Source organism: Polypterus senegalus, chromosome 13, assembly GCF_016835505.1.
Source record: "Polypterus senegalus isolate Bchr_013 chromosome 13, ASM1683550v1, whole genome shotgun sequence".
Taxonomy (NCBI): domain Eukaryota; kingdom Metazoa; phylum Chordata; class Cladistia; order Polypteriformes; family Polypteridae; genus Polypterus; species Polypterus senegalus.
Genome location: NC_053166.1, coordinates 66,706,259 through 66,778,347, shown reverse-complemented (window position 1 = coordinate 66,778,347; position 72,089 = coordinate 66,706,259). Strand labels below are relative to the sequence as shown.

General features: G+C 38.2%; 2 protein-coding genes across 2 annotated transcripts in view; both read right to left on the bottom strand.

Moving 5' to 3' along the window:
* The window catches only part of LOC120543050, an 11,952-nt gene extending 9,501 nt beyond the window's left edge, over positions 1-2,451 (bottom strand). Inside the window, exons 1-2 of the mRNA XM_039775883.1 lie at positions 1,315-2,451; positions 801-977 (exon numbers count right to left, since the gene is read on the bottom strand). Of these exons, the coding sequence (XP_039631817.1) occupies positions 801-977; positions 1,315-2,427 (1,290 nt within the window). The 5' untranslated portion in view covers positions 2,428-2,451. The remainder of the gene's footprint in view (positions 1-800; positions 978-1,314) is intronic.
* A 16,070-nt stretch (positions 2,452-18,521) lies between these two features.
* Positions 18,522-51,000, bottom strand: gm2a (GM2 ganglioside activator). The gene is made up of 4 exons (XM_039775491.1): positions 50,648-51,000; positions 50,191-50,343; positions 21,560-21,742; positions 18,522-19,654 (listed from the first exon to the last, which is right to left on the bottom strand). The coding sequence occupies exons 1-4, from the start codon at positions 50,759-50,761 to the stop codon at positions 19,499-19,501; spliced, it is 606 nt and encodes a 201-aa protein (XP_039631425.1). The 5' UTR covers positions 50,762-51,000; the 3' UTR covers positions 18,522-19,498.
* Between the last annotated feature and the right edge of the window lie 21,089 nt (positions 51,001-72,089).

Here is a 72,089-nt window from a genome sequence, read left to right as displayed (position 1 = left end):
GTATGACCAAGTATTACAATATAAGAAAGATACAATATTAGATGATATTCTTTATTTTTTCCTTACAGTAGAAATGAGATTTCATATTTAATCATCACTGTAGAAGGTACTGGTAAATCCCATTCTTTACTGTACTAAAATGCATGGGTAGGTCTTGTTATATGCTAACAGCCTGGCTTCTGCATTAGTCTCATTGCACCCTTGTCTCTACGGCTGTACGGTGTCTTCCATGACCCTCAGCATGTAAGTGACATGATGTTCATGTATGGAAAATTAAAAGATGAAAGCAGTTTAACTTATATAGAAATATATGAAAGATTGCTCAGTGACATTTTATTCAATGTGTACTCAGCATTTCTGCTACTCTAAAAATAACTTCATGGCTACATTATCTAAAGATTATGATTCAATATGTCTCTGAGATAATAATGTATAAGCTAAATGCCACAATGAACCTTTATCTAATCAAGTTCGAATGCAGCCAATAATTTTAACTTGAGACTTCAGCACAGATTTTAAAACTCAACTGGGTACTCTTTTAAAAACATTTTTGGATAAGAAACTTAAACTACAATTAGCCACAGACCCTCCACATTCAACAACTAGCAGTAGCATACTGTGTATATCTTTTCATCACTTGAGTTTGAATGTTTGTAAAAAAAACCAAATGTGATTGCAAACGCTTTGGTGAAGTGACTACAACATTTCAAAATGCTCCAACTTTCAAACCAGTTAACCAAGTCTCCCACCACACCTGAATGTTATGTCATGTGTACATTTTCTTACTTATTTCAGCTTACCTTCAGGGGCGCACTCACGTTCTCTATGAGAGTGCCTTTAGCTGAGAACGAAATCGGTCCTGGGATGGTTATTGTTTTGGGAAGAATGAAGCTCCTGAGCAGGAAGGGATCTTTGGTACCACAGTTTGTCCAATCAGCAAGTGATATAGGTAGTAGGTGATTTATAATGTCTAAAGGCTGCATAGGGCAAAGTAAGAAAAAACTGTAACTATTCTGTGGTTATTCCAGATAGCACTTTAAATTTGAACTCAGAAGCATAATGTTTTACTCTGTTGTTCTAATGCATTTACTTAATAATTATAATTTCAAAATAATATAATCATCCTATATAGTACATCAATGAAACATAACATACATATGGTATAATGGAAAAAATTATAACTTAACCACATGTATATTTTAAATACTATACAAATCTTGTCATTTCCAATGTTAGCTTTTAAAAATCTTTAGTAAATGATTTTTATTATATAGCAAAATAAATTTTTGTAATCTGCTTTCATGATCAGCTTACCATATCAAGAATTCCTTTGACATCATTCAGTCCAATGAAATATTTAAATATAGCAGGATCCTTTAAATCAAACAGTGCTGACAATCCAGTAAGGTCCTTCAAACTGACTGAATCAGTCAGTCCTGTTGGGTCTTCCAGGCCAATTACATCTTTCAACTGATTAAGAATATTAGAATTTATTGATTCTTTTAATTCAGTTAGATCTTTTAAACTAAGTAAATCAGTTATTCCTTTCAGATCTTGTGGACTAATGAAATCCTTTAGTCCAGACAGATCATTTGGATTAAATAATTCTTTAAATCCAGTGTGATTTTTCAGATCAAATACCCCTTTCAGTCCTGTAGGAATACTCAGGTCAGTGGACTCTATTAAATTGTTTAGATCCTTCAGATCACCTAGGCTTGTCAGTACGTTGGCATCATTTAGGCCGGTCGCATCTATCAATCCAGTGGGATCCTTTAGACCAACTGCATCTTTAATTGCACTGGGATAACCCAGGCCAAAAATTGTTTTTATTCCAAAGGAGTCTTTTAAACTATCTGAACCCTTTGGCACCTTCGAATCTATTAAATCTTTTAACCCAGCTGGAGCTGTAGGACTAACTACATTTTTCAGTCCACTTTGACCCAGAATGGAATTCACAGTATTTTTTTCTTTAAGACTGCCTTTGACTTCATTTGGATCTTTTAGACCAAATGAATCTGTCAGCCCATGTAGACCCTTCACATCAACTAAATCTTTTGATTCAGAAGGTGCTTTCTGGTCAATCGTTACTAAAAGACCTCCTAGGTTATTTAGATCAACTGTATCGCTCATGCTGGCTAAATCTTTCAGGTAATTGGAATCTTTTGATCCAGTGGGATCTTTTTTCATAGCTGTATCTGTCAGTTCAGTCGGATCTTTAATTCCATCTGAAATATTTAGTCTATTTGGGTCATTCAAGACAGATGGATTTTCTAGAGTAACTGGATCTTTCAATCCATTGGGATTCTTTACGCCAACTGAATCTTTTGACCAAGGATTAATCTTCCATCCAAGTTTTTCAAAAATGTTTCCTGAAACAAAAATAATGTTGAAGGTGGTCAGCAGAATAATGTAATGTGGAAGAGCCATTTCTGGTTTTAGCGAGAAATTGTTCACGGGGTGCATCTGAATTTCTATATATATGTTTGGCTAGTCCTGACAAGTTATATTTACTTTTTGATTTCCTAATTGGTTAAGAAATAACACTATAACAAGATTCCATTAAATACATTGTATTCAAATACATCTGGAATTTCCCAAAAGTGTTAAAACAAATAATGGTCAACATGAATAAATATTCAAAGTAGATTACGACACTTTTAAAGCACTTTATTTGTGGGATTTTACAAAATATCTAACTAGTAACGGAACAGGCACATCTAGTCTGTATTTATATTTTACCAATGTTTATATAAAGTTGCCAGGCACATATTCTGTTTATGGTAACCATTGTACATCCAACCCGCGTATTGTTCTCACAGACTACGAAAATACTGACTATATCTTGGAAGCACTGGGCATATGACAGAAGTTCACCCTAGACAGGATGCTAATCTTTTCAATATATAGAAAGGTTGTTACTGGTTTTCTAAAAAAAACGTTAATTAATTTTAGAAAAGGTTGTAATTTAAATTTGTTTTTTTTAATTCATTACACATAGAATTTCTTTTGTTAAACAGGCATTAATGTCTATGTCACTGATGTGTAGTGGCGGATCTAAAATAATGATATTCTGAGTGCACATTCAGGGACATATTCACCAATTCTCCCTTTTCACCCAGTGAAATAATCACCTACTCTTGAGCTGATGGTAGATAGTTGTTTTGAGTATTTTAGTCTTTATTATTAATGGAGCTGAACTGAATATATTTTTTGATCTTTCCCCTTGGGTTATGAGTATGACCATGAGGACAGAGATTCAATACTTAACAAAGACCTACAGTTTTTTGTCCTTTCTGTCACAGTGATGAAAATAAAAAGGCTTAGTGACTTATTTATTCTCATCAATCCAATAATTGTGAAGATTAGGTGAAATTCTCACAGAAAACTTGGACTGAAAGCAATAGTTCTTTAAAAAAAAGTAATAGCTTGGTCATGGTGCATTATATCAAGTAATGAACCATGGCCAATGGCATAAAAAATGTCATGAAAAAAGAATATGTCTGCTGCAATAATGTATTTTGGTTTGAACTGGTATAACTCTAAATGTACGTATGATTTGAGTTGCAACAATGCATAAAAAATGTGATTTTAAGTAAGATGAAATTTTAATTGTAAGGAAATGAGGAATTAGGCCACACATGTTTCACATTCTTCACACTGCAGCCTGAAAACAAGGGGGAACATCTCTTGAATGGTTTGCCCCATGCAACAGCAAGACAGGTTGTGACAAGCATGGTGACCATTAGGAAAGCACACAGGCAAACTTAGCATCTTGCAAGGTCCAGATGGTATAACAGACTGTTGTAGCAGAAGAGGTCATCCTCATTTCACTCCCAAGATTAGAATGCCAACAGGAGGTGTTAGTCCTATTAATAATCCTGCAAACCCCAGGGTTGTTTTCACAAAGAAAGAAAAGAGGACATGTGCAGAGGAGAGATGCTGGGTATATTGGGAAAAGGATGCTAAGGATAGAGCTGCCAGATAAGTGGAAAAGAGAAAGGCCTAAGAGGAGGTTTATGGATGTGCTGAGAGAGGGCATGCAGATGATGGGTGTGACAGAGCAAGATGCAGAGGACAGAAAGAGATGGAAGAATATAATCCGCTGTGGCAACCCTTAACGGGAGCAGCCGAAAAAAGAAGAAGAAGAGGATGACTAACATTTGGATTGACATTCCCAGCACATTATTTATAGACTAGCAACTTGGCGCCCGCTACGCTGCGCGTTGGATGACCACAGTAGAAGGACTCAATCGTAAGGACCTTTCGTCGGGTGTCTCATTGGCACGCTTTTGCCTCTTTCTTTCGCAATCACGGCGTAATCTGTGTTCTCTCTCTGTAGGGGTTTCAGTCGCCTTTCGTTGTGCGGCAGAGACGCGTCGTTGAGCTAATCTGTGTGAATGCTGAGTGTCTGTTTCTTGCGAGCGACTGTCACGCCTTTGCCTCTTTGCTTCATGATCACGCTGTAATGTGTCCTCTCTCGGAGCAGCAGGTTTAGTTGCGTTTCGTTTCGGCATTGTCCCGTAAGGGATAGTGGGCATAGTGAAACACACAAATTGGTGACCAGGGGAACCATCCGACTGAGACGCGGGGTTCGAAATACTCAAGTGCACATGTTATTTATATTTAAATTATTATTTTTTTTGTTATAAACTTCCCCAAAAGAGTTGATCCCTGGAAATAGCTAATAGTATATGAACAATATAATCTGTTGTAGTACGGGCGTTAATTAGCGTCACACCTCATAACCTGCATACACCACGTGTTTGGTTGTAACACCAGAAGCGCGGTGGACGCTGTAAGGGTAGGTTGTGGTTTCTGTTTCTTTCATGATTTTTTTATTTCATTTTATTGATTATTTAATAGGCAGAGGGGAGAAGACGTTAATGTGACGGTGTGTCTATTTGTTTACTTTTGTTTTGAAAAGATTTTCGGGAACAGGAAAAATAAAAGCAAAGGGGAAAGAACAGAGGGAGGTAAGCAGGAATTCTGAGAGGGGACGGACTGGGGCTTTTCTACAGGGCAGCTATACAGCCAAAAGGAACATGGACCCGGACACGGACACCGCGCTGGGCTTTTATTATATAGATGACTGTTAGATGCTGCATAAGACAGGCTGTCTTAGGATGCCTGCCCCTTTAAGTATTAGAAACAACTCAGGAGTTCAGCAACACATGGGAAGGTGGAATGTGCCCAGTGCTTCAACACAGCATTCAGAAACCCATAGCTTCTGCATAACCATGGAAGTTAATTTGGAGTAGGCATATTGAACTACCTTAATCTCATTACTAAGAGGTTAGGGAAAAGCCAGGGTACCCATGAATTCCATCCACATTGGTCCAAATGCTTAGGCCATCGCCACTAATTTGATTGGGCTATTTCCATCTTCAGGTCCTCTTGTATTAAAATCTGTTGAGAAACTGAGTTTTGAGTTTATATATACCTTTCCTCTCTGTCTTTTTCCTCTCCTTATGTTCTTAACCTAAGGGTTCTGCATACTGATTTTAACATTATGGTTAGGTTTCGGGGGGTTGTTTTCAAGATTAGGGTCCCGGGTTATTATTGCTGCCTGTTTGGGATGGTTAAGCTTAGAGTTTTAGGAGTTAGGAGTGGAGTCAGTAGCAAGAGTTTCACTGGTGGAGGAAGAATAGCCAGTGTATAGAAAGAAGTGTGCTAAGTAGACCACAGGTAGAAGGGAGTAGCACAGTTCAATGTGGAGAAGTGGATCAGTCACATCAGGAGGCAGACAGAGTCAACTTGTGGGTTTTCTGTTTTTTTTTTTCGCTTTTATGTTACTCCTTCATTAGCTTATTTATACCTAGTAATAAAACACCTTTTTGCACTTTATCCACTTTGGAGCTTGTTTGGGTTCATTGAAGCCTCAGAGAGTCTCCCCAGAATCCACACAGAATATGGTGCAAACAGAGTAGTATAGAATGATACTAGATTTTGAAATAGTGAGGTGCTGATGTATCACCCGTTGCATGGCTGCACTCAGGTCCTAATCTGGATCCTGAAATGGTTTGTTGTGTGGTGGGTGCGGCAATGCACTGTATCAGTGCTCCTAACCTCTTTCTCTCTCTGGATGACACATCCATGTACATATCCATCCATACTTAGCCTCCTGATTAGCTGAAAATCATTTGTAAACACTACAAGTTTTGGTCGAGTGTCAGTGTAGGTGCAGGTAGAATTTAAGATTTAATTTAGCAACTGTCATAAAAGACACAGGTTGACTGGCACCCCAGCTGGGGTGGATGGTTCCTTATCCAGGAAGGATATGGATTGACGGGCATCCCAAACAAGTTGGTTGTTGGTACCTTTTCTGGTCTGGAGGCCATTATGAGAGAAGGACAGAACATGACTGCCTCCCAGGGCTTTGTGCTCCCCCAGTACACCAGGTGGCAATATCCTCTGGTAAGGCTCATATTGGGGATCCCGGATGATGCTAGGGGGAGCTGCTGAGAACAGGCTCCCCTGTTATGGAGAGTGTCTACCATATCCAGACTTGCTTCCAGGTGGCAATCTTGTTGCACTGAAAGTACTCCATGGTTGGGGTTGAAAAGCAGCCGCTCTGCCTCATCCGAGAGTCAGAGTTGGATGGAGGTGGACAGGGTTTGCTCAGAGGAGCACGGAGGTTGAAAAGGAAAGGAATTGTGACTAATTTACCAGGTGATAACAACCTATAAAAGGTACTTTGATTACATAAAAATATCTTTCCTTGACTGTGTGGTTTGGTTGTGTTTGGGTGTTTAGGGTGCAGGTACGCCTCCTATAGGTCACACAACCTAACCACTTTCCAAAATTGTCCTGCATTGTTACAATATTCCAGCAGTTGCTGACTCCATAGCATCCCCAATTTTATGCTTCCATTTCAATTGCTATATATTTATTGTAGACATGTAGTCTCTCTCTCAATACTTCTTAGGATGGCATCTCCTCTGTTGGCCAGGTTCGTATTTTAAAATCTTCTTAATACCAGTTTTTTAGAGCTCAACCCTAGCAAAGGCAGTCCCTTAAGATGCTATCTGGGTGCTCACAGATAGAATGTTTTCATAGCTGAGGGGTTATTATTGATGAGAAACTGAAATCCTGATTTTTTTTAAATGCTAGACTCACTTAAGAGTTTTAGTACCTTTCATATAAATAGCTGTAGTAAATTAAAAGTGATAAATGTAACATGGGATCATGTTAAAAGGTGACTGTTTACCTTAAGCGGTTATCTGTATCTTTGACTTTGGCAAAATCATCCCCGGTCCAGAATACTTTGGGAATAACTAAAACTACATTTATTCCAGGAGTACCCATTCAGCAACTAATCCAAGATTCAAAGTAGCTGCATATTTGAGTAAGTTTATGTCCTAACTGGTACATTAGGAAAGAACTCACAATACTGTGGAATTTTCCAAAAATAAGTAGTGTATGAGTAGACATTTCAACCAAACATGCCATTTTTGCTCTTCTTCTGCATTGGTACTGAAATCATTCCCTCTTTTTTAATTAAGGAACAATACAATGAAAGTAATGATCCCTCTTGTATTGTCTTTTTCACTTTCTACTTTTGGAAAAACAAAATAAGCAATAAATTGTCTATTAGATTTGCTAATCTTTCATATTTTAAAGTGTTCATGAATAATTGTTTGCTGGATGCCAAGTCTAACTGGCAATTTGTATTATACCATTTGTCTGCAGAGCCAACGGTAGTCATAAAAACTACTAGTGGTAATTTGAACAAGATGGGGAACAGTACACAATGTATTGATTTACCATCATCTCTGATGGAGGATTGCAGGAATCATTGGGTAGAGGGGTCCTTTCATCAGATTGCCTGGCTTAGAAATGACTCAGCTGTGGAATGGCAAATAGTGGGAGGCTGCTTGATGGCCGAGGTCTCCAGGACTCTGAGCAAATCCAGATTGTATTATGTAATATCATCTACTGTTGAATTCTGCTCTGTACTTGTAATATTTCTATTGCACTATTAAATTGTATTGAGGATTACTTGTGTTCTGTTCTGTGTATTGCATTGTATTTACCCCCATTTTTCGACACCCACTGCATGCCCAACCTACCCGGAAAGGGGTCTCTCTTTGAACTGCCTTTCCCAAGGTTTCTTCCATTTTTTTTTCCCAGGTTTTTTTGGGAGTTTTTCTTTGTCTTCTTAGAGATTCAAGGCCGGAGGGCTGTCAAAAGGCAGGATCTGTTAAAGTTCACTGCAGCACTTCTTGTGTGATTTTGGGGTACACAAAAATAAATTGTATTGTATTGGATTTGTGCTCATGCTGCCTTCCTTCAATAAGAGGTGAGTTTATGTGTTGCAATGTCTCTAAAATGCTTGTAGTATCTTAGGAGTATCAATGTGCTACAGCTTAGTTCTGTGATAACAGAATACATACAAAACATTATAATTTTTAATGGCAATTGGTTGTTTTATGATATTTAATTTTTCTTATATATTGCCATAAGGTTTTGTGATGTTCTGCTTTTAAATCATCAGTGTCTATACATTGAATAAACAGCAATAAGTCTCATCATATGTCAAGTCATGTCATTTACTAACCCACTTAATCCAGAGCAGGGTCACAGGTTGCTGGAGACAATTTCAGCTAGCATAGGGTGCAAGGCAGGAACAATCCATGGACTGGGCACCAGTCCATCACAGGGCAAACACATACACACACACCAACACACATTAGGGACAACTTGGTATTGCCAATCTATTTAACCTGCTGGTCTTTAGACAGTGGGAGGAAAGAGGAGCACCCGGAGGAAACCCACGCAGACATGGGGAGAACAGGGCAGAAACCTTAAAACAGAAAATAATTGAAAGCCTGCTGATGCTATGGGATTGTTTAGAAAACCTTATCAGTTGAGTCCAATAACCGCCAATGCAGAAATGTGAAAAACTTTAAAGTTAAAATATTATAGTTCAGACTACTAACATTATCAAAGGTTGAATGAATGAATTTTAAAATTTTATTCACATAAAAAGTGTAGTATGTACTGGTTGTTTTATATTTTTTTTTAAGCAGACTGTTTTATTAGAATTTTTTATACAAGCAACAAAATGCAGGTGAAGAAGACCATTCAGGCCAGAGCCATCATTTTACTGTAATACAATACAGAGGGTACTATGAGTTTGAGGAATTTCTGAAAATACTTAAAAGCATTTATTACTACATGGAATGACTTATTGTAGGCACAAATGTTCTGCATCATACCTACTGTAACTTAATTTTATAAAAATAATAAAAGGTAAAAAATCACTTAAAAACATATGTCACTTAATAGCATAATTTTTTTTAAGATAAGCACTAATCTAGTTTATGATTTTATCGCTGCTTGTCCCTGTGACTTGTATTCACATGGAGATATGCAGCCTATTGTGCATTTCAGATTATACAGAATTTACTGTAATTGCTAAGGATTTTATGACACCTTTCACAAATTATGTCTAAAGTATGGTGGAATGACTTTGTGTTGTAGTCTACTACTGATAAGATTTCTTTTCACAGTTTACAATAGCAAGATAATAGGCAGTTAAAAGCACATTATGAATCATTCTTTGTCGTCCTTCACAGGGTAAATGGTTAGAACTTTCTTCAGTTTCTATTATGTTAAATAGCCAAATAAAAATGTAATGGATTTTACATGTTTTGTATCACCTTATGAAAAAGTAACTGTTTTCTGCACACAATGGAAATAAATGTGAACTTTAGTCAAAGATTATTATCAATACAGAAATTTGGAATAAGCAGGAATAACTGGACAAAGGGTCTGCATATGACATTCAACTTTAGAAGCAGGAACGCAGAGTTAGCAGTTACAGTATATATGTGAAATACCGTCATGTGCAGCATGTATCACATAAAAGCAGAGATGACTGTCCTGAGATGAGTGAACAGTAGTGGAATTCCAAAACTTTGAAAAAAAAAAAAATCACAAAACAAATGGTGTTTTTGTCACAAGCAAGGAAGGAAATAGTTTTGGCTATTAAGGAACAATATTTCTTTTCCACCCCCTAAAAAAGAAAACACAAATTTTTGTCATTTTTGGGTTTTGCAAATGTGAAATCTGATGTATTTCACAATTGTCAAATAGTCCTAGGGTGTTGTACCGTGTTAGCCATTATGAATGTAGAGAAGAGCCAAGCAAAATGACACCTTTTATTGGCTAACTAAAAAAATTACAATATGCAAGCCTTGATTACATCTTGCCTGAAGAAGGGGCCTGAGTTGCCTCGAAAGCTTGCATATTGTAATCTTTTTAGTTAGCCAATAAAAGGTGTCATTTTTCTTGGCTCTTCTCTACAATTGTCAAATCTAATGCAAAATTAATTTAAGGGGCAATGTCACAAAACTAAAAATAAAACTCTGCTGTTTCATTCATTGCTAAATATGACGATGGATTTTGCTGTATTTTAACAATAAAAAAAAAAATTTACATTAAATTATCAAGGTGAGTTTACTACTTGTTAAATTTTTGAACAGTGCAATCTTCTGGGATGACTTGGGGGTGACACCATGTCCCATTTGCCTTTAATGCAGGGATGGCACTTCATGTTCTCCAACCATTCCCTATCCTTTGATAATGCAAAGGAGACCAAAGTATTATAAAAATAAAGTTTATTTTAGACAAGAAAATATCATGAAAGACTAAATAAAAGGAGAATAGAGCAGCACAAAATAAATACAACAAAATAAACCCTGCAGCCCCTATTCTCTGAGCCTTCATATTCAAAAGTGCACCCCTGTCTATTAAGGTGTGTGGCTTGATCACTTACTCATCACAAAGTTCCACACTTAACCACTCTTTTTCAGTCCTCTCCTCCAAACTCATTTTTCCCAGTCTACAACAAAACATGCCCTATGAGAACAAAAATAAAAAACAAAACACAACTCTTCCTTTGTCACTTTTCACACCCACCAGTTGAAACCTTGTTTTGTTTTCCTCCTGACTCCAAGTTCAATTACTGACTGATTGGAAGCTACTTTTAAGCTCTGATCCATAACCACTTCCATGAACAGGGTGGAAATAATTTCTAAGGTCAGGATTAGTATTTGGAACCACTGGTCCCATTATTGTTGTCCTAGGGGTCCCTTCAATTATAGAACAATCCCAAAAATTCCACCACATTTTAACAGGTAGTAGGGAAATGCTAATAAAATCTAAAGGTTGCCATCTGCCACCTATGCCCCACATTAGTCTTCCATTTCAAGATATTCTAAAAATGTCTAGTTCCAGGGGTCTCAACACTACTCCCTAGTGGTAAACCCATTATATCTGTGGCACAACTGTTTCTGTTATTCACTCCTCATCAACACTTTTCTTTGTCAAGGTCACAAAGGACAGAGTCCCCCATTGGTAGCAATACCAATCCTGACCTGGCACACTTTCATGTAAGGATAAGACTTATTTTTTGCCAAGAACTGTGAGATCATATAAGTTTATTTTACTTTAGATCTGAGAAAAGTGATAAACGAACATGGCTGAATTTGCTTTCCCTTGTGTTTGGTGAAAATGTGAAAATGTTTGGGAACTTCACACAACTCGCAAAATATATTAAAGCAGGGGTGGGCAAAGTCAGTCCTGGAGGGCTGCAGTGGTTGCAGGTTTTTGTTCCAACCCAGTTGCTTAATTATTAATTATTAATTTAATTAAACCAAGTAGTGCATGATAAATACACACTGGTATAAAATAGAAACAAGCTAAATTGAGGACTGCTGGTTTCTTTTGTCATTTGAATCTTATTGCTAATAAGGAGCAATTAAAAATCAAGAATACAGCGATTTAAGCCTAAAATAAGCAATAAAGGTTAAAAATCTTAATGAATGACACAATAAAAATGAAGCTGAAGTGTCACTTGAGCAATAAGGGTTTCTTATTAAGCAATTGGGTTGGAACAAAAACCTGCAGCCACTGTGGCCCTCCAGGAATGACTTTGTCCACCGCTGTATTAAAGTAAAAAGGGAAGGAGACACTCACCTAAGTTTGAGTGGATTATAATGGTGTAGTAACCTTTTAAGTGTCCCTGACGACTGAGGAAACATTTGTCAACTATCCTGGATTGATTATCGTGGCCAAAAATGTTAACGTGAGTTGTGAATGTGGATTCTTCACTCCTTTCTGTTTGAATCAAACACATAGCATTCTGGGTAATACTATTAAAGGGGTAGGCTCTCTATTACACACAGGCCACATCCAAAACAATATTACCTTTAAGAACGAATACATCAACACTTTTCCATTTTGTTTCTGCATACACATTTTGTTTTAAAATGTATTTGCTACTTTTTTGCTAATTTTTAGCCCACTACTAGGATCAGTGTTTTATTCTCCAGGTTCTGTCCCATTCAACAACATTGGCTTTGTGATGTTACGCTTGCCTTACAAACCATCATGGGGCACTGGGGGAAAAAAATTGTTTAAGCTAGCCATGTGGTGAATTTCCAGAAAAAGATTCAGCAAGCACAGCATATTTACTGCAAAAATGCTTTGGTGAGTTTCACTGATCAACATTAGTGAAGAGTTCATTCTTCTTTTCTTATCCTCCGTTACCAACTGAACTTAACTTAATTTATTTTATACTACCATTTACTTATACTACTGAAGTTAGGAGCCTTAAGAACCTAATTAAAATATTTACACATAACTACAGAGAAATGTACACCGATTACTTACAACATTAAAATCACATGCCTAATTTTTTTGTAGGTCCTCCGTATCCCACAAAAACAGCTTTAATTCATTGAGGCATGGACTCTGCAAGACCTCTAAAGGTATCCTGTGGTATCTGGTGCCAAGACATTAGCAGCAGATCCTTTAATCCCTGTAAATTGCAAGGTGGGGCCACCATGGATTGGACTAATTCTTCATGCACTTCCCTCAGATATTCAGTTGCATTGAGATCTGGGAAATTACAAAGATGCTTGAACACTTTGTCATATTCCTCAAACTGTTATTGAACAATTTTTGCAGTGTGTCAGGATATATTATCCTGCTGAAAGAGGCCAGAGGGAATACTACTGCCATGAAGAGGTGTACGTGCTCTGTAACAATCTTTAGGTATGTAGTATGTGTTAAAGTAATGGCCACATGAATTCCAAGACCCACAACTTCTCAGCAGAACACTGCTCAGAGCATCCCACTGCTTCCATTGACTTGCCTTCTTCCCAAAGTGCATCCTGCTGCCATCTCTTCACCATGTCAATAATGCACACGCAGCTGGCTGTCCATGTGACTTAAAAAAAAATGTGATTCATCGCAGACCTGGCCACCTCCTTCTATTGCTCAGTTGTCCAGTTCTGACACTCATGTGACCATTGTGGCTATGCAGCAAGCTGTAATGAACTCTGTGTTCTGACACCTTTCTCTCATGGCTAGCATTACATTTTTCATCAATTTGTGCTATAGTAGCTCTTCGTCTTCACTCTGACCACACACCAGTGAGCCTTTGGCACCTTTGACCCTGTCGCCAGTTCAATGGTTGTCCTTCCTTGGATAACGTTTGGTAGGTATTAACCATTGCATACCAGTAACACCCCACAAGACTTGCAATTTTAGAGATGCTCTGACCCAGTTATCACAATCTGGCCTTTGCTAAAGTCACTCAGATCCTCACACTTGCCCATTTTCCCTCCTTCCAACACATCACAACTGTCAAAAATTGGCAGTCCACTTGCTGTCTAATATACCCCACCCCTTCACAAGTGTAAATGTAGCGAGACAATCAATATTTTTCACTACACCTGCTGTGTCTGATTGGTGTATTATAGTGTGGTTTTGTGTTTACTAAACTATTTTGTGTTAACAAAATAAAAAATTAACTCAACTGTTTTTAGAAATGATAGTTACCCTATAAAGCCTTACCATTATTGTACTGTATATCATATCAGATCCCATCTGTTAAGCTCTTTAAAAATGAGTTGCGTTTTAATGTTGGTTCGGAGTGAATCATGTGATAGCCACCCCTACCAAGAAATGGCAATAATGCAGCCTGGGTAGGACACCAGTTCAACACAGAGCTCACACAGCACACAACAGATATTTGGAGCCCTTGTTGAACCTAAACAATGTATTTCAAGGAAATTTGAGAAGATGGAAAAAGGCCATGCCTTTTTGGGTGAAATCTAAAAGTTTAGATAGTAAAAACTGAAATTTGCTTCACTTTTCTTTCAGTCCCCAAAGAAGATAATATACTTTGATGTGCTCCTCCCCTAATGACAACCTCTGATGATTTATTTAAACTCCTGTCCAAAAGTAATCTAACATGGGAGGCAGATAAGAACAGTGCACTAAACATAAAAAAGACGTCATGGTAGTAAATGATAACATTCTGTAGTGCAATTTGCAAAATCATTTTTATTGTAACACTTGAACAGTATTTGTTAAGAGAAACGAGAAAAAGAAATGTACAGGACATAGATTGCAAAAGACAAGTATAAATTTGAATAGCTTGCAAAAATTATATTATAAAAAAACAATCAATATTTGAAATTGACTATCTGTTTAGAATGCACTTCATTCAGGAATGAACAAAATATCTTTTGATTCTGCTGAATATGTGAGTCTGTGTATTGACATGGGCAGACATTATTTTTGTCAGATTTCTGTTGTTGCTGGAACAACATCAAAGTTGTTGTTCCAGGACACTTATTTAACTTTAGCAATCAAGGTGTCCCATCAAAGGGATGAGGACAAAAATCAAAACAGCACAACTCTTCCTTTGTCACCTATGAAAATGTGTGCAAAACACTTCTGTCTACTAGAAAACAAATCTGTCATCATTTCTTAGGTAAGCAGATTTTTTTAGATCACTATTAAAGGATGTGATATGGTGTGCGTTTTTGCATAAAGTCCCTGTTTTATGATGTCAGAATATTAACTTTGATGTAGTTCCAAGAACAAGAGAAACCCGATTTACCACTGAAATAAGGCTGGCAGGTGTGCTTTGATGTCTCAGGTAGCTAAAGAAGTGACAAGGGATGTGGACAGCCAAACACCTGCATGTTGCTAATCACAGACTAGGCTGTCTCAGGAGGCTCAGAAGTACTCAAAAGTGTGTTGAGTATAAAAGGCCACAACTGGAAAGTGATCCAGATGGTTAATGGGGTGTTCAGTAAGACTAAGAACTCCAACTTCTGCTTGGCAAGTGCATTTGAGGTAGTAGATTAGTTGGAGGGCAGAATTTAGGATTATGGTGTCATACCAATAAAATGGGCTTACTGTGACACCAGCATCTTCCCACCTTGATCTGGGAGCAAGATGCAGATAAGAAGTCAGTGGCTCTGTTGCTGAATGGCTGAATTTTTAGAGCATGACACAGTTTGGAGGGGTGTGCTGGTCCACTCTTGGAATAAGTGATATATGGAGAAAGGGTGCAAACAAAATGCTGTGACAGGGCATATCACAGAGTGGGGGGGTCACAAGACATATTGTTCTCAAAAAAGTTTGCATAACTGCATTATTCACAATTTAAAGGGCATTTAACTATCACGATATGCTCCAACAGCTTTAAAATTAATTTTATAATGCTTAAACTTATGTATTGCACAATCTAGCATAGTTCGATATATACAATTATTTTGCAAATTATTAATATTAATGTATTCATAGGAAATATGTTTCTGAACTTATTTTCATATTATGCCAATATTTATAAAAAGCATATTAGAATTTATAAGACTTAAATCATAACATAAAAATGATCTTTTAAAAAATTTGTAATAGAATAAAGAACTATGAATTTACAAGTCATATGTTTCTTATTTATTTGTATTAAAATGGTCAAAGAATTCTTTACACAGGAATTAAAATCAAAATATTTCAAACTTGTAAGATAAACTTTGTTCGATGATACATTTAATTCTTTAATGGAAGACCCAATGACCCATTACAGGGTTTGTTCTTTAACTCCAAAAACACTAAAGACAATAGCATTTACATTAATCATCCATTCATTTCTAGAACATTCTTTTTTCCAGTATAGGTTTGCAAAGAACTGAAGTCAATCCCAGCAAGATTGGTCACAAGGTAAGAATCAAGCACTTCAATCACACACACCTATGTGTGCTCAGTCACACGGAGACAATCAATCTAACCAGCATGAAGCAATCAACGCCGACACAGAGAGAATATGAAAACGCCACAAATCAAACCCAAATCCTTTGGGCTGGGCAGCAACATGCTAAACACTGAGCTACCATCCTTCCCATAATTTCATTATATTCATTTTAAAAAGTTTGTATTTTTAAAACAGATCTGTAACAGTGCATTTTAGCAAAGAATTAGTATAGTGCTAATAACAGCATGCACCATTTCAAGATGCTTTATAAAATCATTAATACCAGACAATATTAAATTTATTTTTTCCAGTAACTCAAATTACAGAAATATGTTTATTGATGGAAAGATTGTAAGTAAAAGGCAGAAATTCTAAGTGATCTGATTTGACTAAGAAATCTCACTTTAGGATTACAACTAAACTAAGCTGAGCAACACAAAGAATGAAGAAAAACCTTGCCACTTTGTTTAAACTGGCACCAGAGAAACTGCATTTGTGTTGCTTAATATTTTGCTCTAACATCAATGGATGAAATGTATACTGCCTTCCCGTTACTATTTACCTTCTCTTTCCTTAGCTGTTCCATTAAGAAACTCCTAGGAAGTCCATCAGACTCCCCGCCCATCCATTTCTTAAACCTGAGTTCGTATAAGCTGAAGCCTGTCCCAGAATCATCGGGCACAAGGCCAAACCCAAGCCTGGATGAGAAACCATCCCATCACGGGCATTCTAAGGAACCAGCTTACTTAGTAGAAAAATAAACATTGTACTTTATACCTTTTAGAAATGCAAAAGTCATTTTCTCCTTTTAAGAAATTTAAAATTGCAGTTTCATTTAATAGACTTTTTTTGTTTCCTCGTTTACTTGAACAGTTTCAGTAAGCGCATTTGGTACTGGATATTGTTAAGACAAGGGCGCACCACTCTCAAACATGTAGAGCCTTATGGTGGGCTCAGAAGCAGCACCCTCTCCTTTACTGAACACCTGCCTTGATTACAATTCTTTCTTCTTCTCCTGCTTGTTTATGTTGCTTCTATTGTGAACTGAAAACATTAGCTCTCAATCTTTTTGCAGGTACTTCAAGTTAATTTAATTGAAAATGATTTGCTTTATCTGCATATCTATTGCTAGTTCAGCTTGACGTAAGCCATTGCCTGTAATCTTTATGTTGTAGCAAGGTCAACGGATTTTGTTACTTTAACTAGAGACATATAATGTATTTCTCATAATTGTTACAATTATCCATTTGTCTTAAGTTGATTTTATTCAAAATGAATGTTTTATACTCAAAACAAATTAATGTTTTATACTAAAAAAAAGATTTGGTGACTATTCTGCGACTACATTAAGTTCACCTAATTCAAAGTGAACACAACTTTAGTTTTAACAATTGCGATCATGACACATGCACTGTAAACTTCACAATGACACACCCCAGCACTGAAAGGTTGGGGGCTTCCCCGCCCCAGTTTAATTATTTCTTAACACTTTTTTACTGATGTTATAAAAAGATTTGGTGGGTTGGTGTTTATGGGGTTCTTTTTCAAAAACATATTATAGGCTATTTTCTTGGTAAAAAATTCTAAATTTGCATAAAGTTTATGATTTGTAGGTAAGAATACCCTTCATGTTGTCAAAATGTTGCAAAGGTTCTTAGGATCCCCACACCTGAACAGATCTGGAAGAAAATATTTAAAGATTTTGTGTATAAATTTACATTTTAGGAATATCATGAGGTTTGTGCAGTTGCCGAAGCAGCTCTAGGATGTTCAGCCTCTTTGCCGAATCCCTGCAGATAATTTGGCAAATTTGATGGACACCCTATATAACAATAGCACTTTTATAGGAAAAGGAGTTAACACTTGATGAATCTTATTTTAGAAATCATTCACAGAAAAAAATGTATAAATAGGAATTATACATGGTATTTGAAACATTGTGTTAATTTAAATTATGTTAGATGTACATAAACAAACAGAATAATATTTTTTAAAGTTTAACTTGATAATGTCCAGGAATTTTGTGTAAGAAAACAATGTAATTCAGGAATGTTAAATTAAAATATTAATTAAAATCCAGTATATTACATTGCAGTCAAAATGACTACTTTGGCTAATGATAAACTAATCAGTCAATAATGTTCATTCTTTTCAAATTACTCAAGTCACTTACAATGAACCTTTTGTCACATAACTGTATTCATTTCATCATTTGATTTTGTGAGTGTACTGAAAATGAAGTTTTATTATGTGATTCTCTTTCGAAACTACCTGACAAAACTGAGCAGCTACTTCATCTTTAACAGCTTTTAATTATTACTTGGGCTCATAAATAAAACATAAGTATACGAGGAACATTCAAAAAGTTTCCGCACTTTTATATTTTTGTTGGAAATGGTGAAGGCAGGAGGAGTAGTCATTGAGCATTAAAAAAGTTGGTACGACGCTGGGAAAATTGCATCGCAAACAAAGGTCAATATGAAGAAAAAGGGATGCAATTTGTTTTTGATTTCTTAATAAATAGAGTTAAAAAAGAGGGTGGAAACTTTTTGAAAGTCTCTCGTATGTCCTCATTAATCACATGCTGCTACCACACCCATTACAAATGGCCTTAATTTTAAGAGCTATTTGTAGGGAGAGTGACGCTGGATATTTGTAATTCTACCAACATCTGTACATATAATGTACGTAGAATATGAGCAAAGGTACTAGTTTTACAGCCAATGAGAAAAGGTTGTGAACTTTCAAAGTTTAGATTCCAAAAAAATTCTAAACTTGTAAATGCACAAAATTGTTCACCCTTTACATCATGTTAGATTTTGTGTCTTTCTTCCCTTACTTACCTTTCCAATGTAAAGAAATGCATAATGTTTCTCAATCCTTGCTCCCAAGCAGTTGAATGTCCTTTGCATGACCATCTGAGCTACACCAAGGCTAAAGATGTTCAGGCACCACTTACAAATTCACCTCTTTACAACGCATCTTGAGACTGCTTAGGCTTTCTACTTCTTAGCTGTCCTCCTGGATGTGTACAGTTGCACTAACTATATTGACAGTAACTACGTATGAATTTGTTAGGCTAGCTGGCCTTGGGCCTAACTGTAGGACTAAGCATCGTGTGCTGATTTCTTACATTTTTTATATTGCTTGTTCACTTTGCACATAATTGTCAAACAATGAGAAAATTTAGAGTAGAAAAAGCGAAGAGCTCAACCCAGTATGCGTTTTTCTCATTTTGATCAATGACTTAACTACAGTAATTATTATTTGTATATTTTAAAATGAAATATTATTAGCCAAGATAAAGTGCTGCCTTAGCAGCCCATGCTGGTGATAAGATTTTAAAAGTTACCAAATGTATTTAAAAGGTTTTGACATAAAAGACAGAATGTAGAGAGGAAATGCTCTGATCTTTAGTACTGCCTAAATTGTAATCCATTAGGCAGTGTGAATAGACAGGGTGACTTTAAGGCAGCCCAGCTGTTGTCCGTTGTTGCCAAGGACTCCAACGATTTCATAATTTCCATTTGTTAACCAGTAAGGAAGGTCAACCTGAGGAAGATAGAAGTTTGCTTCTGGTAAGGTATAGTCCCCCTGTAAAAGAAGAAATTGACTTTTAGAGAAATTTTTCTTCAAAGTACACAAAAGCATAACAACTTTTTGCCTAAGCATTTATAGTATATAGTGAAATTGGTTCATAATCGAGAACTTTTTCTATTTGGCCTCTTGGTCTTGATAACTTCACAGGGTTGGTGGTCACAAGCTAGACTTCATTTCAAGTGAATATGACTGTCCGTTGCTTATCTATGTTTCTTACAGCACATTCCACTTCAAATATACTATTAACATATTTATCATCTAAAGCACAACAGATGAATATCAGAGTTGTGCTGTTGTCAGTCATAAGAACACATTTATCCATCCTTTTTCTGAATAACCTTTCCAGTAGTGTGCCACAGGATGGTGGAATTTGTTTTGTGAGCTTCACACACAAGTCAACATTGACCCATAACATGGCACACATCCAGACTCACTTGGATTGCGTGATACCTTCTGAAGAAAAGGCAGAAGCAATTTCAAATAGAGATCTGCAGATGAAATGCAAGTCAAAAAATGAGCTAAGATCAAAACTGAGAGTCAGTCCTATATGTCATCAGAGCCAAATCATTAAACTAAGACATAGACAAAATACATTTCTGAAACCAAGATGACTAAACAATTAATGAACACAAGCGCACATTTCTAATTTAATAGTCACAATTTTGGATTGTATTGTATAAACACAAAGATGCCATTTTGTGCTTTGAAGCTCTTTATTCACCTTGCTAGTAATCTTCAAGAGACAAGACAGAATAAAGCCTACAGACAACCAGCACTGTGTACTGTTTGACTTGCAGTACAAAAGTTCTCTAATATTACTTATATTTTATACTTACCTTTTCCTAATCTTGAGTATCTAAATTTAATGATAAAACATATGTTTCTTGGTTGTTTTTAAAAAAAAAGGTTAAAGGCAAAAAGACTACTCTAAGACAGCATTATTTTATCTGTTGCATAATGTATCTACAAGGTAGTATCCTAATATCCATTCCTATAATATCAAACCCGCCTATTTCAGTCAATTCAGGACTGTAGAGACCGGGGTCCATTCTGACAGTATTGGATGCAGCCTGGGGAACCAACCCTGGATATGAAGTCAGCTTTATCCTAACCTAACCTAACATGTACATCTTTGATACATAGTAGAAACAATGGAGCAACCACGGAAAAACCCACATAAACAGGAAGAACATGTGAACTCAAACCCATGACATTGGAATTATGAGACACCAGCACTAGCCACTGCCAAACTGCTACTGCTAAACTCCTAGAACACAAAATAGTCTCTAAAATCTTTTCATATTAAAAGTAAGTACAGTTTAGGACTTTTCAAAGCTCTCTTATTTTATTATAGAGTCACAAAGAATATGGTTTTCTCCCGGTAGCACTGTGTACCAGGCTGAAGCCAACACAATGGCTGGACAGCCAGTCTATCACAGGGTCACAGAGTATATTAACACACATGAGCACACACCCAGTTGATCTAACATGCATATCTTTGAATGTAGGTGGAGGCTCAGGTACATGGAGAAGGTTCACACTTCATCCACATGGTAACTGGGTCGGAATTGAAGCTGTAACACTGGGATATCGTATATCCCTATTCTGTTAAATACTTATGACTTACTGGTATGTTCCTTAATTGTCCTGTTCCTCCAAATTCTTTAGCTGACAAGACAACAGGGGCCTTCCAGGATATCAGCTGTCTTTTTTTAATACCTCCTACAACCATATTCTGTTCCTGTACCACACACTGTGCTCTGCTTTTAATGTCCATGATATAGTTCAGTTATCTGGCCTCTTTTCTCTTTTGACACACTCAAACTTGTTTAAAACTATATAGTACAGACAAACAACTTCACATTTCTTCATTTTTATTTTTTTAATTATGAAACTTACCGATTTGAATGGGCAATGGCAAGGAATACTATAGGTGTGAAGTGGTTCAGGACAGTCCTGTCCAGGTGGTATCAAGGTGTCAAGAAGCTGGCAGACATCTTCGTAGTCACAGCTACCAATCTGTTCCACACAAGGCACCTTCACCCAAAATCCAGCAACCTCTTTGTGAAGAGTAACATTAACCTAAAAGACGAAAAAGCCAAGAATGTTTTTGCCAGACTCCATGAGTTCCTATGCATATTCAGGTAGGTTTTTTGCATTATACTATAGTTGCCATCAATTGGCATGATTTTATATAGTTGCTTATTAAACAGTTTTGTTATGGGCTAATCTATGGTGTCCTACACCTATGAAACAGCTTACAGTTTTACCAAACCTGGCTCCTTTCCAGCATTGCTGGAAACCTTTCTGTTAAGTTGTTTTCCAGCATTTTTCATCATACAAATTCTTGCTTGCCTACCCATTGATCAATATAGCCAATTTTGAAAGATGTTTGAGAAAATACAATATAAAGTTAGGACTCACCTCTTAAACTCTCAATAATGGATAACCCAACCACTCGTGACCCTGGGTTTGAATTCTCTAAAAATAAATATCTTCTAAACCACTTCAAAAATGCATCCATTCTGCATTTGTTTGACATCTTGTAAAGAGCTATATTCTTTCTATGAAAATGTACTATAGAAATAAATGTTGTTGTTGTATCAGTCATGATACGGTCCAAACAAAGTCATAGACTGTCATTAACTGTCCTGTAAAAGTATGAAGGTGAAAGTCATGGAAGTGGCTACACCAAGTCAATGCTTTACAGTACATTAACAAAGAAAAAACAAACTAGTCTTCTCATATGAGTGTTGGCAAATATGTGGAAAAACAAAAATCCTACTATACAAGGTTCACTTCCTGCTTCCCAAAATGGTATAATTATTTCAGAAACTGTTTGTCATTAACAGGGTTGACTTCAAATTTAAAGTAACTTGACTGAGACCAAAAGCTTCAGATTAGAAATGTGAAAACAAATGTTAGCCTCTTCTTTGATAGACCTCCAATGTCACGGGGCAAAAAAGGTATCATAGGACTGAGCCCATAGACCATCTTGCCAATTTTCAAGTCGAATGTCATTGGTAGTGCATTTTCTAGTGGTGTGGTAGCATATGGTACATGCCAGCTTTCCAAATATCAGAATCCACTATCACTTTAATGACTCTGTACATCTACCATCTGCCATCTAACCCTAATTTATATAAAACTGGTATTTACACTCCTTTCCTCTTAAAATGCCAGGTTTTTAGAAATTTTCCAGATTTAATGCAAAACACAAAGAAATGGCTGAAAATCATGGTACCCTTGCATTTTATTCAAATAATGCATCATTCCTTCCTAAAATGTATTGAAATTAAAAGATCTTTTTGTGTATTTCTTTGGTTGCTGGTGTAATAAAACAAAAAAAGCTGTTAAAAGAAGTAAATTCTTATTTATTCTACAAAAACATTTCAAGATGGACTAAGCAAAATGATTAGATTGCATTTTAATGATACTTCAAACAGACTGATGTTTTTTAATGATTATCATGGGGGTATTCATAATTATGTTCACTAGTTCCACCGGTTCAAATGGACAAAAGTACTCACTCAGCTACTTTATGTCACTGTGTGTGAGTCACACTAAATATGGAGACAAAAAAGAAAAATAGGGAGTTGTCTAAGGAGGAAAAAAAGGGTAATAGCTAAGCATAGTCAACATAAGGGCTACACAGCCTTCTCCAAAGAACTTGATGTCCCTGTGACCACAGTCAGCAACATCAGAAATTTAAGGCCCATGGGAATGTAGCCAATGTCCTTGGACGTGGCCATGTGAGGAAAAACGACCCAAAATTTAAGAGAAAGAGAGAAAGAGTTTTCAAAAGGTGGAGAAAGAACCAAGAGAAACTTCAAGACAGATCCAAAATGACCTTCAACATCAAGGTGCAACAGTTTCAAGTCACATCATCTGCTACTGCATGAGTGAAAATGGACTCCATGGTAGAAGGCCCAAAAAGACCCCACTTATAAAAGAAAAACACAAAATAGTCAAATCTGAAACTCACACTTTGTGGAAATGCATATTGGTAAGCCACGGTCTTTCAGGTAGAATGCGCCAGAGCCAACAAAAATAGACTATTCAGCAGGATTAAAAACAAATTATGACAAAAAATCACCCTAGAATGGATAAGAAGAAAACATTGGACTGTTCTGAAGTGACTTGCTATGAGTTATGATCTGAATTCCATTAACTATCTACAAGAACAGATTAAAAAATTCAAAGTTGGGAGAGGGAAACCGAGGGAATTGGAGCAGTTTCCTCAAGAAAGGTTAGCCAAACAACAGTTAAGAAGTGTAGAAAACTCACTCAGAGGTACAGAAAGCACTTGGTTGCAGTTACTGTCTCCAAAGTCTGTCTTATGAAATATTACGTTAAGTAAACCAATAATTTTGTCCATGCTATTCTAATTTGTTTTATTGTTTAAAATAAATGTGAAGTCATGAATGCATAAAGTACTTTGCAGGCTCTATGTCTTTTTGTTCTGCAGTGAATACTTTTCTAAATGCCTTAGAGGGTGGTACTTATTTGTGGCTTAGGCCATTTCTTTTGAGAAGTGTCCCCCATTTTCTGGGTGGGTCATTACATGACAAACTGCCAACAAATGGTGTTCCCGTATTGCTGATTGCTGGCTCATGCACATCAAAAAGACAAATGGCATTGGAGGATGAGGGACATTATCTTTGAAATTAGTGTTTTAAATGTCATGTCCTCAGGCTGGATCCCTACACCTCAAGGTTCAAATTAGTGGAGAATTGTTTGAGAATTTGGGGCTAGAGACTTCAATTGTGCTCACAGCAGGGGTGAAGCTCCAGGATCAAGAGTACACCCTTAACAACCGGAGCTGGCACTAACTCCATTAATTTCCTAACCTGCTTATCTAGTTCAGAGTGATTAGGAGTCAGAGTTTACCCTGGAAACACTGGCTACATGGTAGAACCAATCTTGAACAGAAGGCTAGTCTGTCACAGGGTACTTGTTCATGCTTGCTCAAATGAGGATGTGATGTTATTTTGAAGAAATTAGGTGGATAAAGTTAGCAAGCTTGTTAGACTGAATGACCCTTTCTCATCAAATCATTCTCTTGTTCTAATTTACAGCTTCTAATTATTGTAACTCACAGAATGTGGAAAGGCACACAGACAAGGAGAATGTTGTAACAGAAAGTGTCTGCCTGGTCTTCAGGCCCCACAATCTGGAGCTGTGAAGCAGCCTCACTAACTACTGTGTCATCCTTTTATGAACACAGTTACACAAATCTTCCACTTATATCCTGAAGCAGTTTCCAGTTAAATATCACAACTTGATAACATATTCCAGACTTACACTCCTTGCATAAATAACAGCTTCCTGATTTTTGCCTTAAGTCTATTTTCCATTATTTCTATCCAAGCTCTATTTTGGTTCAGACTTCACAGCCACATTGACTTGCCACCTTAGGAAACAGCTTAATCTTGCCTAATGGGCGGGCCAGCAATGTCTGTGACATGTCATCTGGGCGATGTGGCTCAGCAGCTCTATTTAGCTTATCTAGTTGAAGAAAAGGTCAAAAATGCTTTTATGACAGTAAGTAGCTTAATCTTCTCCAAAGATCTGTATGATTTTGGTTCATATGCGGTCAGATAAAAGTGATCAACACAAATGAAGAACAGTATTTCCAAGAATGGGTAAAGTTTCCAGATATTCATGATAGTTGTTTGTTTAACATTGATTTTGTATTTTGTGAAATTTAAAACCTGTCTTTTTTCAATGCAAGACTTTGTCAGATGCTTTTAAGGGTTTCACCTTTATTTTTTGAACTTGGTCACAGTTTATGTGGAGTTTGCATGTTCTCTCTTCTTGTGTGTGGATTTGACCTTTATGTACTCCAGTTTGCCTCCCACTCTCATATCAGTTAGATTAACTGATTGGCTTTAGAATGGACTGACACACCAGTGATGGTGTGATACAATTAGATAGGGCGATGTGCTCTTTTAGATAAATAAAAACTGTGTGCTCCTTCTTCGGGCAGGCGTAGGCATGTGGTAGCACACATGAGTAGCTCCAAGTTGTTGATGGAGAACTGGATGGCCAGGTATTCATGGGTGGATGTGTGCAGCAGACAATTTTCCTTGTTAGCACCCTGATGTCTATGATCATGTCTCTGGCGCCTAAATGAAGAATATAAAGGAGCCTGAGTAGGAAACAAGGAGAGAAAACAATGGAGAATGAGAGAAGAGAAAGAGATGGGAGGTTAAGATGTAGTGAAAGAAGAAAGAAGGAATGGCAGAGCCTTTGCTGATGAAGAAACGAGGCAGGCAGTTTGAATGGCTCCGAAAGTAGTGCATGTCCATTGGTCAAGGGTCAGAGGTCACTCAGGCTGAGTGCATCGGGGCAGGGTTGATCTACCACTCCAAGTGGGCTCACGCTTGAGACCAAGGAATGGCAGTGGGAAATTGAAGCAAGACGCATAGTGGGTGGCAGGAACTTTAGCCCGTTATAGTGGATGCACCTGTTGGCAGACATCTCCTCTGGTTTCAGAGACCCTTTTGGGTAAGCAGAGGAAGCTTCCTTTTTTACAGTTGAAACATCACGGCCAGTGGAATTTTAAAGGACAGATTCTGTTTTGATTTCAATCTCATTTTACCTATCGTTATTTATTGCGACATTTTAACCTCCACTTGAATCACCTGTTTTTGGTATGGAGAATTTCTTTATTGGGAAGATGTACTGCACTTTGTTTTGTGGACTTTGTGGATTAATAAAAGCACTAAGCAACCTTTAATAAGCACTCTTGCTTGCTTGTTCTAGTCATGACTATTGACAGATCAAGGTTTAAAAGACACTAGTCAGCTGCAGCGTACCCAGACTGTCACAGATGGTTTCTGGCTTGTTCTTGATGCTTCCGGGATGAACTTTGGAATGTATTAAGTGGGTTTTAGAGTTTTATGACAAGTTATTTTTATTTTTGTAACATACTGCAATATGCAGACAGTAGTACCAGATTCCCGTGTAAAGCTAATAAAAAGAGAACACAACCCTCTTTCTTTCAGCTGCAGGGCAAAGCAAAAGAAGCCAGGACATTTACTCTTTTCTGTCTTGTGGTCATATAATCCAGGAAATTGCTGTCTTATAACTTATGTAACTAGCCAGTGAAAAAAGAAATGCACATTAATGGTAAAGAACAGCCTTCACACACCTTCCAAGTTACTTTTCCTCACACATTTATCTTCAATTATACTCCTTGCCTTAACATCTGTTGATTTTTCTGACTATGAACATCGCTATTAACAAAGAAAGGAGACAAGGGGCTTATGGCATATCTTTATTTTGTAAATATATCAACCCCCTCACTGCCTGGGGACACAAACAAGACCTTAATCTTTTGAAGATGAAAGTTCATACACAGTATAGTAGAGGTAGTGAAACACAACTGAGTTAGGTACAGCCTTTAGGGGGCTGACACCACTAATGCTAATATAACCAAATACCGTGCGAAGATCCTTGCAATAACAGCCATTACTTCTTTTTATATATTGTAACTGAAAGCATATCAGTCTCCCAAGAGGCTCGGGCTAAGCAGCCAAAGAGCTTCCAAATATGCAAAAATGGTGGTTTGCTAAGAAAAAAGGAGAAATAAAGAAAGTAATCAAGTATCTATATATATAATTCACTAAGGCAAGACAACCATGGAAAACACGCCAGAAGGGGCGTGGATTCACTAAGCCGCCGACAAGTGAGACACCTATGGTGCACGCAGGAAGGAGCCACGCCCACCAACTCCAAGACCATTGGATACGACGACAACTCACAGAGCCACGCCCACCAACTCGGACGCGACAACACAGAAAAACCGGCGTCATTTATATTCGTCTGTCGTAGAGGTCACATGCAGCTCCGACCCACGTTGACTGTTAATAGAGGCATGTTTCTGGAGGTGAATCGCCATATGCGGCGTGTAAAACTGTTTGCGAGGGGTATCCCATGGGATCCTTAAAACGTTCCTTTACAACTGAGGTTAAAACACAATGAAGTGAACAGTCTTTAAAAAACGAGTTTCGGTTACGACGCACGCGTGCACTATAGCAAACTGTTTTACACGCTACATACAGCAATTCGCATCCGCGACAAACATGCGTCTTCTTAGATACTCCTGCACTTTGTACACACCCTCCCACCGTGGTCGGGTGTCTTGGTGGATTATATATAGAAAGGCAGCCAAAACCGCACAGAGCAATGAAAAGTCTACGTGAGTCACAGGTGCATCTGGACGGTACAAAGACGACAACGACTCGAGTGACGAGTTGGAGGTGGGCACATGAGCAGGCGGTGTATACTGAACGAGAAATCAGCAGACTAGCATGACGGAGGGAGCGGAGTGGATGTCCTTCTCCTCTCGTCCCGTTCCACCCAGAGCACCGCACGGACAATTGTGTGTTGGTTCGTTCCGTGCATTGGTTAAAACCCAATGAAGGAAGCAGTCTTTAAAAACCAATAAGCCCTGTGCCTCTGTTTCATTACCGTCTCACCTGCTTCACCAATGCAGGCCCGCAACAGGCGATCCGGCGGCGTCATTCCCATGACCTGCCGGGCAGCCAACCGGGTAACCAAGGTTTTTGGGTTCAGGGGGGAGTATGGTTACAAAGCTGAAACTTAAAGGAACTGACGGAAGGGCACCACCAGGTGTGGAGCCTTTCACTTCATTTGACTCAACACAGGAAACCTCACCCGGCCCAGACACGGACAGGATTGACAAATTGATAGCTCTTTCTCGATTCTGTGGGTGGTGGTGCATGGCAGTTCTTAGTTGGTGGAGCGATTTGGCTGGTTATTTCCGAAAACGAACGAGACTCCCGCCTCCTAAATAGTTACATGACCAAACAGCGGTCGGCGTCCAAATTCTTAGAGGGACAAGTGGCTTTCAGCCACGTGAGATTGAGCATTAGCAGGTCTGTGATGCACTTGTATGTCCGGTACTGCACGTGCGCTACACTGAATGGATCAACGTGTGTCTACCCGGCGTGGATAAGCCATTGAACCCCATTCGTGATGGAGACCGTGGCTTCCAATTGTTCCCCATGAACGGGTCATACGCTCGCACTGATTACGTCCCTGCCCTTTGTAAAGCCCCCCATGGTAGGGTGACTTGGTGGATTATATATTAAAAAAAGCAGCCGGAACTGCAAAGCACAATGAAAAATCAACGTGGAAACCGACTGAGGCGGTGTTTGGAAAATTAACAGTCAACGTGATTCACAGGTGCGTGTGGACTGTATACAGACGAAAGCGACTCAGGTAGGGAGTTGGGGGCGGGCACATTAGTGGGCAGTGCGTACTGAACGAGCGCCGTTCAACCCCGTCCTTCACTTTGGAAGGAGAAAGCGCGACGGCGCGCCTCCGGTTTTCAGTCACAGACAATTGTATGTTGGTTCGTAGCGTGCATTGTTGCAATGTTACTTTTCTTGGTGGTTTATTAAATTACGGATTTTTCAAATGTTTATTTTTTCCTCTGTGCTTAAAAATAATTTAAAAAGTGGCCTGATTATGTGGCGTATGCTACGCCGCGGGTTGGCTAGTAGTAAATAAAACACTAGGAGTAACTTTACCACAGAATTCTGCCTTTGCTGATACAATGGGGATGGCACAGTGGTTAATAATGCTGACTTCACTGATACAGCATCCAGGGTTCAAATTCCTTGCCTGGTCTGTGTTGGAACAGAATTTGTGTGTGGTAAGTGAATTCACAGTTCAATCAGCCCTGTGTTGGTGTATGCATGAGTTACCTCTGACATTGCAACTTATACTGGGCTGTGTTAGACACTATAAATTCGCACTGTATGGGTCATGGCAGAGGGAGGTATGAGAGAGTATGCCATCCAGGGCGCAAAGCTGCACCCTCTACGATCCTGAAGTGGATTAAACAGGTTTGATAACTGACAGGACACCTCGGTCAAATCCTTCTCCTGCCTTGTGCTCACTTGATGCTCATTTTACACCATCAGTCCTTGCTTTGCAAAACATCAATCCACATCATTTAAATTTGACACTTTTTTTAAATCAGAATAATAACAATGCTAAACTGACATGTGCATTGCTTTTCTTGCCATTCACAGACGCTGTAGGCTTTTACATACAGTCATAATACAGTGAAGTCTCTACGTGTCTCGATAAAAACAGAGATGAGGAAGGAGATTCTCTTTGCATTTTAAGTGTAGACTGTGGTCATTTACCCATATGGACCAGACTAGTACTGTGGAAAATTTAATAAAACTGCTAAAAGAACTTTTTTTTTTACTTTGGCTTTTTTTGTAGCTACATTATAGTTGTACTCTATATAGAGTATACTAGCTGTGTAAGCCCATGTTGTAAAAAACCGGGCTCCTAGAAACTATTGAAATCGTCAGAAAAAAAATTGAAATGCAGAGTCGATGGTTTGGTTTTGCAGATGTGCTCGCCCCCCTTGTCTATCAGCAGCTAAGAGAGTTTCTCTCTCATTTGTCTTCCCATGGCGGTTTCACTTTGGCGACGGAGTCGCTTTCTTTCAGCCTCATGCTGTAGTCTCGTACTTCTTTTTTCTTCCGACTCGTTAATTTGGGGCTGCTTTGCCGGTTCTTTGAGCTTCATGCTGTAACCTTGCACTTCTGTTCCAGACAGACAGACACACACACTTCCACGCGTAGACGTTTATATACTGTATAAGATAGGCATAGAATAATCAAAACTGTTCAGAGATTTACAATCTTTTCCTTTCTCTGCTTTCTATGGCGTTATTTCAGTGCCACTATTCTGAGCACACATAAAAAAATATTGAGCGCACGTAAAAAAAGATTGCAAGTGCAAGTGTTGCATTTTGAAGAGAAATTTATTTTGAGCGTACAAAGCTGAATTTGAGTGAACAAAATTCATTGCTGCGTGCAAAAAATGTATTTCAGTGTTTGCGCTTATCCATATACACACACACAATAGCACCCCTCTCACTCAGTTTTTCATTTGCGCTTGCTCGCAATGTTGCTTGCGCTCACAACATTCTCTGCTGCGAGCGCTCAACTCTCTGTACACCGTTATAAGTGTGCCACAAAACCAACCAATCACAGACTTGGTTTCAAAAATTCTGATTGGCTCTTACGGTCTCCAATCAGCTCGCTAGCTGGCATGGTTGTATAATGCAACTACATTATACTACACCAACGATAGTCTTAACAAATAATATATTTTAAAATAAAATAATTAAAGATATTATCCGCAAATTGGGGTTTAATTGAGTTTAGCTGGATTTAGCTACATTTCGGACTGTTTCCGGAATGCAGCAGCTAGCGAGCTGATTGGAGACTGTAAGAGCCAATCAGAATTTTTGAAACCAAGTCTGTGATTGGTTGGTTTTGTGGCACACTTATAACGGTGTACAGAGAGTTGAGCGCTTGCAGCAGAGAATGTTGTGAGCGCAAGCAACACATTGCGAGCAAGCGCAAATGAAAAAACTGAGCGAGAGGGGTGCTATTGTGTGTGTGTATATGGATAAGTGCAAACACTGAAATACATTTTTTGCACGCAGCAATGAATTTTGTTCACTCAAATTCAGCTTTTGTACGCTCAAAATAAATTTCTCCTCAAAATGCAACACTTGCACTTGCAATATTTTTTACGTGCGCTCAGAATAGTGGCACTGAAATAACGCCATAGCTTTCTTTTTCGGTTCCTCTGTGGTGGTGTTTTGTAAGTAGCTTGACAAAAAGAGAAGGCCATTAAGTCCAACAAGCTCTAACTAACCGCCACTGTAAGCTACCACAGTCTCCCACTCAGACACTTTTTAAAAATGTTGTCAAGGCTTCCACTTCAGCTGAATAACTTTCTTCCTTTTTAAATACATTTCACTTTAATTTTAATTGATGTCCTCATGTGTTAATTAATAGAAAGCTGAAAGAATTCTGCTGGATCGGCTTTATCAATATCATTAAGAATTTTAAAGGCCTAGATTAGGTTTCCTAATAGCCTTTGCTGAACCACACTGTAGAGATTTAAGTCCCTTAGCCTCTCATAGCAGAACATGCCCTTACTTTCAGCGAATCACTTGCTAGCACCTTATTGCACAGCCTTCAGAACTGCTATGTCTTTTTTCTAATGTGGTGACGAGTAGGACTATAATGGCAGGGCATAATGTCCCTTGATTTATACTTAATATCTTTCATGATAACCTTTTTTACTTTTCCTAGATGGTGTGACTGTTATATCAATTGTTCAATTGTTCAAAATTTATTGTCACGTGCACAGTAAGGAAACATGCTTCCCTGTACAATTAAATTCTTTCTTTGCTGTCCACAGCAAATGCCAATGGTTAACAAACCAACATATAAAGATAAAAATAAATAATAACTAGCAAATAGATAATACGTAACAGAGGCAGCATAAAGTATAAAAAACAGAACAAAAGTATAAAGTGTAATGTGCAGGTAGGTATGTGATGGACAAGTCAAATACAGTTGTGTGAGGCAGACAGAATGAGGTGAACCGCGGTTATAAACTCCAATCAGTTATTTAGGAGTCTAATGGGAAAGAAAGAGTTCTTTAGCCTGGAAGTCCTGCATTTCATACTTCTATACCTCCTGCCTGAGATTAGAAATGTGAACAGTTTGTGTTAGGGTCTGTGGTCCCTGAGGATTGAGGCAGTGCTCCTTTGGACTCTGCAGTTGTTGATGCTCTGCAGAGAGGGCAGTGGAGTCCTGGGAGCCTTTTGGGACAATTGGCTGGAAAGAACCTCCAGTGTTTGTCCAGAGATTGTTATTGCAAAGGACTCAGTTACCTGGTAAGGGACATTTTGGTCTGATCAACAGTCTTTAAACCATGTAGGCCTTGGCAAAGATGTTTACGGAAGTCAAGAGACTGATAGAGAGAAAAAAAATATTGCCAATTCAACTGCATGTTAGCATCCATCTATTTGAGGATTCTGCAGATGTGATACTGAATTCTCTGATTTTCATTAAGCAACAAACTATTACTCATTTATCATACACCTTTAAGTAATAACATCACAGTTAATAATGACACCACTTACGTGCAGTCAAGCAATATACTGAATCAATAATGAAGAGGAGCGATTATTGACAGCACAGTAACGAAAAACCAGCAGAAATTTGGAAACATTAAGCAAACACCAACTTCTCTAAAAATGTACTGCTAGTTTCAAATGTGAAAGGAAACCTTAACCACAAAAATAAAATGGCTAGACTGCTGGAAGTAAATAGCACTGCTAGCTTTGTAATCTAGAAATTGTCATTTTTTAATTTTCTGCTCATCTTTTGGAAAACTAGACTTCTTAATTGTCAAAAATAATTCAGATAGAAAATGTGAGAGTACATGGTAAATGATTTATAAGCTTCTGGCTTTTTATTTTTTGGCAGGTCTCTAAAATGCATCCTTGCTGTTGACAGAAAGTGCAGGTTGATAATTTATTAAATATATATGGGTGAGTAGGTAAAAAATAAGTGATATTTTTTTTGGGTAATTCAGATGTGCTATTTTTAAAATTTAATTTTGCAGTTCTGTACTCCGTTCATGCTGACACGTTCATGACTGGTTGCTTATTATGGCTGAAGCAGGACTCAGATAAGTGAAGACTGAATGCTCTCGTTGAAAAGCTATGAGATGGGAAGGATGGTGAGGACTGTATGACTCACATTTCCTACTTTTTTATCTCTCTCTGTCATGGTGGATTTCATGACAGTCTACTTATCTCCTACTACTAGTTATGAGCAACTGATTTCTCAATAATAAATCAAAAGCCTTTGCTCAAAATGTGATTTTCCAAGTTCACTTTATTCTATGACTATTTATATTAGACAGACAGATAAAGAGTGTGATGGATCTTTTACAAGATTAAGGGCTTTGACGATGGATGGCGAGACACACAGACAACGTGAAAGCCTATCCTGGGAGCACCCCAGCTTTAGATAGGGTGGCAGTCCACTGTAAGACACGTTCACACCCACACTCGGCACAAATTTATAGTTGCTAATTTACTTAACATGTACTCCTTTGAGATGTGGGAGTAAAAAACAGGAGAAAAAAATTCACCAAAAACCCAAATGGATGAGCTTGACAACAATTTGACATTCAGGGAAGAAAATGAAATTTCATTAGTTGGCTCAGTTGATGCAGAATAATAAGACATTATTTGGATGAATCAGCACACAACTTTCCCAACTTAGGCGTTACCTTTGGCACTTCAGTGTTCACATTAACGCAAAATTCCAGATTCGCTTTTTAAGGCTAAAACATATATGGATCTTATTTTTACTTCTCTTCATGTTTCTCTCTTTTTATGTTGAATTATAATTAATAACTCCACCACAAAAGAATTCTGACTGAAGTTTTAATCAGATTTATTTATTTTTTCAAGTGTGGTTGTTCCCACAAAACTGACACTTCTACATCTCTGTGGGAACATTTTTTTTCAAACTTCTCATATTAACAAACAATTCAAAAGAATCACTAGAACTATGAAACCTTGTTGTTCTTTTTCGTGAAACAAGATATAATTTCAAGGGCAATGGAGAGCTCAAAAGCATCATGTGAGATCAACCTCACAGGTGGTGGGCAGGAGACGTGTAGCAACGTGAAGTGCTAAAAGCTGGGAGCTCTTAAAATTTAGATCAACACAATTAACACGTTCCTCTGGAAAAATGCCAGCACTAACAAATAATGCAAATATACACAGGATCTGAAACCTTTGTTTTCAACATTATACTAAAAAAATGTCAGTAACATTAAACACTAAAAGATTTTTCTAATTGCCCTTTATATTCCACTCATATTAAAAAACAAACATGTTGTGTAAACAGCACTGACACAAGCGCCTTCTGCTTATCACAAGTTTCTGTTGCATCATAGCCTTTTACACCACACTGGATATTGTGAAAATCTCCACGGGGAAAAAAAGACAAATGAAAAGTATAAGATCAGAAGAACAAGTTTTGACGTGAACAAACCATCCAGCCTCAAAAAAACTTTTGAATTTCTACTCGTTTAGTGCCTCTAATTTACCATTGAGTCAGAGTTTTAAAATAACAGGCTTTCTGAAATGAGCCACTCAACTCCACTCCTTTTACTTCAGTTAGTCTCAGAAATTACATTTCTTTAGCCCTTCTTGATAACATTTCATGCTTTAGTCCAGTAATATATTCTACTTAGGCTTTAACCAGCATGATGTGCAGAATAAAACTAGTCCCCCAATGATTTATACAGAACATTCATAACACTACCCAGCATGCTCTACAACGGCAGCTTTTTATTAGCATTTTTACACTGTCTTTTTCAAATGGTGTACTCTATACCATTAACATCTCTTATTTGGGTACTCCATTCATTCATCCACCCATTTAGTACCAAGCACACAATAGGAACTAACCTGGCATGTAGTGCCAGTACATGACAGGGCACTCTCGCTGACAAAAAAACATAACAATTAACTCAACACATGCCTTTGGGGCAGGGAGGAAAACTGAGAATATTACTTGTCATTAGCTCTGTGTAATAAATGTTAAAGTGGAAATGTAGTGCTCATTTGATAATTAAGATCTTCCCATCCATCCATTTTGAATCTGCTTAATCCAGTTTGGAGTTGTGTGGGTCAGAGTCTATGTCGGCAGCACTGGGTGCAAAACAATAACCAACCCTCAATGGACTACCATTTGATCACAGGGTCCACTAACCATTCACACCTGAACAATGGAGAGTCACCACTCCTACTGCACATCTGTGAGAAAAATATATGCAGACAAAAAGAGAACATGCAAACTATACATGTGCACATGGGACCAGGCCTAGATTGAAATCCTGGCCCTCTGGAACTGTGAGGAGGCAGCAGTAACAGCAGCACTTACTACTGCAACTCTATGCCATCATTGTGCTCATAAGTAATCATTTTTATTCATAGATTTTCTACTTTAAACATAATTTGTCACTTGCCTTTCCAATTATTAAATCTGTCCAAGTACATTTTTAGATATTTACCTGTCTCAATAGGAATTCACCCAAGTTAGGATCATCCACACATTTACCATGTTTACCTGTTATTGCAGTCATTTGTCTATGTTAATAGGTACTTCATACAAGTCCAGTGTATTTATTGAATCACGGTCACAATCACTTCTGCGTTTTTAATACAAAAGTACTTCCCTTGAGTATACTTAGATACTCCATTAAGTCTAACACAAACTATACATAATGCCTAAACTTTAAGTGCCGTAAAATGTGCTTTTCATACAAATGTACTAGTAGTAATAGTAGTAGGCAGTGGCTTGTTTAGTAGTGGCAAAGTGTCATTCACTGATCACTTTGTAACTCCAAACAAATTTGGCTCAAATGGCAAAAGGTGTCCATACCCCTTCAGTGCTCTGCTTGCTTCATTGTGCTGCTGCATCTACTTGTCTATGTAGAACTTCATAGGAATTAAGAGACTGTTGGACACCATAACTCCAAATATGTTTGGCTAAGGCCCAAACTGGTTTTATGGAGTAATTAAACTTCTATTTATAACTTACTGTTAAAAGTGAAATCAGAATACAAAGCATACTCAAATCATTAGAAGAATGAATCTGCAAAATTATATTAAGCTTTAAGATGTTGTAAGATGTTCCCATACTCATCTAGATAAATTTCCTTTAAAAAATAATTTGGAGATATATCCATGAATGGCTTTGTAGGAAATTCTTGATTTGAAAGTGCTGATTTTACAGGAGCATGTGACATAGACAGATAGATAGATAGATAGATAGATAGATAGATAGATAGATAGATAGATAGATAGATAGATAGATAGATAGAAACTATGTATAGGTAAGTCGGCAGACATGTTGTGACAGTATAGATCACCATATTTTACAGAATCAAATTCAGTTTTAGAATTTGTTAGTTACACCTCACACAGTATACAGTATATTTTTAAAATGTCTTCAATACTGTAACATGTGACTACATTGAAATGCATAATTCACAAGGTAATGATTCTGTATATTAAATGTTGCCAACATGGAATTTCTCTATTACAAATATGTACAATTTATGATTCAAGTGCTGTTGACAAAAATTGAATCAATAATCACCCTGTACACATACTTTAGGAGTTACTGCATATGATACTCCGTATGAGTTTGCTAACTAATTAAGACCTAAAGAAAAAACCTGAAGGTTTGTAACTTTTCTATGTCTTCTTGATTTTCATTCTCTGCTCACAGCAGTACATCAGCTCTAGTCATCAACACATCATTTGGCCGACTTTCAGATTTTCTGTAACCACCCTTGTTATCTTTTGGAAAGAAGAACTTATCTTATCAACGCTTCACTATATTTGCTTCTCCTTTAAATCTCTTAACCGCTCTCACATTACTCACTGACCTCTTTCTTACTTCTTAAACACATAATACAATATAACATTCTTAAACCTGCCTAATCCTATTCAGCACTGTGCAAAAGGCAAGAACCACCTGTGGATGGAGTGCCAGGCGATTGCTGTACCCATACACACACTTCCACAGGGTCAATTAGGAATTGCCACTTAACATAGCATGCACGTCTTTGTCATGTGGGAGAAGAATTAGAGCACTGAGAAAATATTTGGGCACAAGGGGAATGTGTACACTGATAGAGAATGTGTGTGGAATTTGAACCAAGAACATTCGATTTGTGAAGCATTAGTACTAACCAATGTGCCACAATGCCACCATTATCTTGATTTTCAGAAAGCATTTGATAAGGTCCTACATGAGAAGTTGGGCATCAAATTAAAAGAAGTGTTAGTTCAAGGTGTAATTTGTAAATGGGTGAAAAGTCTGCTAAAGCACAGGATGCAGAGGGTTATAGTGAGAGGAGCCTTATAAGAACTGGGTGATGTTAAGAGCGATGTCCCTTAGGCATCAGTGCTAGGGCCAGTGCTATCATCTCTCTATATATAAAATCCAACGTCTGTCTGTATGTCTGTCCACTTTTCGCAAGAGAACTACTTAACGGATTTAGATCAGGTTTTTTTCTATAATTTGCTTGAACATTCCAGTTGATTTTACGACTTTTCTCATTGCGCTGTATCATAGTTTGCTTGTGGCTCCAATTTATTTGCACAAATCCAAGAGACACGCAGCGGGCCGAGGGGAGGGGGGCAGGTCCCGCCTCACTCACGTGTCAGCCTCGGACATATCTTACATCTGCTTAGCTAGCAAACGAGAGAACTACTTAACGGATTTATATCGGGTTTTTTCTATAATTTGCTTGAACATCCCAGTTGATTTTGTGAATCATAGTTTGCTTGCTAGAGCGATATATTTGCGCTAATCCGAGACAGAGGTTGAAGGATAAGGGGAGGGAGAAACGTGACGTCAGGAGTGGGGAGCCAGACAGGGCCCTCACTATCCTTTTTCTCTAATACGTGGGTGGAGCCGCAAGAGACGGCTAGTTAATAAATATAAAAGATTTGAATAGGAATATAAATAACAAACTGGTTAAATTTGCAGATGTTACCAAGTTAGGAGGATTGGTAGATAATCTGGAATCCATTGGATCATTACAGAGGGAGTACAGTCATGGCCAGATTTGTGGCGGTCAAATTTTAAATGGAAGAAAATGCAACATGGTACATGTAGAAAGTAAAAAAGTTAGATTTGAAAATGCTTGAGCATATCTGTGACAGACAAAATGTTACAGCAGTAAATGTAATGTATTACACATAGGAAGTAAAAATGTTAGATTTTAATGCACAATGGGAAGTCTGAAACTTGAAAGTATCCCTTATGAGAAGGACCTAGCAATCATAGTGGACTTGTCACTATCAACCTCCAGGCAGTGTTCAGAAGCCATTAGGAAGGCTAAGAGAATGTCAGGTTATATTGCATAAGGTGTACGGTGTAAGTCAAAGGGGTTTATGCTTAAGCTTCATAACACACTAGTGAGGCCTCACCTGGAGTACTATGTGGGGTTTTGGTCTCTGGGCTACAAAAAGACATAGCAGCAGTAGAAAAGGTCCAGAGAAGAGTGAGTAGATTAATTTCGTGACTGCAGTAAATGAATTATGAAGACAGATTAAAGGTGTTGAACTTTTTCAGTTAAAGCAAGAAAAGATTATGAGGGGGCATGATTGAAGTGTTTAAATTTATGAAAGAAATTGGTACAGTGGATTGAGACTGCTACTTTATAATAAGTTCAACAAGAACACAGAAGCACATTGTTGAGGGTAAATTGTGCACAAATGTTTTCATTGCAGAGAGATCTATAGACACATGGACTAAGTTACTAAATAGTGTGGTGGGGAATACAGCTCTAGAGCCATTCAAAAATTAAGGAGTAATTAAGTGGCTAGGATTGGTGAGCTTTGTTGGGCTTAATGTCTTGTTCTTCTCAAAAGCTTTTCTAATGTTCTGATGATACTCATGTTTCAACAGCCAAATTAAAATTTTACAGAACCATTCATTATGCACAGTGCAATCATTTATAGTTTTTTCAGTTTATTTTGGAGACCTTACTGGAACTAAGACAAACAGCTCAGTATCATCCTGTGTGTAACATAACTTTCTTCATCCTGGTTAATTTGATTCAGAATCACAGGGGGCCACTTCCTATCATAGTAGCACTGGGTGTAAGACATGAAATAGAACCTAGACAGTGTGCATTCCATCACAGGGCCCATTCACTCACACTCACAGACACATCTTCAGAGTCAATCTGAAATCATCAATTAAATCACCAATGAATCTAACCAGTGTGTCTTTGGAGATGAAGGAGAAAAACTGATGCAGACATGGGGAGAAAGTACACACTCATTAAGGACAACAACCTGTCATAAGATTTCATGCTGGAAGAGAAGTTGATTTTTTAGTGCTGTAACTGCCGAGGCTATGCCAAGTGGTGTTTGAATCCTTTAGTTCTTACTAATGACCCATCAACTCAGTATCCTGGTAGCACTTTCCTATTGCCCTATCCTCAAATACAACTGATAGCCTAACACAACTTGAAATGAAGAATGTATTTGCTTGCACCTTCTTGTTTGCACATATTTTCACTTAAATTCACTTTTCACACAAAAAACAGCTATGTCCTAGGTAAGCAGTTAGATTGGAATCTGTCCATTATCTGAGGGGACGAAGAAACTGCTGCTTGTCATTCCCATCATCGTAAGTATGTCTTACAGCCATGTCTTAGGGACCACAAGCTTTTAGGAGGGGGAGTTGCAATCTTAGCAATCCCTCAGGAAACACATCACATCTCTGCTGTGGGTTCAATAGTCAGTTAGTTGTGGCTTTTCATGCCATCATTATGACTTCTTCAAATGTTTGAGATACAGTAATCCCTCCTCCATCGCAGGGGTTGCGTTCCATATTTTAAGCCCTTATAAACTCTCCCACACTGTTAACATTATTAGAGCCCTCTAGACATGAAGTAACACCCTTTAGTCAAAAGTTTAAACTGTGCTCCATGACAAGACAGAGATGACAGTTCTTTCTCACAATTAAAAGAATGCAAACATATCTTCTCTTCAGGAGCAGAGAATTTCAGAGAGAGAGAGAGAGCGCTCGCAAAGAAAAGCAAACAATCAAAAAATCAATACGTGTGCTTTTAAGTTTGGCGAAGCACCGCAATAAAGCAGCATTTTTAGAGGAGCGTCAGTATCTTCTAAGCAAACAGCCTCTGTGCAAACAGCCCCTCTGCTCACATCTCCTCCGTCAGGCGCAGAGAACGTCAGAGAGAGAGAGTGAGAGAGAGCGAGATTAAAGCAAACAATCAAAAAATCAATAAGTATGCTTTTGGAAGCACCGCGATAAAGCGGCATTTCTTAGAGGTGCCTCCATATCCACTAGGCAAACAGCTTCTGTGCAAACAGCACCTCTGCTCACACCCTCTCCGTCAGGCGCAGAGAATGTCAGAGAGGGTGAGAGAGAGAGGCAGAGTCAAGCAAACAATCAAGCGCCGCGCAGGAAGCATATCTTATAGCATTGAGGAGTTTTAGTTAATATGTAATACGTGCTCTGATTGGGTAGCTTCTAAGCCATCCGCCAATAGCGTCCCTTGTATGAAATCAACTGGGCAAACAAACTGAGGAAGCGTGTAGCATAAATTAAAAGACCCATTGTCCGCAGAAATCCGCGAACCAGCGAAAAATCCGTGATATATATTTAGATATGCTTACATTTAAAATCCGCGATAGAGTGAAGCCGCGAAAGTCGAAGCGCGATATAGCGAGGGATTACTGTACTTTATTTTCAAAAGGATGTTTAAGCATAAGGTGAACACACTGTATATACCTGTAGTTAATTTTAGTTTAAATTATTTGTGTTTTGTTATTGATAGTAATTTTGCTTCACTGTCATTTTATTAATAACTAACAGAAATACTGGGTATTGTCTGGGTATACTTGTATAAAAGATTAACATAAGAAAACAAATATTTTTGTGCTTCTCAAATGCTCTCCTTTTTGTCAAAACTGGCTGAAATGCAAGTGTCCCATTTGTCTTCTACACTAACTTTTTGATAAATATCAATTTCCCTGCTCTCATGAGTCAAGAATTATTTCATATTGAGTACGGCTGGATTCCATAACTGAGGTAACTCCCTCTTGGGTAGGAACTACAAATCTTTCTTCTCTGTATTTGCTGGTTTACTGTGGTTTCATGAATAGATGTTTAACCTCACATCAATACACTGGATGGCTTGTTCATTACGTGAAACCAAAATTTTGAGAAAACCAGTTCAGCAATTTTTGTATGAATTGTAAACAAACAAACAGAGAAACCAACAAACAAACAGACTGCAATTTTATTTATATAGATTTCAAAAATTTTTTTTTCTGGAAATAAATAATTAAGTATTATGTATTTATCCCAATATTTTCAATAACATACATTTTCAGTGCAAGTTCTAACTTACACACAAAATCAGGTTACAAAAATGGGCAGAACATTTTACGAGTACAAGCCTGAAAAATCAATTTTCCCCCTAACTTATCTAATATTATCTACTCTGCTTCAGATATGATGCTTTGTCTATCCTATCTTCATTTTGCTGTCATGGATGGGCCTTTCCTAAATGAACAGTTCAAACACAAATCAAATTAATGGTACAGAACAATGAGACACTTTGCATCTTGCCACTGTTCACTAGTAATCAATCCTATGAATTCCCAAGCATCATATGTGATACTTGTGGATTAAGGAAGTAAAATACCCATAAGCAGTTTGGAGACATGTTTTAGGATGGCAGTAATGGCAGAAAAAGATTTAAAGGGCTTACATATCTGTGGAGAAGACAGCAGAAAAAGAGCTCATAGGAGGAGGACAAACCAGTGCCTACAAGGAAGATAGACAGAGGATGTTTGTCGCCTATTAAGTGCTTTGAGTTGGCATTATTTTTGTTCAGGATCCTGGGCAGCATAAAACAGTGGTGCTGTTACAAGCCATGCTACAGAGTACATTAGGATGAGTGGCATAGTGGTTAGTGCTCCTGGCTCAGTACATTGGGACACTGGATTCAAATTCTGATCTGGTTGGTGCCTGTGAAATTGTTATATTCTGCTGTGCCTGGGGACCTTCAACTCTAGACTGTTCCAGTATGAGTGAATGAGCACTGCAGTGGACTGGTACCCAGGCCAGGGTTGGATTCTGCTTTGCTATTGATAATGTTCCAGCCCCTGCAATTGGATTTGAGGGTTTAGAATTGTTGGATCGGCACTAAAATTTTGACTTCAGTATTGATACCATCTTTCAGATCTCAGTACCGGTAGCAAAACAGCTTGGAAGCAAATAATGGATAACTCCAAAATTCCCCACCTTACTCCAGCCTTCCTGGTGCACCACACAATTGCTTGCCTCACTGGTGTGCCACACTATCATGATACACTATACACCGCTTCCCTGTTGATAGCCACAAAGTGCAAATAAAGTTCCAATCGTGATGAAGCGTGATGTTTTGTTTTGTGAATCAGGGCCATCTTTAAAGCATCGTAGGTCTCTGGGCAAAGTAGTAAGCTGGGGCCCCTGTTTTGATAGCAAAACAGAAACATACATAGGCATCAGAAATATTGTGGGCCGCTACGCTCCTAGGTTCCCCAGCCAGTGCATATTGTGCCCATACGTTAAAAAAGCCTTGTTGTGAACATTTTCCAACAACTGCAATAGTGAGTGTCAATGGGAAATGGAGGATTTAAGGTGTTGACAGAAAAACTGACATTTACTTCTGGTACTGAAAATTGGTACCATACCAATTTATAATTGAGATTTTTCAGCTCTTTTTCAGATGCTCTATACCACGCAACTGAAAGGTGTAGAAAATTGAACCATTCCTATTTTGAACGAACATATCTGATAATGACAGATAAGGCAAAAAGGCAAGTCTACAGCAAAGAAAGAACAAATTGTCCACAATTAAATTCAAATAAATAGTGTAAACTAGAAGACTAAATACTGAAACCCTAAAAGCATTAAAAGAAATGTGCCAAAAGTGCGAAAGTAGAGGTTTGCCTGATGAATGCATGGAAACATATTTACTGACAAAAAAAAAAAAAAGATGTGAGAACAGGACATAAATAGTTTCAGTATGATCTGTGGCTTTGTATACTTTCATCACAATAAAGAAGGAGAACATGTGATAGTCAGCAGCACTTTGTGGGTAAAATATCAAATACCAAAGACTTGAAAAATAACAATCCATTGTTAGAAGAGTTAATATAACAGAATTTCCTAAATGTTAAAATAATATTTGAACTACTTCATAGGTAAACTCTATAAACAGGCCAAGGTACAACAACACTGACGCAATGTTCAAAACACTTGCCCTTTATGGTTCAGTAACAGCAAGGCCCCTGCAGATAACAGCACTGCTTCCAGCCACACTCAACTACTGTATTCTTTTGGCTTAGCCAATTTAGCCACTTCTGTGTCCAGTCTGAAGCATGGCTGCAATAGCTGCGGTTTAATTCCAAATGGGGAGGAGGTAAAGCAGGAGCCCAGAGTAAACTTGATTTGGTAGCAGTTGTTTCTTAACTGGGGATATGTAATTCCAAAGGTGGTGAACTGAAATTGGACAGAGTGTAAGTGTGTTCAGTTTATGACCTTGTTGCAGTGTGGTGAAAGCTCAGCTCCTATACACAATGGTGATAAAGCGAGTCTGTTAAGAAGCTAAAAGATTTCAACTCAGCTTGGCAAGGGAGGTGAGCAGCAATGATCACTTTCAGAAAACCTTACTACAATTGTATTACTCTGGTAATTTCCACCCATCCATTCATTCATTTTTGAATTAACACAACAACAGAAACGTCCAGTCACCTTTCCCATAGTATCAGGCCCAAAGGAACCTACTTTTTATGAAGTGCTAATCCACCGCAGACAAAATCCCCAATCACACATACAGAGCCAGTCCAGAGAGCTCAATAAGTCCCATATGTGGGTGGAGGAAAACAAGATCAGACATAGAAAGAAAGTGAAAAATCCACAAAGACAGTCACCCAGCTGGGATTTGTGCCAACCACTCTAGACATGTGTATTACTAATATAGATGAGACACCAATAGGCAATATTTTCTGTTAACTTTCACTAAAGATGACTCTTAAACATTTGTATTTTTATACCAAAAGGTTTGGTTAAAAAAAGCAGTCAATCTGAATCTAGTAGGGACTTTAAAAGTAAGAGAAGTTTAACATAAAATGGGGCTGGAGGCTGGAGGATACTCCTTAATGTTTTCTGCTTAAGAGAGTTAAACGCAATGATTTGTAAAGGCAGTTCTTAGGGGGTTTCAGATTATCTGTTAAGTCAGACACTCTTGTCAAAAATATAGGCTACTTGTGGCTCTAAACAGAAAGCATGGATCAGTGGAACTTTACTGGTTTGGCTACTCAGGGGGCAGCAATGCTTTGTGGGTATCCAGAAAACCAAGACTACTCAGTTATATAAACCCACACTAAAAAATTAAAAACAAAATCCATAGATGAATGCGCTAAATGTGTGTTTAGAGGATCATTACATCTCAGCAGCAGTGGAGGTAAGAGAAAGCCTGATGGCGACACTCTGTGGTAAAGAACTTAGAAGTGTTCATTTAATGCAATAGGCAAATGGCTAAGCCATTTCAACATTTAGCGAGAGACAAAAGTGAGCACAAATAACAGAAATAGCATTGATATGTAGTTACTATGTGACCACCATCCTAGTGTTTCCCATTGCCAGCATACTTTGTATGTTTAAAAAATAAAATTGCTTGGACTTTTACTTTCTATCTGGTGTGAAAGTGGGACACAGTTGTCAAAGTGCTTTCTTCCTCATCATGCATAATCTTTTACAGTTCTTCTTCATAATGCTGACTTTTTCAAAACAGTGAGAGATTTCCTTCTGTTATTTAATATTACTCTAATAAGAAGTTGAGGAAACTTCTTAGCAATTAGTCTCTTTTCTGGCATAGCAGAGTTTGAAAAATAAACCAATGAATAAAGAGAGAAAAATACAATTAAAAAAATAATATAATAAAATTGTAACTAAAATAGTAAAAAGAACTTGCAAAAGTCTGAATTAGGGCAGGACATCCTGTGTTATGGGTGTTCATGACAGATTTCACTTCATGAAAGTAAAAGTACATAATAAACATGTATAGTTGTGTCAAATATTTGAAATATTAAAATATGTGCTTCAATTTAAATATTTAAAGCCTAAGATCATTTCAGCATTCTGCTGAAGACACCTATTGGTTTACTGTTTATCGATAAGGGGATACTTTCCTTTACAAAACATGGTCCAAAAATGAATGGCCTAAAAATTAGTATTTTTCAGTCTAGAGTGCCAGAAATAGATGGAAAAAGCTCAATCAATGTCTTGCATAACTAGACATCAAGAGTACAGTATATCACATGTGGGGGTTTTCTCATACCAATGTAAAAGGAGGCAGTGGACAAAAAACAGAAGTGATTTCAAAGGGTTCATACATAATTCTTATGAACACAATAAACAGAATACTACAATACTGAGGAAAGAACATAACAATAATTACAGCTGCTAGCAGAACCATTCAATGGCAACTAGGGCTAAAGCATAGTCTGACAGCATTGAGAACAATACAAGAGGAGCCATGGAGACAGCGCCAGTACTTCACAGGGCACATTCACTCATGCTGGGCCAATTTAGAACTGACATTTCACCTAACACACATCTTTGGGATGTCAGAGGGAAAACCGTCCAGGCATGGGGATCCAAAGTCTAGATTCTGGGGCTGTGAGGCAGCAGTGATAACCACTGCATCACCATACCTCTTCAAAATGCACCTGAAAACACCTTAACCTGAAACAAACTTTTACAAACTTATGTTTCAGGCTAAAGTCAAGAAACAATACATAGACAAAAAGCTTTGATTGTTTCTGTCAAGGAGATGGCAGCACACATACTGACATAATGAAGTTCCATCTCACAGCAGATGCTAACCCAGACATTTAACAACAGCAATGACTTTTCACACAGTTTGCCTGTGTTATTCATCTCCTAATGAGCTGTAAAACTCGTGGAAAATCTAAACTTCACAGCAATCCAAAAATACACTTCTCCACCTCCTTGTAAGTAAGCATTAGTGTGAAGGTCCCACAAAGTTTCACACTTCCTTTGACTGCTAACACTCCTTATTTATAATATCTTGCTAACACTCAGATTGAACCATATTAAATAAGAAATAAATAAGACTGCCACCCAAAAGCACATTGTTAAATATTCTTTCTAGCAGAATTTGCCTAGCTTGGATGTGATAGACATTCTATGATATGTGCACCTTTTTTCTTCAACCCGATAACATCTGCCTATTTCTCCAAGCCCAACAAACTTGGTCTTCCTATGAAGAATGCCGGACCACAAAAATAGTGTATAATTATTATGCTGTTTGGAATGCTAAACGCATGCACAGAGAGCTGGAGCCTATTACTGTGAACATAATATTCAGGTCAGGTCAGGTTGGGGAGCATGCTCAGGTACAGTGCGTTGCCGCATCCACCACATGATGAAACAGCTCGGGATTCTGTTTGGAAACCTGCTAGGCAGACACACGGTCCAGTCCCACCATCTATCTATTGCAGCCAGGTGTTACGTGGGTGTCCCCTTGGCCTTGTCTAGCCGCTCACCCTCAGGGAACCACGTCACATGGCCGTAGTGCCGTAACTGATGCTGTATCACAATGCAGGTGATGTGCCTCATTCTGGACTCCATGAGCACTGCTTATTCAACACAAAGTCAAACCAGCAGTACCCAAGGATTCCCTGAAGAAATACAATACTAAAGGAGTCCAGTTTTCTTCTCATGTCACTGGATAGCATCCATGTCTCTCAACCATATAGCAAAACAGGAAGTACCAAGACCATGACCTTCATCCTTTTGCAAGGATATTGGAAGTGCCACATATGCCTTTCCAGCAACTTCATAGGAAGAGTCACCAGAGACATGAATGTCACTGCCGACGTAAGTAAGCATAATATTGTAGTTGAAAAAAATCTTGACAATGTTCTTGACCTGCTATCCAACTTAATAAAAGGAAAAATGTATGCGAGTCTGTCTGTGTGTCTGTCCAGTTGCTATGTCTCTGTCACTCCAATAGATGGCACATCACAAACGTTAACCGTGCTTTTAAAATTCCCATACCAAATGGCATAAAACAAACAGTATGTATCGTATGGTGCACTGCAAATGTTAACACTGAGGTCTACATTGATTACTTAGATTTAAGTCTTAGAAGGGTAGCACAGCTAGTGCTGGATTATTAAAGGGGATACACATGAGAATGGGAACAACCAACGCATACCATGCTTTGTTTTGTTAGTTATATTATCTCTGCATATGTTGGAGAGAGGGCAGCTCAGTGGTGCAGTGGGTAGCGCTGCTGCCTCGCAGTTAGGAGACCTGAGTTTGCTTCCCGGGTCCTCCTTGCGTTGAGTTTGCATGTTCTCCCCGTGTCTGCATGGGTTTCCTCCCACAGTCCAAAGACATGCAGGTTAGGGGCATTGGCGATTCTAAATTGTCCCTAGTGTGTGCTTGGTGTGTGTGTGTGTGTCCTGCCCATGGTTTGTTTCCTGCCTTGTGCCCTGTGTTGGCTGGGATTGGCTCCAGCAGACCCCCATGACCCTGTAGTTAGGATAGGGTTGGATAATGGATGGATGGATGTTGGAGGGAAGATGTGCCATACTTATTGGAACAGACCATTTCGTGTGTGGAGCTGTATGTTCATGCTGGCTGCTTCAAAATGATATATGAGGGATTTCCATACTGCTGTGAGTGCTCCTCCAAAGTACCTAACTCAGAAAATGCTGAAAAAGTAACATGTTACTGGTTCTGTGAGTAATACCCCAAACCAGGAAATCTTCCCATCCTTACTCCAAACATTTTCACCAACAATGCAGACTGTATAGAAAAAAGTCAAGCCAACACATCAATTATTTCACAAATGTCACGTCAAGGTGTCCTCCATGATGTGGGGGCTACGTTTTTGTTAGCATACTCTTCCAAATACCCTAAAGCCCATAAAAATTAATAAGTTTCAGTCTTCTTTATATAGATGTCCATTTCAGATTTGTTCTACCAATCATTATAGGAAAGGAATGGCTGAAGTGAATTTGATAATGTTATTTAAATGGTTATCATAATGATTTTCAAACATTGATAGCCATCATAAAGGTTACACTTGAGCACAATTTGAGATTATTATCATAAGTGTAATAAAAAGAAATACAGATATTTCTTGTAAAACAAGAGTATACTTCAGAATTTTACAATCAGTGGCCTAATGTTACTTGTCAAGCATTTAAACAGCTACAACAGAGGAACATCTCAGGGATACGGTCTTCATGTCCAGGGGAGCTCTCTGGCTGCTGGTGTTTGTTCCAACCTGTTTCTAAACCAGCGAGTCAGCCCTACTTATAACTGACATTAATTATTTATTTAACTACCATTTTAATTAGCTGACCTTTTTTCTGTTTTTAATCTGTATTCAGAAACGCAGAGAGGTGTGAGATTCATATTTAACATCAAATAATTCTAAAGTGTCTTTTGTTACATTCTTCCTTTTAATTTATTTTTTCTGTCATGTTTGCTAACTTAATTTAATCCTAATAGTAACAATAACAGAGTAGAGCAGACGCTGATGCAAATGATACCAAATGTTAACGGAGAGTAGCAAGTTTATTGTCACCTCAATCTATGTGCTCATTAGTAAGCAAGGGTGTAAGTAAGAGAAAATCTGAAAAAACTGTGTGATCAAAATTCTTAGCAAACATAGAGAATAAATTCATCGGTATGGACACTGAGTTCTTGTAACAACTCACAGACTCAGTTTAGAATTGTGGAAAGGGTTAAAAGGGAAATAACAGCATGTCTAATAATGGCAAAAGCAGAAGCTGGTTCAGATGGAAATCTGCAACCACAGGGCTCCTCCATGACCCTGAAGACCTCTGCCTTACAGTTAATTACAGTGCATAACACATAATGGCATTTCAAACCCACTTCATCCAATTTAGACTTGCATAGTGTCACAGGGAAAGCGGGAAACATCCCAGTTCCAGTCTGTGACATGGCCCAGTGCCCCACACAAATGGGCCAGCTTGAAACCACCAATTAATGTAATGCATGTATCTTTTGGGATCAGGAAGGAAAACTGAAGTCCTAGCTGAAAACCAACACAGACAAGGACAAATGCAGTAGAAGTATTTAAATCTGGAAGATTTAGACACCAGAAAAATTTGGGCACAAATATCAATATTAACCACACTTTGAAACATGTATGTTTGCGGTCTAGATGATTACTTTTCAAGAAATGCTTAGTGAAAGATGTATCTTCCACCTAATAATTTTAACAAGATAAATAACATGTTCATCTACAATTGTTAAAGGAGTTAAAAGCACAATTAGTCGTACTCAATTATAAAAAAATTAAATACAAATAGAAAATAAGGCACAAGTTTAATGGCTTGGGTTTGACATACAGTATATTATATTTCCATATGCAACTAATTACTGTATGACCACACACTTGCAGCATATGTGAGAATAATGTAATTTCCAATTGTAAATGTGTTTACTTAACATATACGAAGAGAGAGAGGGGTTAGCAGCACGCGCTGATACAGCGAATTGCCGCACCCATCACGTGACAAACCAACTCAGGATCCCAGATTAGGACCCGAGGGCAGCCATGCGATGGGTGACACTTCACCTATGGGGCTATAAAATATACACTGACATTGAATGTATCTTTATTTAATTACAGGATGAAAAACTAATAGCATAATGTTCATCCATGTTTATTGCATTTAAAGAAAACAAGTAGGATGTACATTTCAGCTTAGTGGCTTGAAAACGGATTTCATTCCAAAGTTTCAGAATTTCCATTGGCTAATATTTTCCTGTAGACACGTTAATGACTCAACAAAAACACACAGAAACGAAAATATTCGGCATGTATTAATTTGTATTTAATCCTATTACATTGGAACCGCATTATTTTAGATAGATAGATAGATAGATAGATAGATAGATAGATAGATAGATAGATAGATAGATAGATAGATAGATAGCATTAAGTAAGCGCGCACTTACAGAGAGCGGCGAGCTGAGCGTCACAGCAGTGCTGCCAGCTGCGCTTGCCTTCAAGTCACCCGGAATAACGATGGGGTCCGGTGACAAGGACATCGTCTTCATGACAGCCGGGTCTTTGTCTCCGCCACAGTTTGACCACGAAAAGCCGACAGCCTGCAGTGTAAAAAAAGGAATTTCTTATTGACATCAGCTCCTGATCACCTATTATCTATGTGCCAAAGTGCAATCTAACAAGATACGTATAGGTAATAATTTCGCGTTTTCAGTGTTTTCGTTATATATTTACAATACAAATGAAGTGTTGCAGATGAGACAAATTGTCCACAAATCTTGCTAAATGATGCTACAGCAAACTGTACATATACGTTAATCTATATGTTCAACTGCATATAAACATATACATAGAAATCAATAAGACATTTCGGCAAACATCGCATATAAAAGACACGTGACTAACCTTTGCAAAATTGAAGTGAACGTTTCGAAAAATTAACTCGTCGGCTGTGCCCGCTACAATAAATATACACAGCAAGTAAACGTGTGAGAGTATTGCCATTTTCATTGAGATCATACGATCACTGCAGTACTTTAACACGGAACACGGAAGAGTGAAGCAAAACCATTCAGCAAATCTTAGCGCTCGTCAGAATGTCAGCTCGCCAGGATTGTATGCAGCATGTACGTGATCATCTAGTCTGCGATGTTCAAAAAGCGAAGTTTAACTGTGACCGTTTCTATTGTAAATTACTTCCTTTTTTGTAATAACAGCACTTATGGGCTGAACAGCAGATATTGTTTTGTGTTATGAAAGCGATCCTACTGCTTATAGAGACCTCTTGAGGAAGGAGGACCATTAATAAAATGTACTGTCAGTAAGTAAGTATTGTAAATAAGTAAGCTATTGCCATTAACACTGGCCTGAAAAAAGTACAAAAAACAGTTTATATATACGGACACATAAGCTAAAAGTTAAACGTATTATATATATGTAATAAAACAAAGTAATTTGTCTTGTCCGGTTGAAATCCTGGGGAACCAAACACACCTGAAATCAGGAGCCACGAACGTGAAGATTTTAACAGTACGTGCATGTTGAAGCGCGCAGTAAAAGGCACTATATAAAATAAAGATTGATTAATGTATATTGCAGTACAAAGGCAAATGGCTCTGCAAACAAATGTGAACTCATTTCAATAGATCTGTCGGTGTACACTTTACTAGAATAAAGATGAGTTCTAATCTACAACAATCAATAAACTTGTTTATAGGTTTGTAAGTTCTTTATTGTCATGTGTGCAAAGTACAGTGAAAGTCTTACTTGTATCTGTAAATCAACGTGTAGCAAGTCGGCAATGATTACTGGTGATTTATTTAAACACAATATGTAATAACAGCTGAAAACGAAAAACTGTTAAAACACAAATGATTTAGACACTGCAGTTCACTTTTAAAAATAAAGGTGCCACAGTTGTTATTTGGAGTGAAGCCAATGGGGAACCATTTTTGGTTCTCAAAAGACCCATCACATCAATTTAGATCAGTAACAGGATCCATACATTAAATAACCATGAACAGATGGTAACAGATTTGCAATATACCAGTGGGTCATAATTTTTTAAAATAATTCTTACTGCATACATTAGCACAGGCTAAATCTATGTTTTCATAATCTGTTAGTGTCCTGCTAAGTAGAACACTACCATATCTATATATTGTAAAAGACGCTATATAGCGCCCAACCCGGCACAGACTACGCAGAGGCACGTGTACAAAACACACAGGCTTTTTATTTTTTCTTCATCCGTGGGCGCATGCCTTCCCCGTGACCCACAGGCAATACACAGTCCCAAAGCACTTTAATCCCACACAACAACTCTTCCTGGCACCACCACTCCTCCCAGGCAACCTCATCCTCTTCCTCCCAATTCTGGCTCCTCAGTGGTGGAGGCTGGCTCGTTTTATACCCCACCCGGAAGTGTTCCAGGTGCTTGACCACCTGGTCCTAATTGCAACTCCAGGTGGGGCTGAAGATTCGTCCAGCCAGGCTCTTGAGTCTTGGCAGTGCCCCCTAGTGGCCACCCCATCACCCAACCAGGCTGTAGAGGACTCCATGTCCCATGGAGCCACGTGGGAGAGTGGGAAATGAACATTGGCCAGGGAGGCTGTCACCTAGCGTCCCGGGGGAGGTATTGAGCTGTCCATGGTGGCTCCCCCAGAACATATGGAGCAGGGGCGTCCCGACCGGGCATGGGACCTGGCTGTCCGTCACAATATATAATTCACTAAGGCGAGACACCCATGGAAAGGACGCTGGAAGGGGCGTGGATTCACTAAGCCGCTGACAAGTAAGATACCTATGGCGCATGCAGGGAGGAGCCACACCCACCAACTCCAAGACCATTGGATACGACGACAACTCGCAGAGCCACGTCCACCAACTCGGGTGCGACAACACAGAAAGAACGGCGTCATTTATATTCGTTTGTCGTAGAGGCCTCATGTACCTCCACGCCACCTTGACTGTTCATAGAGGCATGTTTCTCGCGGAGGTGAGTCGCCATATGCAGCGTGTAAAACAGTTTGTGAGGGGTATCCCATGGGATCCTTAAAAGAATCTTTTACAACTAAAGTTAAAACACAATGAAGTAAGCAGTCTTTAAAAACCGAGTTTTCGGTTACGACGCACGACCGCGTGCACCATAGCAAACTGTTTTACACGCTACATACAGCAATTCGCATCCGCGACAAAATGCGACTTCTTCACTCATGGACAATTATATGTTGCTCTTTTCAGAGTTCCATCTTTTCATTCACTTTCTGTTGTGTCCTCAAACCCTCCCTTTTTAGACAACTGTGTCTTTCCAGGAGTGTTCAACCATCAGTAAATAGTTATGCAGCGTTTGTTATGCCGCGGCTTCACTATTGTGTTGTATTTTGCTCTCTTCAGAGTTCCATCTTTTCATTCACTTACTGTTGTATTCTCACACCAACCCGCTTTAGACAACCGTGTCTTTCCAGAAGTGTTTAGCATTCAATAAATAATTATGCATGATATTGAGCGTGTGTCTACCCAGCGCAGAGAGGCGTGGGTAAGCCATTGAACCCCATTCGGGCTGCAAACCGTGGAATTCCCACTAAGTGCGACTCATACACTCCCACTGGTTGCGTCCCAACCCTTTGTACACACCCCCCTCCCACCTCGCTACTACTGTGGTCGGGTGTCTTAGTGAATTATATATAGAAAAGCAGCCAACGACTCAAGTGATGAGTTGGAGGTGGGCACATGAGCGGGCAATACATACTGAACGAGAATTCAGCAGACTAGCATGATGGAGGGAGCTGAATGGATGTCCTTCTCCTCTCCTCCCGCTCCACACTCCGCGCCATGCACCCCCATCCCTCCGTCTGGCAAGAGAAGGCCAAATTGCGGTCCACCAATTTTCAGTCACGGACGATTGTGTGTTGGTTCGTTCTGTGCATTGTTACAATGTTGCTTTTCTTGCTGATTTATTACATTACCGATTTTTCAAATGTTAATTTTCTCCCTGTGCTTAAAAATCATTAAAAAACCGGCCTGATTATGCGGCGTATGGTACGCCGCGGGTTGGCTAGTATTAAAGATTTCAGTTTTTTTATCTCTACATTAGGAAGTGTTTCAAAGCACAATGAACTAACTTCATATACGTAAAAAGACCCCTTCCCACAATGATATGGTGCTTTGTCAACCGATACAAGGAACAACACAGCCCATAAGTGCCATTAAAGAACAGGTATGTTTTGAGTATTGGATGCGAAGAAAGCCTTAATTCCAGATATGCAAAACTTATGAAAATATGAAACTCACACTATTTTGACCAAATCTGTAACAACCACTGTGGTTGAAATGTAATTTTTCCAAGTGTGTTTACCTAAGGTACCTTTATGAAGAAGTTCAAAGATGTCCAGTACCCCATACCTGACAGCTTACCTCAGCAGTTATAGTACACATCTTGGTGTTTATAGTATATTTATAATTTATTGTGCAAATCTTGATAGTCTGTTGTTATAAAGATGTATGTCTAAAGAATAAAAATGGTATGAAACAATGATAGGACTTACTCATGGCTGATACTCTTCTAAAGTGCCAAAGCACAGTAACTCCTTCAGTAAAAGCTACTACACCACAAATGATTTGAGAGGTTACCGAAAAAAAACAGGCTCAGGCCAAGATGAAAATGAGGTGACATGGCTAAAAACGATCCATCAATGGGTGAGCTGTTTGACGTTAGAGAAGAGAGCCACTTTTATTCCTCAGATACATCATGTGCTCAATATACTGTATAGCATAAAACAACATTGATCATTAGAATAAACTAAATTTCACAAATATAATAATAATGGAAAAATTGTTAATACTAGAAACTTAACGGGTACAAGATTGCTGGTTTGAAAGAAATGTAAACTTAAAAATTCTTTAAATCGCTATGGCTACTTTAGTAGACATAATAATGCATCAATAGTCTTTATTATATTTAAAATAAAAGCACATTGAAGTATATGATATCTTGCTAGAGCCTATTCCATCTACATATCACACTGTAACTGTGTTTGACATATGAACATGTGAAAGTGCGGTGATGGCAACAATGCTTGTCTTATATAGCTTAAGCCAGTGTTTCTCAACCTTTAAGTATTTGCGACCTGAGTTTTCTTAACAGTTTTAATCGCCCCCCCCCCAACATTTTTTTTTAAATGTAGATGCATATTTTATTATACCTACTTAACTTTTATCGACATTTATCTAACTCTATATTTATTGTTCTAGTATCAGAATGTAGTTTAAAGTTAATTTGTTTTGGTTTCAACAGATGTTTTTTTCATATTTTTGATTCTTGTTTTCTTTTTTCACATATTTGCGCCCCCTTTTTGTTACTTCGTGCCCCCCTAGGGGGTCCCGTCCCACAGGTTGAGAACCACTGGCTTAAGCAATTAAGACCTCTGGAAAACTGCTCAGCAGTAGACCTATAAGAATTAACTGCCGGAGTTCCAAACTAGTTAGGGCAATTTTGACTAGAATATTTCCGTTTAGATTAGATTAGGTTAGATTCCACCTTATTGTCATTGAACACGGTACAAGTACCACAGCAATAAAGTGAAGTTTTGTATCTAACCAGAAGTGCAAGAAAACAAATGAATTTACCTTAATAAAAGGACAAGTGTCTGTTTGTGTGTCTGTGCTTCTGTGTGTCCATCTAGTTGCTATGTCTCAGTTATACGCAATTTGTTATGAGATTTGTAAAAGTAGTGCTAATGTTTGTAATGTGTCATCTGTTAGGAAGGAAGAAAAATGCAATGCATATGTCTCTGTTATATGCCAATTTGTATGGTACTTGTAAAATCAATGAAATGTTGACAACAGCAGATTGGTAGCAACTTTCTTGCAACCACATAGACCATGCAAATGCATTTATAGCTAATGAATGATAACGTTGCATGAAAAATCACGCTAAATCAATGCTCATGTCAAGAAATGGCAGGATTGCATCTCTAAATAAAGCCAATGTGGCAGTGACCACCAGCCCACTTGCTCAGCAAAACATTTCAACTACTGTATAAGAGTGGTCAGTTCGACTTGTGATGCAGAGAGGAAAATGGGCTACTCTATCCAAAGAGGAAAAAATTGTCACAAAGGAAAAGGATTGGATGTGTATTATTATAGTCAACCAAATGGACAACCCACATATTAAATAAAAAATATTGAGGTCAACAAGTACCGTATATACTGATGTTTAAGTTCTCCCACAGATAAGTTGGGGCCTGATTTTACCATATAATTTCTGGTATTTTATAATGTCGGTCGTATAAGTCAAATGCGAAAACTTGCGCTATCAGTCTAAGAGATTATGATATGCTAACACCCACCTGAGAGAGTAACCACAGAGCACACTGCCTTTTGTTCTGTGTGTTGTGCCTGCGTGACCACACAGTAATACCCAAACTATTCCAAAGCAACATTTGCACTTTTTTGTGTTTATTGTATGTCACACCCTCATACACCTTTATTGTAAGAGCGTCCCTTATCTACGATGAGGCGTTCAATCAGAAGGAAATATGAAGCTGGTTTGAAATTAAAAGTCGTCAAAGTGGCAAAAGAAATTGGTAACTGCGCTGTGATGTGTCTGAAAAACTGCTGGAGGAAGCAAGAAGAAGAAAAATAAAAATTAAGTGTTGTATTTTTGAACGGGCATGATTTTGTGATCGATTTTTTTGGTTTCGAGACCTGACTTATACGCGAGTATATATGGTATATAAATATATAAAACAGACAAGAGTATATAAGGGATGATGCACACCTGCCAGCAATGAACAAGAGTTGCAAGCATATTTATTTTCTTTGCATGTTTGTATGGGAAATAAAGGTTAGTGAAAGAAGAGAAATGTGCCATAAAGCACTATTTATCTCAAGCCATATAGAGGAACCAGGTAATTCTTTGCATTATCTGCACTGAGACATCATGAAGAATAATTTGTTCAGTTTTGTGTAGGTGTTCAAGATACCAAACATCGAATGAGTAAAATATATTTAACGAATTAACAGAATTGTCCATATATAACAGTTCAAGAACATTTTCAAACCACACATATTTGTTATTTGTAATAAACTGAGCAGACACACAAGAAAATACTGGCACAGTATGCAAAAATAGGGAGTACTCACAACAAAGAACGGAAGCTATAGGTACAAGTATACTCAATATTAAGGTTTTAGTTCTTACAGTCCACAATATGCTATATACATTGAACAACTGGATGAATATGACATACTGAAAAAAAAAAAAATTTCAGTGCTTAAAAGCTACATCGTAGCTCTGTTACTGGCATGTTTGAATTACATGCTCAAACTCTAGATGCACATTAAACTTAAAATTATAATTTGTAAGCTAGAATGGAAAAAGGTGTTATTTGCATTAAGCACAGCATGTAACTAACATTTTAAACCACTCCACGCAGAGCATAAAAAGGTTTGAGAGCCATAACTGACAAATTCTGTAGATAATTCCAAAAAGCAGTGAAAGGAAAAACTTAAAAAAGCTATAAACCAATGTTTGTCATGTACTACAAGCCCCAAAATTGTATTTTTTATATGTAGTTTGTAGTGATGAATGAGAAAAAATCAGTCAAGGAGGAGGTGAAGTGAAATAGGAATAGTAAAGGGGAATTAAAAGATACAGACAGTGAAATAGCAGATGCTCTAAACTTGCATTTTTCTTAGGTCTTCACAATTGAGGAAGTGGATACCTCCCAGCGTTAAATGGGCCTACTAAGCAGGTTCTGAGTGATTTAGAAATTGTAGAGGGAAAAGTACTGCTCAGATCAAATAGGCTGAAATCAAACGATTCACCAGACACACACACACAGGCGCGAGAGAGAGACAGACACACACACACACAGAGGCACGCGCTTAAGAGAGACACACACACACGCGCGAGACAGACAGACACACAGGTGTGCGTGAGACAGACACACACACACACACACACAGGCACGCGCAAGACACACACACACACAGGCGCGCGCGAGACAGAGAGACACACACACACACACACACACACACAGGCGCGTGCGAGACAGACAGACACGCAGGCCCGCAAGAGAGAGAAACACACACACACAGGCACGTGCGTTCATTGTTGCAATGTTACTTTTCTTGGTTGTTTATTAAATTACAGATTTTTCAAATGTTCATTTTTTTCCCTGTGCTTAAAACTTATTGAAAAAAAGTGTTTCTAGTGAGCGGGTCATAAGGCTATCGTGCGAACTCTAGCAGTGTTAGTTGTTCAAGGTTTTCTTAGTGTTTTTCAATGTTTTTACATTTAGTTTACTATTACGCTGTGCATTCAATGGTGTAATTAACTATATTTGTTCTTAAAAACTTAAAAAAATATATATTTACATACAGTTCATATGGTCTGGAACGGATTAATTGTATTTACATACAATCCTATGGGGGAAATTACTTCGGTTAATGAACAAATCGGGTTACAACCAGAGTTTTGGAATGAATTATGGTCGTGAACCAAGGTTTCACTGTATTACTGTGAAACAAAATTACAGGCATTTTACGGAAATACAAACCAGTATTACTGAGAGAGAAAATTAAAGGCACACAATACAGTGACGCATATTACAGCCACATACAAGGTCCCTTGCAATTCAATATGGACTGTTCCTACTAATGTTTATGTACTACTGTTCTAGCACCCGTTATTGTAATGGGCTTAATGTCTAGTATATATATATATATATATATATATATATATATATATATATATATATATATATATATATATATATATATATATATATATATATATATATATATATATATATATATATATATGTTGTGACAGACACTAGATAAAAGTCCAAATATTAAATTTATTTGTACTAAAATGTGCACAAAGCACCCTCCACTCCACAATACTCATAAACAATAACAAATACAATAACAATAATCAATCCTCCTCTCCCAGACGCGTTGTTCCCTTCCTCCCAACTCAGCTCCCCCGTCTGGGATCTCCCACAATCTTTTATAGTCCATGACCTGGAAGTGCTTCTGATCCCTCAGGCCATGTGATTACTCAACACTTCTGGGTCAGGTGAAAAACTCCTTTTCTTCGTCAGCCCGGAAGCACTTTATTTCTTCCGTCCTCATGACATGGAAGTACTTCTGGGCTATATTGGAAAATAAATGTCTCTGTGCCTCCCTGCAGTGTCCCCTAGTGCCCCCGACGTTATCCAGCAGGGCTGTGCACTAAAACTCCATAGTCCATGATGCCCTGCTGGAATTCGGGGCATTTTCATGTCACAGGGAGGGCGCCCTCTGGTGGCCTGGGGGTATTTGCCGGGATGAATGACCGGCCATAGTCCACAATGTATATATATATATACTAGCAAAATACCCGTGCTTCGCAGCGGAGAAGTAGTGTGTTAAAGAAGTAATGAGAGAGAAAAAGGAAAGGAAACATTTTGAAAATAACCTATATATATATATATATATATATATATATATATATATATATATGTATACACACACACACATATAAACATATATATACATATACACACACACATATACAGTATATATATATATACAGTGTGGGCCATTTATATGGATACACCTTAATAAAATGGAAATGGTTGGTGATATTAACTTCCTGTTTGTGGAACATTAGTATATGTGAGGGGGAAAACTTTTCAAGATGGGTGGTGTCCATGGTGGCCATTTTGAAGTCGGCCATTTTGGATCCAACTTTTGTTTTTTCAATAGGAAGAGAGTCATGTGACACATCAAACTTATTGGGAATTTCACAAGAAAAACAAAGCCTCTTGTGTAACTCCTGTAGCCACAATAAATGCCTTTATTGAATAGACAAACCAGGGGTGAGCAAGTTCCTTTCTACTGCAGCCACAGCCATGACACACATAAAAAACATCAATAATAACTCATAAACTTGCAATATTATTTAGGAAAATTGCAACATTTTACTCACTAAAAATTCAGATTATTTGTAAACAAAATCCATCCTCCTCTCTTTCCTCAAAAACAGTTCAATTACTCTGTCGTACGGATTATCCATGCGCTTCAGTTCCATCAAAAAGTCCCTTTCTATCGCCATCGAAGATAATGCTGAAAGTCGAACCTGCCCTGTCGTATTTCTGGCATAATTTTTAAATTGCTTTAGGGCTGAAAATGTCCACTCAACAGAAGCAGTGTACAAGGGAATGGTCACCGCCAAATATACCAAAGTGAACAACTGCCCCATGCTCTCATTCAGATTTTTCTGATGAAGGAAGTCAAGGAGATCAGTGGGAGATTTTCCTGCAAAATCATCCATGGCATACATTACAGTCAGTTCTGTTTTTAGCCAAGACAGATCAAAAACCGATCCATGGCTCTTGTGTTAAACTGGAGAAGGCTGCATGTGTAAAATTTTTCTTGTATTCCCGAAACTTCTGGGGCTCAAGGAGAGTGACAAACATCAGGTTTTCGTGGTCTTGAAATCTGGTCTGTGTCTGGCAAATAATATTGTCCAGAATCCTGCAATGGAGTTGGCCGTAGTGCGTGCGAGGATCTTGCGCTCGGAGCGCTTGCAGTGCGTTCAGTGGCCTCGTAGAGTTACTCATATTGGCTTCTATCCAATCAATGGGTCTGAATACGGTGACGTTGCAGTACGCCTGCAAGAGGGCCCTACTGACACCAACTCAAAATCTGATTGGTTGAAGCAACAGGTTAATCGACATTTATTCTGTGTTAGAGTGCCTGCACAACGAATTGTGAAGGCCTTTCTGCCTGGCAACAAATGATGGCTGAAATGTGATTGGTTAAATGCTTTAATACGAAAATACATGCCTGGAAGCAGCACAACCATTGGAAAAGCTATGAAAGGAAGCGGACAGACTATTTGGAATTATTTAATAAGTGTTCATGGACAAAATATAATTAATATCAATTTGTGATTCTGATATTTTTACTTATGAATATGCTAAGCACAGTCCTTGACCCGCGAATATTTACCTTATATGGGCAGGCACTCAATTACGTGGGAGGTGTGATGATGCGAGACGCAACTCTGCCTCCCACGGCCATCGAGCTGCAGTCTATTACAGTATATGGACGAAAATACGTTCCAGTTATGATAACCTGCCCAACTTTTGTAACTAAACTGTAAGGAATGAGCCTGCCAAATTTCAGTCTTCTACCTACACAGGAAGTTGGAGAATTAGTGATGAGTGAGTCAGTCAGTCAATGAGTGAGTGAGTCAGTCAGTCAGTCAGTGCGGGCTTTGCCTTTTATTAGTATAGATATATATATTATGGAAGCCGGCCCGAACACAGACAGGTGGACACTGAAGGTTTAACCACCAACAAACGTTTATTCATATTTCGTATGCACACAACCCAGTACTCCGTACCAATCACCATTCAGACCCACAACAATGTCTCTCTCTCTTCTGACCACCTCCACTCCTCTCCTCCAGGCTTTGTCCTTCCATCTGACACCAGCTATCGAATGAATGGAAATGGCCCCTTTCATCTTCACCCAGACGTGCTCCAGGTGCCCCCCAATGAACTTCTGCCGGCACTCCCTGGTGTATATATATATATATATATATATATATATATATTTATATATATATATTTGCTGTCAGAGATGGCTGGGGTGGCAACCTGGCCGGGATGCACAGAAGGACCGGAGGAGGGCTTACGCCTTCCCCAGACCATGTGGGGCCGAACACTCTGGTACCTTTGGGGGCCACGGTTACAGAGCTTTGAAGCTCCACCCTGTAGGGGCCCGTGGGCACCACCAGGAGGCGCCCCAATGCCTTGGAGACCCTGGACCTCAGCACTTACACCACACCTGGAAGTGCTGGGGGGAAGAAGAGCAGGGACACCCGGAGTGCTTCCGGGGATACAGCCGGCACTTCCGCCACACTGGGGCGTGCCGGTGGGAGATGCCAGAAAGCACCTGGAGCACATCCGGGTGTGTATAAAAGGGGCTGCCTCCCTTCATTCAAGGCTGGTGTCGGGTGAGGCGAAGGACAGAGCTTGGTGGAGGAGGCAAAGAGGCAGCCTGAAGAGAGTAAGGCAGTGTGAAGAGGCCAGGACTTTAGGGACTTGTGGGGTTTGTGTGGCACTGGACTTTGTATATAGAATGTACAATAAACGTGTGTGTGATGAAACCAACGTGTCTGCCTGTCTGTGGCCGGGCCAGTCTCCACAATGAGGACAATAATGCAGATTTCCATACCAGATCGGTTGAGGCCCTGGTTAACAACAGCTGCCACCAGTACTGTTATCCAACAGGGTGCAAGTGGAAATTGGGCTACTGTTGGCCAAAGATGAAGAAGATGGGGAGACATGTCCGATGGTAGGAGGAGAGGAGGAAGGTAAAGAGAGTGGAACTGAGGATAGGAAGTTTTAATGTTGGCAGTACAATATGACTGGTAAGGGGATAGAGTTAGCTGATGTGATAGAGAGAAGGAAGGTTGATATAGTGTGCTTGCAAGAGACTAAATAGAATGGGTGTAAGGCCAGGTGGATCGAAGGTGGATTCAAATTGTTCTATCATTGATGGGAGGAGAAATGGGGTAGGGGTTATTCTGAAGGAACAGTATATCAAGATTGTTTTGGAGGTGAAAAGAGTGTCAGACAGATTATTAAGGTAGAAATTGAAGGTGTGACGATGAATGTTGTTAATGTATATGCCTAATATGTTAGGTGTGTGATGGATGAGAAAGAAGATTTCTGGAGTGAGTTAGAGGAAGTGATGGACAGAGAGTGGTGATTGGAGCGGATTTCAAAGGACATATTGGTGAAGGGAACAGACGGGATGAGGAGGTGATGGGTAGCTATGGTGTCAAGGAAAGGAATGAAGACATTTAGATAGTAGTGGATTTTGCAAAACAGATCGACATGGCTGTGGTGAATATGTATTTTAAGAAGAAGGAGGAACATACAGTAACATACAAGAGTGGAGGATGATGCATACAGGTAGATTATATCCTACGCAGGAGGGTCAATCGGAAGAAGATTGAAAACTGCAAAGTGGTGGCAGGGGAATATGTAGTTAGGCAGCATAGGATGGTTGTCTGAAGGATGACGTTAGAGATCAAGAAGAGGAGGAGAGTGAGGGCAGAGCCAAGGTTCAAAGGGTGGAAGTCGAAAAGGAAAACTGCAAGGTTGAGTTCAGGGAGGAGGTAGTGAAGAGTTACCAGACAGCTAGGCAACTACAGCAGAAGTAGAAAGGGTAACAGCAAGAAGGGTGCTTGGCATGACATCTGGACAGAGGAAGGAGGAAGGAGGAAAAGGAAACCTGGTGGTAGAATGGGGAAGTACAGGACAGTATACAGAGGAAGAGGTTGGCTAAGAAGAAGTTGGATAGTAGAGAGATGCAGAAAGTAGACAAGAGTACAAGGATATATGGTGTAAGGTGAAGACAGAGGTGGCAAAGGCTAAAGAAATGGTGTATGATGAGTTATATGAGATGTTGGACACTTAGGGTTTGAGTAAAGTACCTGTATCAATTGGCTAGACAGAGGGATTGAGCTGGGAAAGATGTGCAGCAGGTTAAGGTGATACAGGATGAAGACAGAAATATACTCACAAGCGAGGAGAGTGTGTTGAGCAGATGGAAAGAGTACTTTGAGAGGATGATGAATGAAGAGAATGAGAGAGAGAGAATGTTGGATGAAAGTATTTAAGGATCTAAGTGCAAAGGATTAGCAAGGAGGAAGTAAGGACAGCTATGAAGAGAATGAAAAATGAAAAGGCGATCCAGATGGCATACCTGTGGAAGCATGGAGGTGTTTAGGAGAGATGGCAGTGGAGTTTTTAACCAGATTGTTTAATGGAATCTTGGAAAGTGAGAGGATGCCTGAGCAGTGGAGAAGAAGTGTACTGGTACTAATTTTTAAGAATAAGGGTGATGTACAGAGCTGTAGTAACTACAGGGGGATAAAATTGATGGGCCACAGCATGAATTTATAGGAAAGAGAAGTGGAAGCTAGGTGAAGAAATGAGGTGATGATTAGTGAGCAGCAGTATAGTTTTATGCCAGGAAAGAGCACCACAGATGTGATGTTTGTTCTAAGGGTGTTGATGGAGAAGTATAGAGAAGGCCAGAAGGAGCTGCATTGTGTCTTTGTGGAATTGAAGATTGCATATGGCAGGGTGCCTCGAGAGGAATTGTAGTATTTTATGAGGAAGTCAGGAGTGGAAAAGAAGTATGCAGGCGCTGTACAGGATATGTACAAGGGAAGTGTGACAGTAGTGAGGTCTGTGGTAGTAGTAATGGATGCACTCAACGTGGAGGGGCTCTGAGCCCTTTCTTATTTGCAGTGGTGATGGGCAGGTTGACAGACGAAATTAGACAGGAGTCCCTGTGGACTATGATATTTGCAGGTGGCATTGTGATCTGTAGCAAGAGTAGGGAGCAGGTGGAGGAGGCCCTGGAAATGTGGAGATATGCTCTAGAGAGGAGAAGAATGAACATCAGTAGGAACAAGACAGAATATATGTGTGTAAATGAGAGGGAGGTCAGTGAAATGGTGAGGATGAAGGCAGTAGATTTGGTGAAGGTGGATGAGTTTAAATACATGGGATCATAAGTACAGAGTAACAGGGACTGTGGAAGAGAGGTGAAAAACAGAGTGCAGGCAGGGTGGAATTGATGGAGAAGGGTGTCAGGAGTAATCTGTGACAGACGGGTATCAGCAAGAGTGAAAGGGAAGGTCTATAGGATGGTAGTGAGACCAGTTATATTATATGGGTTGGACATGGTGGCAGTGACCAGAAAGCAGGAGACAGTGCTGAAGGTAGCAGAGTTAAAAATGCAAAGATTTGCATTGGGTGTGACGAGGATTGACAGGATTAGAAATGAGTATTTTTTTGTTTTACCATATTAAACTCATTCTGAGTAATCAAGGAAAGAGTAAAAGTTTTATTTGAAATTATTAACAACAACAACAACATTTATTTATATAGCACATTTTCATACAAACAGTAGCTCAAAGTGCTTTACATAATAAAGAATAGAAAAATAAAAGACACAATAAGAAAACAAAATAAATCAACATTAATTAACATCGAATAAGAGTAAGGTTCAATGGCCAGGGGGGACAGAAAAAACAAAAAAACTCCAGACGGCTGGAGAAAAAATAAATTAACACCCAGAAACTATGAATTTAACAAATTCCCAATAGAAAATAATGGTTAGTTACATTCTACAGCATTGTGGCGCGTGAGTGAATGAGCTCAGTTGCTTCTGGATTAGGCTGTGACCTGTATGAGCAGTAGTAGTAATAGTAATAAGAAAGACAAATACTTTAATCTGAAAGAAATAAGAAGAAAAATAAAAACAATTTTGATTGCATCGAATTATGCCTCTCAAAGCTGGTGTGCTTTCACTTGAGTGTCCTGTTGGATGTCACTCTAATTTTCTGAGCAAACATTGATCTTTTGAGCAATTTTATTATTAGCTGTAAGCCTTTATGCTTATCAGAGGGTGGTGGTGTGCTGCATGATCATTCACATGACCTACTGTTGAAAAAAATAGCTCTGGGAAATAAATGAGTTCCCTGCATTGTCAGTTACTTTGGACCTTACTTCTTGCTATCAATAAATGCCCTTAGCATCTTTAAAAAAAAAACTTTCTTCCCTGTTTTTGTTTTAGAGTCATTTCTGCTGTGTTAAAATAAGTCAAACCTTTTCCAAACATTAACATTTTAAGTTTCTGAGTGTAGTTTTCTGTCACACATTTGTAGATTATATCTCTGTTTATCTTATTTGTAAAAAGAATGATGATGGCTCTTATCCGTATGTCTTCTGTGAGCTCACGTTTTCAGAATCTGCTTATACTTTTATTTCAGAAAGAGTTGAGTAATTGATGACTCAGCCTGCAAACCGTTCCTAAATCATGTCAAACTTACAGCCCTATCTCGTTCTTTATCCATTTGTTTAGTTAACATGGTGATTGAGCTCTTCACTATGAATGCTTTTGTTTACTTTCTAAAGACAACCTTAGCTAACTTTTGAAACATTTCATTGCCCACAGTGTTACTTTCAATCATCCTCCACACTGGCTATCCTGTCATTTATGTTCTTTTGCTTCTTATGAAATGAATTTCAGATATATTTACATTTTCCTGTAATTCAGGAAATATTATATTTTTCCTCTGCCTATTTTGCCACAGGACCTTTCACAGGAGTATCTTGATTCAAGACCTTCTTTGATGGTTATAAAGCAGTAAGACTGAATTAATGTGCACAAGAATAAACTTGCACTTTAGCATTCATAGCATGCTATGTTCACTACACACCTTATTGCTTTATTCCTGTATTTCATACTAAGGTTTGAATAAAGTAGGGCAGCACAGTGGCACAGTGGTAGCACTGCTGCCTTGCAGTAAGGAGGCTGGGTTTGCGTCCTCCCTGTGTGGAGTTTGCATGTTCTCCCTGTGTGGGTTTCCTCCAGGTGCTCCGGTTTCCTCCCACAGTCCAAAGACATACAAGTTAGGTGCATTGGCGATCCTAAATTGTCCCTAGTGTGTGAGTGTGTGTGTGCCCAACTTGAGGTTTGTTTCCTGCCTTGTGCCCTGTGTTGACTGGGATTGGCTCCAGCAGATCCCCGTGACCCTGTAGTTAGGATATAGCAGGTTGGATAATGGATGGATGGTTTGAATAAAGTATTCATTTCTGTCTCTTTTCCAGAAGTATCTCAACTTAAACTACATAGTAACATTGACATTACCTGCTAAATTAAAATAAAAAGTCCATTAAAAATAACCCATACCCAAGATATTTTTGTAGGGCTGCATACCTTATGTTTAAAATTTTCATTATTTGAAAAAAAAAAATCTGTTATCTAGCCACCATCTTGGCTTACACTTATGCAGTACCTGTATCTTAGTGTTTGAAACTCCTTCTACAGGAAAAAAAAAAAAACAGAATTTATAGGTGACAGCTAAACTACCTTAACGTTGTTATGATTAGTTGGCAAAACGAAAAGCTAAGAGTGTATTCCTAAAGGACACTCCACAAAGTTATACAATTGAATAAATAAATTAACAATTGATCAATAATTAAAAAGCATAATTCTTTAATGATGAAAACCTTCAACTAAATCTATATATAGCCAAATAAAAAAGTTACATTTAGAAAGATTCCAAGAAATAAAGGAGAACGACTAAGCAAAATTAAGTAAACAGAGCGCTAAATACAGTAAACTTGATTTCTAATATTACCAACAGAAATTCAGCCAAAATAAAACCCAGTGATCCAGGTCAGTTAACAGATAAAAAAGGTTAATAGAATAAACAAACATTACATATTTCCTAAGAATCATACAAAGAAATTCCTCTAAAGATTAACTTTAGTAATCATTACCGAAAGTGTACTAACCGAACTCAGGGACTGGAGACCAACAAACAAAGCAGGAAAGACAGTGGAGAATTCATTCTGAATATCAATGCCTGACAGTTAGAAAGGGTCTTACCTGAGGCTTAAATGGAGTGGTCTTAGGTGACTGCTCAGACAAAACCACACCTGCATAGTAAGGGGAACCCACCCCGCTCAATGCTAGCTGGCCCTTAAAGGAAACTGCATAGTAAAACTAAATAAGTAGCAAGTAATAGAAATACCAATTAAGTAGCAATAAAAAAGGAAGATAATGGAAAACAATTAACAAAGTTAAACCCCAAAACAATTAAGAAGAATTGCTAACAAATAAAAGGAGAACAATCAAAAAATAAACAACATAATGTAAGTTAAAAGCTAATCACTGGCAACACCCCGGCAGTAATAATTCATATGTAATGGATGGGAATTTTGTTAGGATTCCAGGTTTGGTTATACAAATCCCAGAGCACATCAGTTGTAGTCATCAAATATTTTGTTGCTGCTATGATGAGACAATTTAAAAAAATGCATCTGTAAAAACTAGAAAAAAAAATTGGAGTTGTTTTGCTTTTGTTCAGAAAAAAAACATCTGCCAATAATTTAAGTACAATTTACTTGATAAGATTTCTTAAAATAACCCAAATAATTTTAAACACAAATTTCTTGATGAGTTAATAAGTCTTACCATAAGAAAAAGAATATTTAACTTCTTTCATTTTTTTTTATTACATTTTTTGCAACATATTACAGATTGGTTACCACAAATTGTTATGTTGTAGGAGCTGAATTTGTGTTGGGCTCACATTGCTATATGTTGCAACAGCATATGCATAATGTTTACAACATGACGTGCAAAATGCCTGTTTTTAAACATGGCACTCACATTTTGACACATATAGGTTGGCGTATTTATGATCCATATGGTGTTTTATATATGCAGGCACCATAAAATAACAACATATCAAACCACTTACCTGAAAGTGCAGAGAGAGAGATTGTGTCATTCCTATTCATGTGTGTTATATGACAATGGCAGATGTGACACATGGTGATGTACAAGTCTAAAATACCAAGCACTTTGAGTTTAAATCCTGAGCTAGGTTATTGTCAGTGTGAAGTCTGCATGTTCTCCCATTGGTTGTATGGGTTTCCTCCAGAGTCATAACAGAAGAATATTTTAGGTTAATTGCTGATTACAAATTGTAATTGTATCAGTGGATTGTGCGATTAGCTGGTGTTCCACCAAAAGCTGGTGGATATCTTGTGCCTACTGAGGCCAATTCTTAGAAATTTTAAAGGGAAAATTTTTTGATGTGGCCATTACTTTATATAGCCCAGGAAGATGGACTTCTTGTTTTTAATTTTTCAACTCACTGCATAACAGAATTACTGTTGGACCAAGAACCACATCAAAGTTGTCATTCTAATAATAACAGTAATAATGAATTAATTTTATATAGCACTTTTCTTGCTACACAAAGTGCTTTACATAGACAGTTGGTGGCCACTTCAAACACCACCAATGTGTAGCACCCACCTGGATGATGCAACAGGAGCCATTAGTGCACCAGTATGCTCATGACACTTATGGAGAATTGGTGATTGAGAAAGCCATTTAGAGACAGGATGATTAGGGGGCTAGAATGGACGAGGCTGTGATGGGCAATTTAACTAAGAAATCAGGATAAACCCTACTCATTTCAAGAAATGCCCAGGGATCTTTAATGACCACAGAGAGTCAGGAGCTTGGTTCTATGCCTCATCCAAAGGACGGCACCATATTTACGTCATTGCACTGGGGCATTGTGAACCACACACAGACCACAGGGTAAGCGCCCCTGCTAACCTCACTAACACCTCTTCCAGCAGCAATCCATAAATTTTCTAGATGGTCTCCCATCCAAGTACTGGCTAGGCCAAAAATATTTTAGCTTCAGGCGGATGACCTATTCTGAAGTGGGTGTAGTATGGATGCTAGGCCAATCATATACCATTCAGAAAGAACAGAATACTAATGAAATAATATTAACTTAGTATTGCTATTTATTATGGAAAGTCGATACTGAGGTGCAGCAATGACTCTCAGAAATTAAGAATTGAGGCTCATATTTTGGTCCTGGGCTCATCAGAGGGAGCTTTGGAGAGACAGAGATGGCTCCTGATATTTAGAACAATGTTTCGGACCCACCAAGTAATTTCAGAAACTGTGACAGAACTAACCCCTGGTTGTTGTTTGAAAGCTGACCTCTGCCCAAAGAGTTTGGAGTTTGAAGGGTAGTTGGTGAGATAGAGAGAGTGACCATGAAGTGAGGGGTGTAAATAGTGGTCCTTAAGGCACTCTGCACTGGACAATTAAGCCATCACTTCTGACAGTTAAGAACCAGGCTTAGCTCGGTAGATAAAGCAGGGGGCACTGTTGCCCCATATCACTACCATAATAGAAATTGAGCTTAGACTTACTTGAAAAGTTTCTGCATAATCCTACACCTTAGGAGAACATTTTTTAAACCTTGATGATCTCCTTTAATCCTTAGGCAAGTCTTAACAATGTTTTATCTATTTTACCCAGATACAACTGAAATTGCTCTGTGTTATATATTTCTTATAGTGTAAGCACACAAGTAAACAGCAGAGCAGGTGATCTCCCCTTGGGAATCTTAAATCTATAACCACAAACAACTACCTTAAATTATGCCATGATATTTCACTTTAGTCATTTACAGTTATTGAGCAATTCCACTCCACACCTCAACCCAAACTGCTTTTGAAATACAATTATACTTTAAATACTAGATAATCCACAACATTAGACAATCATCAGTTGTTTAAAACAGTATTTTATCTCAATAGGAGAGCCAGTTGAACTGGATTCTTGCTGAATGGGAATTTAGATAATAAGAGTTCAATCAACTGTGTAGTCAACTAAACTCACTTCATCAGGTATAAAAGATCTCTCTAACCTTTGGAAATGTAAACACATGACAATAGTTTGATATTTTATGTAAATAGCCCAGTTATTCACTTACCCCTAAACATGCAATTAAAACACAATTGAGAATTAAAATCATAAACATTATTCTTCAGTAAATTAATCTGTCATTCAAAGAGCTTAATAGCTTTTCTTTACTCCTTATTTGAGAAACTTTAGTACGTGTAATACAAGTATTGCTGGTAAAAAGATCAACGCAAAGCAATACAGGACAGACAGACTATTAGCACACTTAACAACTCTGTCTAATGATACAATAGAGTGGGCAGTGTACACTTTTCAGAGCTTCATTGCTGTTCTCTCAGGGCTGTGACGATGTTGTTGTTGGCAATGGCTCCTGTTGTCAGTCACATGTTTAAACATGAGTTCATCTCTTAATGTCACTGCGTAATAGCTTTTTAAGATGACGTGCATCACCCAAACTTATTCCAAATCATCACACAAGCAACTGTCTTCTACTTATCATTTGTTAGGGAAACGGCTTCTAATTACCATTAGCACGAGTCTTTTTAATTTTTGACTAAAAGTTTTTGGATCTTGTTTTAGATTTGTTGTTTTGGTCTAAGTTACATTTATAGAGTTTTTGATTCACATTCTGTTCGCTGATGGCCTGTTTGGTACCCCTTTCCGGGCTCTTCATTTTCTGGCCTTCTGGCTGTTTATTTGTGTTCTTTTGGAACATTATTAACCTTGACCACAGGAGTCTGACCCGACAACATCAAAAACACTGTTTCTACTACTCCCAATTGAAATTGACAGGATTATTTCAATCTATGCATTTTTTTCCAAATATTTTTTAATACCTCCGTATTTTCCAGCCTAATTTATTCTCCTTTCATTAAGATATTTTAAACACATTGCTTTAACTATTATACGTTTATTATTTGTTCTGAATTTGATAAAATTCTCTTTAGCACATGATTTTTTGATGTTGATTTTAAATTACAGAGAATTCATTTTTACTTTTGTTTTTATATACAATATGAATTTGGACTTGTTATATTATGTTGACATAATATTTTCAAAATACTGTGATCCCACATTTTTTTCTTATAAACACTACCATTTTTCGGTCCTTTTCCCACAATGCCCTTGCTAGTTGCTAGAGGGTGTTGTTCCAGAAGATACTCAATGTGATGTCATCAATATGACTGTATTTAAACCAGTGCTATGCTCTAGCACATTATCCAAGATTGCGGATCTTTTTTTGTAGGTGCTTAGTTAAGATTTTCTGGGTATGAACATTTAAGCTCTGGGTTTTTTACTTTAAAATTCTTTTTGAAAATTACTTTTTTGATCTCCTGGTCCAATGTGTTCTCCAGCTATTTCACCTGAAAGTACAGTAACATAATTATATTGTTGTGAGACAGAAGATGTTCATTGCATTTAAATCTCTATAATATTTTTCCTGACCAAAACATGTGGTAATAGCTGGTACAAAAATAGAAAGTGATGATCATTGTCCTCCCACTAGTCATGAATGTGTTTTGCCCTGTTTCATTTTTGAAATTATTTTATGTATTTTTCTAGTTACCTATAAAACTGAGAATTATCTTTTTGATGCCATTTTGTATTCTGGTTGTTGAATGGCAAACCTCATTTTGTGGATTTCTCTGTATGGCTTCAGTATTGTTTTTTGCTGTTGATATTCCTGTTTCTAATCACTTGACTCGAAAGGGACATGGCACATTATGTCATCAGGCATTCCTTATTTAAGATGATGTCAAGGTATTGTCCACATTCTAGTGTTGAATCTCTGATAAAAAAAAATCCCTGTGAATGTATTAGTTAGTTAGAAAAAGGAAACTGTGTTTAACACAAGTAATTTTTCCTGATTAAAAACAAAAATTTTTTGATATTGACTAGGTTTCTCTTTACTGTCTTGGTTTTGATATTTTTGGTTTCTTTGGTTTGTTGGTAATAAATCCCTCACTTGTCCACTGATCACGTTTATTGTAATAGCTATTCCCTG

What these genes read in the sequence shown, in the direction of transcription:
- gm2a (XM_039775491.1), bottom strand. Translation starts at nt 50,761, where the DNA reads ATGATCTCAATGAAAATGGCAATACTCTCACACGTTTACTTGCTGTGT. An exon ending in TTCACTTCAATTTTGCAAAG is followed by an intron (nt 50,344 to 50,647) that starts GTTAGTCACGTG and finishes TTTACACTGCAG; the next exon opens with GCTGTCGGCTTTTCGTGGTC. An exon ending in CGCTCAGCTCGCCGCTCTCT is followed by an intron (nt 21,743 to 50,190) that starts GTAAGTGCGCGC and finishes TTCGTCTTTTAG; the next exon opens with GTTAATGTTACTCTTCACAA.